Source organism: Eutrigla gurnardus (assembly GCF_963514095.1).
Source record: "Eutrigla gurnardus genome assembly, chromosome: 24".
NCBI classification, from domain to species: domain Eukaryota; kingdom Metazoa; phylum Chordata; class Actinopteri; order Perciformes; family Triglidae; genus Eutrigla; species Eutrigla gurnardus.
Genome location: NC_139935.1, coordinates 9,742,591 through 9,805,182, shown reverse-complemented (window position 1 = coordinate 9,805,182; position 62,592 = coordinate 9,742,591). Strand labels below are relative to the sequence as shown.

The following is a 62,592-nucleotide window of genomic DNA, read 5'->3' as shown; positions in this document are numbered from 1 at the left end:
AAAAGGAGCCAGATCCCCCCCCCCCACCCCCGGCAGACTCCGACACATCCCTCACATTCTTTGTCTGGCTGTGTAATGTGTGTGTTCATGCATGTGTGAAATGGCTTGGCGATGTGCAGCCGTCCGGGTTTGTTGTTCGTTTGTTATGTGTGTGATGGGTTGGGATTACGCACATAGGGGTTACGACCTTTAAGTGTCCCCTCAAGGACGAGGAGGAGTGGAATCACTACAGTTGTCCAACTCTGTCTGAGTTTAGTTGTGTGAAGAAACTGCTACATAAAGAAACTCTCAAATACTTGAAATAACAAAACCGTCTCGTCATGGTTACATAAAGTAACAATGTATTATACTTCACTTTCCTAATTGATAAATAAATGGCCTCATTTATATAGGACTTTTGTCCAAAGCGCTTTACAGGAATGAATGAGATTCACGCACACATTCACACAATGACGGCGGAGTCAACCACGCAGGGCGACAGCCAGCTCGTCTGGAGCAATCAGGGTGAGGTGTCTTGCTCAGGGACACCAGGCACTCAGCTAGGAGGAGCCGGGGATCGAACCGGCAATCTTGCGGTTGCCAGCCAACCCGCTCTACCTCCTGAGCTTAACCCCCCATAATAGATGAGTGTACATATGGATGGATAAGACATAGCAGGATTGAAATCAAGTGTTGATATTTCAAATATATATAGGTTGACCTTGAAGGGTCAAACAGTAGCACAAAGTCTCTTCTGGCAACACCATTGTTTTACTAGCAAACTAAGGAGCAGCCACAGAGGAGAGCTGTTGTTAGTGTGGGTTACGCGACATCCTGGTACCGATCACAGAGAGAGAGAGGCCACTTACCTCACTTTTATTGATGTCTGAAATGATCTGTTATATTGACAAACATCATAATGTGTATTTCCCACAGGATCAAATATTATTTGACTCTGTCTCCATTGACTGCATTGATTGCATTTTTATTCTAAAATAAGGAGGAAGGGGAGGGACTTGGTCAGGTGTGTAATGGTGAGATAGTAGCCACCAACATGAACCATGATGTTTCCCACCACCACCCCCACCAGGAACCAAGGCTTCTCCCACCATCACCACCAAGAAACGTGTCCCCCCCGACAACCACCACCATCAACCATGAGTCCCGATTCTTGGACCGTGACAAGACAAGCTCTACTAACGGAGAGAACCATGCTGCTACTGCATCTGAAACCACAGAAACTACTCATTTCCTTTGTGCTCTCCGGGTGAGAGGAACCACCAAGCCGGAATGACAGAGAGGTAAGATAAAGCCTGCCATCTCTAATGATACAGCATCCAACGACAACCACGCCCAGAGAACCACTGCCTTTTGTCAGTGTGTGGACACAATAAACATGTGTACTGTGTAAAGGTCTGCGGAGGAGGTTGGACTCAAGGTGAAAGGGAGTCGTCCTGTTTCAGGTCTGCGCAGCTGTTAACACAAACGCTTGCATATCTGATCCCTTCCACTCTGTCTTTTCTTCATTCAGGATTGATGTGGGCGTGTTACCCCGATGGAACTGGTTTGCAGCCCTCACATACATCCTGTGTGTGGAGAAGACACCGGACAGTCTCCCCACCGTCTTCTGGGAGAGTGGACTGCACCATGCGGAGGTGGTGGTTGCATGTCTTGGCCTGTTTGGTGCGATTCATGTGATTATCCCAAAAGACATTCTGGGAAATCTCTTTCTCAGATGGAGTTATAAACAGATGTTGAATACATTTTGCTCCAGGCACATGGTTTGTGGTGAGGGATGAACTGGATATCTTTCTTTCTTCTGACAGCAAACAGGCATGTTTCCCAAAACACCAGACATTTAAATAACACAAAGAGTCTACAGTTACCGTACACAAGCAGCTCTGTGTGGCTGTACAGAGAAAAACAGAGCAGGCACGCTAACAGGTTTTCTCTCTTGCACTTTCCCCTTTGCTGCTGTGATACTGTAAATGTCCCTATAAAGGGTTATCTTATCTTATCAAAGGGTTACTACGGCTTCCAGAACAGAGGAGCGGTAGCTTTTGTACATTTCTGAAATCTGAAAGTTGCATGTTAGCAAGTTTCTCCAAAAACTTTTTTTTTAAGTGTTCTGTTTGAATCCAGATGTAACAACCAAGATATAATACATAGTGTCATCTGTGTACAATGACATTTGTGCCAAAAGATTAAAAAAAGGAGGAATCAACCAAAGCTGATGTCTTCTTACTTTGAAGAAACTATGATTTTATTTATTAATGTCATGCCCAAATCTCAGCCTTGAAACGTGGCAGCCTTGATCTGGATCTGGATCTGTTCAGTGAGGGGCTTGGTGTTCTGGATTTTAAAGATCTGATAGAAAAGTCAACATTCTATGAATAACAACATGTGTATGTTGTTGCGAGACTTGGAATATAGGCTCCACAGGACTGTAACCCTCGTAATAGTTTCCTACAACTTGTTAAAGATCAACAAAGAAGCATAGTTGATAATGAAGCCTGTCTGTCCTTTGTGTCATATAGAATGTCTGAAGTCCTTTTGTCAGTCCAACCCAAGGCCGTGGTTTAATGACCCAGAGGTCAATCATTGACAGATGATCATTGTGGAAACTTTAAAAGTCCTTTCTCAGAGGTTAATGTGTAACTGTCGTGCTTTCATTTAACTTGTTCAACCAGACTCCCACCTACTGGAACCTCGCAGCTCGACAAGCTCTCCTGTGAATAATGCAATCCTAATAATAACCAAAACAAGGAGTCGTGATCATTTTCATGGGAACAGTGATGACAGATGAGGGTGATCTGCAGCATCGAGTGTGTTCAATCTAAAAGAGAAGTCACTCATAGTGAAGAGAAGTATGGAAATGTGTCTCCACTCTTATAGTAGGCCTATATATTTAAACAACAAGGTTAAATAAAGGTCAGCGATCACTAAACCCATTAGAAACCACTGGATGGGAACCCATCAGGGAAAAAGAAGCAAAACATTGATGCTTCCACCACAGTGTAAAAGTGTGGTAAATACTTAAATCCTGTAACATTATGTCTATTTTGTCTTCAACAAATCTAATAGGGCCAAAGCAACAGTGAACAGAGGTCTGTAGGATATCTTTATAACCTTTATTAGGTTATCCATCCATTATCAACCGCTTATCCTGTTCAGGGTCCCAGGCCCCTTTATCTGTGAGGCGCCAGTCCTAACCACTACACCACCTTGGTTATTCATTTATTTTTATATATTAGTCTTTTTTTTTAATGATGAAATAGAGTACCAAACAAAAATAACAGGGTAGAGAGATTTAGAGAAGTTTGCTCTATGTGCTAAAAAAAATGCCTCTCTGCTGACAGTCGACTTGTCCACGTTTAGGATTGGTCATATGCTGCAAACTCCGCCCCTTTTATGTGAATATGCTCCCAGCCAGATTGAGTTGGTAAACATCCTTGTAGGACCATTTAATGGGATCCCAACCCAATATACCAAAGTGCTTAGTGCTGAGTGAAGCCTCAACGTGGGTTGAAAATAAAGAATAACGGACTAATTTTACTAAACAGGGTTCTACTGACTAGATTATGTCACATGATTAATGCATCGTCTGTGTCGCTGATACAACCCGTACGCTTGATGTTTTCCTCTGAAGGACTCCGTCAGCCAATCGGCTGCAGGCGTGATGACACCGCAGAGTAAAGGCGATAGGCCGACTGACATTTCATCAGCTCCTTTCCTCCCATCAATATGCAGACCAGGAAGTGGATGGAGGAATAATGCTGCGTGTGTCTCCTGTGTAACCAACACCGCCTATTAAACTTTCATTGTCCGGCCTCCGTCACCACCACCCACACCTGCTCCACGCACCACCGCCCCGACTGATGCTCTGTTGCGAAACGCCGCCGCCGGGTTACATATTAATCCACATCTTGCTCATATTCAGTACAAAGTTTAGCACTCGTTTCTTCCAATTATTCATGTGACGGTTAATATTTGAGCAACATAGATAACCAGTCTGAAGAATCAGACTCAGTAGAGGACCTCGGTTGCTAAGGGGACACGTTTCAGTCACACGACTGTCAGATGTAAATGTAAATACAGTCCACATTATGGATTTGTGATTGTGTCGGGATCATTTCTGAGGCTTGCAAGGTCGATAAAACTAATAATTCAAACTAAGTTTTTAGAAATCACTGACTTTCTTGATGATAAGAAGTGGTAACCTGGAGTCATTCCAGGGTGCAGTGGCTCCCGGGGGCCTCATATTAACGCCTGCTGAAAGGTCGGACACAAAGGGAACTCTGTGGTTCCAACCGGAGCTACAACGTCCTTGAAGCACACACACTAACACATTAACTCTGGTGTTATGAATATTATGATGTGTATCAGACCTCATACAATACATATGATTAATAACTTATATTGTTGAGATGGTTTTCTTATCAAGAAGTAGCCGACACGTTTCTGTGATAACCAGCAGCATGGTTGTAGACGAGCTTCATGATGTCATCGTCATGGATCACCAGTCAGCCGTCTCACCTGTCTCACCTGTCTAACCTGTCTCACTGTCTCACCTGTCTAATCATCTCACCCCGCTCACCTGTCTCACCTGTATCACTTGTCTCAACCTTCTCACCTGCCTCACTTATCTCACCTGGCTTACCTGTATCACCCATCTCACCTGTCTCACCTGTCTCACCAGTCTCACCTGTCTCATCTGTATCAACTGTATCACCTGTCTCACTTGTATCACACATCTCACCAGTCTCACCTGTCTCACCTGCCTCACCTGTCTCACCTGCCTCACCCATCTCACCTGTCTCACCCATCTGACCTGCCTCACCTGTCTCACCCCACGCACCTGTATCACCTGTCTCACCTGTCTCACCAGTTTCACCTGTCTCATCTGTATCAACTGTATCACCTGTCTCACCTGTATCACACATCTCACCAGTCTCACCTGTCTCACCTGCCTCACCCATCTCACCTGTCTCACCCATCTGACCTGCCTCACCTGTCTCACCCCACGCACCTGTATCACCTGTCTCACCTGTCTCACCAGTCTCACCAGTATCACCCATCTCACCTGTTTCACCTGCCTCCCCCCTCTCACCTGTCTCACCTGTCATAGCTGGATTAACTGTCTCACCTGTCTCACCTGTGTCACCAGTCTCACCTGTGTCATCTGCCTCACCCATCTCACCAGTCTCACCTGTTTCACCTATCTCACCAGTCTGACCTGTCTCACCCCTCTCACCTGTCTCACCTGTCATAGCTGTATTAACCTTATCACCTGTCTCAGCTGTATCAACTGTATCATGCATCTCACCTGTCTCACCCGTCTCACCCGTCTCACCTGTCTCACCTGTCATAGCTGTATTAACCATATCACCCGTCTCACCCATCTCACCTGTATCAACTGTCTCACCTGTCTCACCTGTCTCACTTGCTCGGTCGACAGGTGAGAAACATGCTTGAGTTCAGATATTCTGACTTTCAGTTTGGGTCGAGCTCCAACCGAATGGCTCCTGTCTTTCCCACAATGCAACTCGATAGCGTCTTTAATGCGTTCCTCGCTGGCAGCTTTGTGGGCTCAGTTCATCAGTAAGTGAAGCTGCCTCAGGCATCATCAGGTCACCGCAGTCATGTGACACATGAGCATATTCTGCTCTCTGAAAGGGACTGGAGATGTTAGGCTGTAAACGGAGGAGATGGTGATTCTGGGAGGTGAGTGTTCAAATCAGCAGGTAGTTCCTGGTGCTACCACAAGACACCGTCTCAAGGAGGTCTGAGCTGGCAGGAAGGAGGGGTGACTTGATTCTACTGAAGACACAAATCTTTAAAACCACCTTAACACATACGAGACTCCTGAAAGTGCTTTTATTATGAGTTTGATCAAATAAATGAGCAAATAGTCACTTTGTTGGGGATGAATCCACATTTGGTGTAGTGAGTATTTGTATGTCAAAGACTTTTAGTACTCAATAAAATAGATTTTAAAGAAAAAAACAACAAAAACAAAAATAAACAACATCCATCCATTGTCTACCGCTTATCCTGTATTCAGGGTCGCGGGGGGCTGGAGCCGATCCCAGCTGTCATTGGGCGAAGGCAGGGTTCACCCTGGACAGGTTGCCAGTCTATCACAGGGCTGACATATAGAGACAGACAACCATTCACACGCACATTCACACCTACGGGCAATTTAGAGTCAGCAATGAATCTATCCCCATCCTGCATGTCTTTGGACTGTGGGAGGATTCTTTACATCTTTTTACTTGATAATTTTACTCCCTTCAGTCCATTCCACAAACTCTAATTTGTGCTCCGAGGATAAGAGATCCCTGAGGAGCGAGAAGAGATCTCCGAGTGAGACGAGATCTCTGAGGAGTGAGAAGAGATCCCTGAGGAGTGGTAAGAGATCCCTGAGGAGTGAGAAGAGATCCCTGGGGAGTGAGAAGAGATCTCCGAGGAGCCACGAGAGCAGCCTGGGTTTCATATCAGAGTGAAGACAGAGGGGGACAAAAAGACCACAAACCCATAATCTGTTTTAATAAATATTTAATTGACATCAGAATATCCAGAAATACCATATTCTGACAGACTACATAATACTTACGCATACATAACCATAATAGATATATATGACCTTCAATCACACTTTAAACCACTCCTCTTTATATGTTCATATTGCTTAATTGAATGCATGAATGCTGTGACCTTGAGGTCATTAGAATGCCGAGCCAATCACATGACAAATTTATGTGGTGATGCTGAGACCTGAACCCCCCCGTGACTCTGCAGGTGAGCCTGGATGGACCAGACCTGTCCGCCAGAGGGGTCACCTTGCCCCTGCAGAGCGCTGCAGCTCTTCCTCTTCCTGCCACCGTGTCCGGCCCCTCCTCACTGCGACTTCCTCTCTACATCTCCTCATCCTCACCGCCGAGGCTCTGCTGCTCCCATGTGGGGGACTGACGCCACCCTGACCTCTGGAGTTTTGGAGTGATCGCTCCTGTTCCCGCGACTACTTCTCTCCCCCGTATAAGTTGCAGTTTTGCTCCCGTCCCACTAGAGGAGCTACGGTAAGCTCCGCCTCCACAGATCACCTGAGCGGTGAACCAGGAAATGAGGACTGCGGCAAGTAGAGTGTCCTTCAGATGCTCACCTTCACTCAGCCCTGCATACATTCTTTACATCCTATGAAAAATCAAATACAATCACGCTTCTCTCCAGGCACAGACACATTTACTACTGATAGACAGTCAGGCAGAGTGACAGACAGTCAGGCAGACAGACAGAAGACAGAGTGACAGACATCCAGACAGAGACACGGATAGAGAGAGAGAGAGACAGGCAGAGAAAGCAAGAGAGAGAGAAAGAAAAAGAGAGAGAAAGAGAGGGAGAGAGAGAAAGAGACAGAGAGAGAAGGGAATATTAGAAAAAATCAGAATGAATTTTAATTTAATGTAATTGTGATTATTGTCATTGTGATAATTGTGATTACTGTCATTGTGATTATAGTGATAGTGATTACTGTCATAATTACTGTCATTGTGATTTTTGTGATTACTGTCATAATTACTGTCATTGTGGTGATTGTGATTACTGTTATTGTGGTAGTGATTACTGTCGTTGTGATTATTGTGATAGTGATGACTGTCATAATTACTGTCATTGTGATTATAGTGATAGTGATTACTGTCATAATTACGGTCATTGTGATTTTTGTGATTACTGTCATAATTACTGTCATTGTGGTGATTGTGATTACTGTTATTGTGATAGTGATTACTGTCGTTGTGATTATTGTGATAGTGATGACTGTCATAATTACTGTCATTGTGATTATTGTGATAGTGATTACTGTCATTGTGATTATTGTGATTGTGATGACTGTCATAATTACTGTCATTGTGATTATTGTGATAGTGATTACTGTCATTGTGATTATTGTGATTGTGATGACTGTCATAATTACTGTCATTGTGATTATTGTGATCGTGATTACTGTCGTTGTGATTATTGTGATCGTGATTACTGTCAAAATTACTGTCATTGTGATTATTGTGATAGTGATTACTGTCGTTGTGATTATTGTGATTGTGATTACTGTCAAAATTACTGTCATTGTGATTATTGTGATAGTGATTACTGTCGTTGTGATTATTGTGATTGTGATTACTGTCGTTGTGATGATTGTGATCGTGATTACTGTCAAAATTACTGTCGTTGTGATTATTGTGATTGCGATTACTGTCATTATGATTGTTGTCATTGTGATGATTGTGATAACAGTAATCACAATCATCAGCATGACAGCAATTATGATGATTGCTGTCATTGTGATGACTGATTACACACTCTCTCTCTCTCACACACACACACACACACACACTCTCACACACTAGCTCAAACACACACACACACACCCACACACACACACTCACTCAAACACACACACACACACACACATGGCATTTGCACCAGTATGCTAAGTGTTATTGGTATCAACAGCACATTTCCAGTCTCAGATACAGAGAGAGAGACAGTGTCAGGTTGCCGTGGAGCTCAGAAGGAGGCTGTGTCCTCCAGATGTCACCGCCGCTGATGGAAAAGTACAGTCACACTCCGCAGAGCCTCCCATCCTCCTGTGTGTGTGTGTGTGTGTGTGTGAGAGAGAGAGAGACAGAAAGAGCAGATTAAACTATTAGCTCGTCCCGACTTTCATTTGTTCTCCTCTTCTTCTGTGTTCTGCTGCTGAAACCTGCTGACCAGAACATTCCTTACCTGCTTAGTGTCCCACATTCACACATGGACATCAACTCCTTCCACTATAGCATGTAACACTGACTTCTATGAAGGTCACATCTATAATGCACCATAAGCACATTCATAACACATTGTAATGCATTTATACAGCATTACAAAAGTCCCGATACATGTTTATAATCATGCATGACACCTTATAACAAGCTTTATGAAGTATTATAGTTACAGTTTTAAAGACAGAGAATTGCTCGTACGTATCATAACAGATTATTAATTCTAAATTTTTACATTTAAATTCTAAAGACTTTTATAAAGCCTCATAAATGCATTATAATGTGTTATAAATGTGCTTACGATGCATTATATACATGACCTTCCTAGAAAGTGTTACTGAATGTTCTACTTAAACCCCACTTATGCACTTTTCACCAAGATTCTGGCATTCACCAATGTTTTCTTATGTAAGAACAAATCCTACGAACATTTAAAAGCACACTTACGCACATTTAGTGCCGATATGTTTGTCCAAAATAACTGGTTATTGGGGTTTCTTCTATTCTACAGTTGTATATAATACAATCATATGTTTATCATTTATAATAATGTTCAATTATTATTGTCATTATATCACAAAGCATGTTGGCCTTTTAAAATAAAATGTATACATATATAAATAAAAAAGTGACAACATAATAAAAAGAAATAATAAGACGTGCAGCGTATCTAATGGAGAGAGGGATTAGGTACGGTATCACTTTAAGACACATTTACATAATCAGGACCTGTTCTCTTGTTCAACAGAAGAGAATGGAAGAACTTTTAACTGGTTACTAGCTTGACTTCTTCACTGGTTTTAGTTCTAATAGAGTACTAAAAAGATGCAACGCAAAGATTTTGTATGCCTCTCCTGGGGGGGTCTTTAAAATCCTAGTGACGTCCCTGCTGATAACTCTGAGCAAGCCTTTCCACTTCCAGTCGTCTATGGATGTATTTTGGCCTCAGATTTGACGTCAAACCATATTTAAAATGCACTTTATCCGTTGTGCGTCCTTCTCTCTGAAAGTAATAGCACCATGCATCTTGTTTAAGTGTTATTTTAGATCCACTGACGCTGCGTTTGCTGTTCACTTCCTGCAGCGGTCGGGTTCGCTTTACATTTTCATTATTAACCTCCCTCCCAAATGATTGATCCAATTTATGAGGAATCATCAAGACGAGAGCACGTTTCTGAACACGTCCTGAATCCAATGTAGACTAAAAATGAAACCCAACTGGCTCCTCGTCATGTGACGCGAGCTACTTTTTCGGCCCAAGTGTGCTTACGCCGGTCACAATTTTGTCCCCGAGTCCCTGAAGGTGTCACAGGAATGCTGTGGATGCAGAGCACCTGGTCCTCACCTGGAATCATCCCTCCTTTTATCTCAGCTTTGTTTTCCTTTGATTTCAACTACAACACCCACATACCTTTTCCCATTTCCATTCCATTTCTTCTTTCGGTGCTTGAGGGGCTCATTATTTCAGTTTTGTTGCTCATTTCTTAATACATGCGTTTAAATGATCCCACAGCAAATCTGCAAGTCAGCTGTTTAGTAGGTGATCAGAGAGAGTGGCAAAGGTCAACGTGACCTTCCCTCTGACTATTAGCTTGTCATCAGTTGAGATGATGCCTGCAGAGGCAGCGAGTCTGCCACCTAGTGAGTGCTAAGCTGCACTGCATGCTTCGTGACATATATATTTATATTTATTTATTTTGAATATTGTACATTTTAGTCTGATCCACTCCATACCAGTTGTTGGCGGTAATGCACCAAATAGTTGTTTGCCAACCGCCAATACACCTCAAAGAAGAAGAAGCGCTCCGCGTTTGCGAGCCCCAAATAAACCCCACGAAGAAGAACCACCGGTCATCCTCCCCAGCTCACACAGAAACAGACGTGGACAACAATAATGTACATTTAATGAACGTATATTTTGAGAGCCGCTATGGATATAACACTGTACGTGGTGGCTGCCGCCATCCTCGTTGTCCTCATTGTGTTTGCATTGAAGGTGCGGAGGAAAACACAGGAAGGTAATGTGACGTTGACTAACTGTTAGCATAGCGGCTAACACTAACGTAACGTTAGACAGTTGACGAATGACTTATGTTGTTGACTAGTAGCATAGCGGCTAACACTTTATAACGTAACGTAAGACAGTTGACTAATGTTGTTGACTGTTAGCATAGTGGTTAACACTGTACACATTGGTACGCTGACGCTAATGTTAGCATGGTGGCTAACAACATGTTGCTGTTAAACATGAGGATTGTAGGTGAACTTCTTCGACACACGGTCATATTTGTGACATTATAATACATATTTACTCGTGAGAGGAAGCAGGCAAGCTGACATCTTTCGTCTGAAGTCTTACGTCAGCTCACAGCTGTCAATCCGCCATGAAGTACGGAGGCTGCAGTGGGCCAAATTAACCAGACGTTTTAGTTCCTGTTCATCACCAGGGCCACACTATAATGTTTAATTATAAATAGTAATAATACAGTGACGGATCATTTAGTTCTGTCCCCCTGGGTAAAGATGCATAAAGACCCCACCCTGTTTGTGCAAATGGGGGAGGGGGTCTGGGGTGATGCACCAGTCTCCAGTTCCAGCGTCCAACCAGTGACACATACCTGTCTCATGTATTTCTTGTTCAAATGACAAATGTTTGTAGTCTTAGCGTATTGAATGTGGAGACCGAACTGTGACATTGCTGTGTGGCCTCTCATCAGCTGATGTGGAGCAGCGGAGGGATGTGGTCCGGGCAGCGGGGGCCCCTCAGCGGGCGGCCGAAGAGCGAGGAGCCGGGATGCCCCGCCGGAGGAGGAACCTCGCCGCCGGGATGGCTATCAGACCACCACAGAGAGACACTGTGGAACACGGTAAACCTTTATAATGTAGCCATTAATGAACTTAAATAATAAATACAACGCTCCCAGCTTGTGACGTGCCGTGAGATGGGAAATAATGACTGTGCTGTTGGTTTCCGAAGAGGAGCGTGTGGAGGAAGAGGATGAGGAGGAGGAGCAGCAGCAGCAGGACTCCCAACCGAGTGCAAAGGTCGGAGCTAAGAAGCAGAAGAAGCTGGATGAGAAGCAGGCGAAGAAAGCCCAGAGAGAGGTGAGGAAGCCCGACTGCGCCGCTCTCTGACGCTGGTTGCCCTGGAAACAGTGAGACTCCAGTGTTGTGTTGTTCCACTTCCAGGCAGAGATGGAGGAGAGGGAGGAGAGGAAGAAGATGCAGGACCTGAGGGAGCAGGAGAGGCGTCAGGAGGACGAGCGAGAACGGCAGCTGGAGGAGAAACAGGTCAAACCACTCAGAACTGTGTTGCATGGTATACCAATACTACAGAAGTATAACAATATTCAACGTAGAGAAGAAGCTCCTGGTCAACGTCCCAACCCTCCCAGCATGAATCTGAGGACGACGTGCTGGGAGAAGTTGGACATCATTCATGTATAGAGACTGTAGAGTCGTAGCAGTACGAGCCTGAAACGCACACAAGCCTGAGGTGTTACTTTCAGCCAATCGTTGACCTCCTTTATACTTTGGCCCCGCCCTCTGAGCTGTCGATCACAACAGAGCCAAGAATGTTATTACGCCTGGAAAAGCCGTTTGAAGTGAATTTGTTATCTGTCCTACATTACTCAGGAGGAGGAGGAGCGGCGGGCTAAAGAGGAGCAGGAGAAACGGGAGGATGAGGAGTACTTGAGACTCAAAGCCTCGTTCGTCGTAGAGGACCAGGGAGAGGAGGAGCAGCTCACTGAGGACCAGGTCTCGTCTCCGCTGAGCTTGTATCATTTGAATCACCTGACCATAATCGATTTTTAAACGAGCGTTCTTTTCTCTCAGTCACGCAACCTGCTGCAAGACTTCATCCAGCACATCGAGGTGAGTGCTGAACACAGACACGTAGTCCATAGCGAGTCCCGTGTGTTTGACAGTGTCCTCTGTGTCCTGCAGACCTCCAAGGTGGTCCTCCTGGAGGACTTGGCTTCTCATTTTGGGATGAGGACCCAGGATGCCATTAGCAGACTGCAGGACCTGTTAGCTGACGGCTCCCTCACAGGTGAGTGACGCCGCGTCATCAGTTTGTCTCTTTAGGCCACGCCCCCCATGATCACTCTGGTGTGGAAATTGTTCCCACAGGAGTGATCGACGACAGAGGGAAGTTCATCTCCATCACCCCGGAGGAGCTGGACTCCGTGGTTCGCTTCATGAGACAGAGAGGCAGAGTCTCCATCACAGAGTTGGCTCAGGCCAGCAACTCTCTCATCAACCTGATGCCCGAGAGTCACAGCGCCGCCTGATGGACACCAGCCTTCATGACACGCCGCCGAACAATAACAATCCCCTCAGGTGACGTCATCGGCTTCTGTGTTTAAGATTGGCAACACACCAACAATCGACATCAAAACGGAGCATTTTTGCGAAAATAAAATGATTTGAGTCACATCTTTAATGCGTTTTCAAAGTTTTCATTCATGGATTCAAATATGACAAAGAAGTGCATCTTCTCAGTGAACAGGACAGCGTTTTCTGTCGTGATGTCATCCAGCAGATGAGCTCGCGTTTCCCCGCAGGGCAGTGATGTCAGTGTGCAGTGGCGTCCAATTAGCCGATGCACACAGAAAGTCAAGGAGCGCATTAGACCCAATTATGGTCATTAAAAAAAAAAAAAAAGTAAACTTAGCTGTAAATAGTCCATCAGGCTGCTGTTAATTAACAGTGCAGCCGTCCAGCTGTTGCCGTGGTGAAAGAGCAGCAGACAGGCGCAAGGAAGCTCTGATCATTTACATCAACTGTGAAAACGCGTTTAAGTGCTGTCCTCATGGTGGATGTGACCTCTGACCTCCGATCCAACTCATGTCTGTACTGGTTCACTTGATTAGACACATTAAAAAAATGTAACGTTTATACACATAATTATCTTATGAAACAATGAATACAAGAGTTAGTTTCTGTTATGAACTGGTTTGGTCTGGTTTCCAGTAGATCTGAGTCCAGTTAGAGTGTCTTTCAGCTGGGAGTCCCCTGGTCTTTGTCCTGGACTCTCTCAGTTATCTCCCATGTAGAGGTGGCTCCTCTGTCCTGAAAAAGAAAACCCAAATATATCAGACCTCCCTGCAGACAGACTGTATCAAACGGAGCAAAACAGCTGTTGGATGTACCTTTATCAGCACACCCAAAGGTGCCAGGTCCTTTCTGAGGCGGTCGCAGGCTTTGAGCAGGGGGAGTCTCTCCATGTCAAGTTTGCCGAGGGAGTCGGCGGCGGGAGCCAGCGCAAACCCTCTGACCTCACTTCGGAAACGAGTCAGCTGCTCCGCGACGGCCTCAAGGCTTCCACGGTGGCCAATCGCCGCGGCGGCCTCCTGCAGGTGAGACATGGCAGCTGCGTGGATATCGGAGTCCTGCTGCAGGTTTAGGAAACGCTAAGCTCTTACCTTCCCGTGCAGCAGGTCGATCCCAAACACATCCAGGACGTCCCGGATGTAGCTGAGCATTGCTCCGAACACCGCCGGGCTCCGAGTCCCGCCGTCGCCCTGAACACACATCGGTCACGTCATCAGTCCAGGTCTGAAATGTAAATCCTAGTGTGTTTACAGGACCTCTGGCGGGTCGTTACCGTGGAAACGGGCTGGAGCTGGCGGTTTCCGTGGTGAACCAGATTCATCACGGCACCGAGGGCTCGCGGGGTGTCGAAGTCGTCCGCCAGCGCTTTCACCACGTTAGATTTAGTCTCACGCAACCTGGAAGAAGAAGTTCTCAGCTCACACACGAGGAATACATGATGTACACTTCAAACACGAGGGGATGTTGAGATGAATAAGTGACGTGGAAGTCATGGCAACACACATTCAACACCCCCCCCCCCCCCCCAACGATCATACCCGCCCTTTCAAATAGGTCCACTAAAAGGCGATGACTCGGGACTACCTCTCCCAGAGGAACGCTTCCTGTACGGGGGAACAGTGCAGCTGACCCCTCATGTAGGCCTGAGCGTCATGGATGAAGGTGGAGACGCTTCCTAGAGTCGTCCGAGCCTCCAGCATGCTGCCGTCGCTGTAGTCCACAGCTGGAGACGAGCACAACAAACTCAAAATATGACTTACACCTGCCATGAATGTACCAATTTTGAAATTATACAAAAACTGAGCTTATATTCCCCACCTGATCTGTATTTAGACAAAAGGCAAAACATCCGGAACTCGTTGGCAGAGTAAGATTGCAGGAAGTCCTGAAGAAGAACCAAGACGAGACGGTGATATTTAGTTACAATACAGACACCGGGTCAGAAGAAATCCCTGGACGTGACGGTACCTTGATGGTGACGTAGTTCTTCAAAGATTTGGACATTTTGTCCGTGCTGCCTTTGAGGTGTAAGTGCCCTGAAAACAACAAGAACCAATCAGGTGCAAATATTCAAAACCAGAAACAGTCCGCTGCTTTAGAACTAGTATTCATAGCCATGTACCCGAGTGGAGGAAGTAGTGTTTATAGTGATATACCTGAGTGGAGGAAGTAGTATTTATAGTGATATACCCGAGTGGAGGAAGTAGTGTTTATAGTGATATACCCGAGTGGAGGAAGTAGTGTTTATAGTGATATACCTGAGTGGAGGAAGTAGTATTTATAGTGATATACCCGAGTGGAGGAAGTAGTGTTTATAGTGATATACCCGAGTGGAGGAAGTAGTATTTATAGTGATATACCCGAGTGGAGGAAGTAGTGTTTATAGTGATATACCTGAGTGGAGGAAGTAGTGTTTATAGTGATATACCCCAGTGGAGGAAGTAGTGTTTATAGTGATATACCCGAGTGGAGGAAGTAGTGTTTATAGTGATATACCCGAGTGGAGGAAGTAGTATTTATAGTGATATACCCGAGTGGAGGAAGTAGTATTTATAGTGATATACCCCAGTGGAGGAAGTAGTGTTTATAGTGATATACCTGAGTGGAGGAAGTAGTATTTATAGTGATATACCCCAGTGGAGGAAGTAGTATTTATAGTGATATACCGGAGTGGAGGACGTGAGGTTTATAGTGATATACCCGAGTGGAGGAAGTAGTATTTATAGTGATATACCGGAGTGGAGGAAGTAGTATTTATAGTGATATACCGGAGTGGAGGAAGTAGTGTTTATAGTGATATACCCCAGTGGAGGAAGTAGTGTTTATAGTGATATACCCCAGTGGAGGAAGTAGTGTTTATAGTGATATACCCCAGTGGAGGAAGTAGTATTTATAGTGATATACCCGAGTGGAGGAAGTAGTATTTATAGTGATATACCTGAGTGGAGGAAGTAGTGTTTATAGTGATATACCTGAGTGGAGGAAGTAGTGTTTATAGTGATATACCCCAGTGGAGGAAGTAGTATTTATAGTGATATACCTGAGTGGAGGAAGTAGTATTTATAGTGATATACCTGAGTGGAGGAAGTAGTATTTATAGTGATATACCGGAGTGGAGGACGTGAGGTTTATAGTGATATACCCGAGTGGAGGAAGTAGTATTTATAGTGATATACCGGAGTGGAGGAAGTAGTATTTATAGTGATATACCGGAGTGGAGGAAGTAGTGTTTATAGTGATATACCCCAGTGGAGGAAGTAGTGTTTATAGTGATATACCCCAGTGGAGGAAGTAGTGTTTATAGTGATATACCCCAGTGGAGGAAGTAGTATTTATAGTGATATACCCGAGTGGAGGAAGTAGTATTTATAGTGATATACCTGAGTGGAGGAAGTAGTGTTTATAGTGATATACCTGAGTGGAGGAAGTAGTGTTTATAGTGATATACCCCAGTGGAGGAAGTAGTATTTATAGTGATATACCTGAGTGGAGGAAGTAGTATTTATAGTGATATACCTGAGTGGAGGAAGTAGTATTTATAGTGATATACCCAGGGCTTGAAGCAGGAAAAAATCCTGTGCCTGAAATTTTTTTATGCATTGGGGAGAAGAAAATTCTGAACATTTGCAATCTAAATGAATTAATCTGGTGCACTTTGAGAGTAAACCCACATTATAGTTTGAAACAACATTCAAAACACACACAGCCAGTATCACTAAGCATAAAGTCCGCTAGCTTAATGCTAACGTATAATACCTCAGAAATTAGCATCACCAAGGGCGTAACTTTGAGTTGAACATTGGGGTGGTTGAGATTTCCACCTGTGAAGCAGGTGTGTGTATATATATATATATATATATTCTTTGGCCACCAGCCACTGCGGCAGGTTTGGGTTTACCAGCCCAGATATATAGTTTGTGCCTAAAATAAAGTTGACCAACTCAGAAAATGCATAAAAATGGGTCTTGAACGTGTACAAAATACACATTAAAGTGTGTGCAAGTGTTCTTGTTAGGACTCATGGTCCTTAATTGTCTCTAACTTTAAGTATTTTGTCCCGATTACAAATGGGTTTGTAGTGTTTCCCACAGGATCTTTGGAGACTATGGTGGGGGGATTGTCATCCTCTAGGGGGGTCCGGGGGCATGCCCCCCCGGGAGAAAATTTTGAATAATTTCATTTTAATGCATCAATTTGGTGAATTCTGAGAAACAAAATATGACATATCAATTACTGACCAATTTCTTACAAACTGCTGGTACTGATACAAATGTTGACTTACTAAATGGGGTTGAGGAGTTTAAGCATTCAAGAAAAGATGAGAACAAAAATGACTAAAACACAATTCGTTTATTATTATTATTATTAATAATGATAATAATAATAATAATAATAATAATAATAATAATAATAATAATAATAATAAAAGTGGGTGACTATTCCTCAGCCTTCCTTGGTGTTTTGGTTTTGACTGAAGCCTCGTTCACATACGTCGTCACTCGCCCATCTCTGAGAGACAACTGTCAATGAATGTGAATGTGTTCTAGCGGAATGTGGACCAGGACAGGCGATGTGGTCGATCGGAGATAACATAATTTTAACTTTCTGCGATGCGAGTGAAGCGAGTACCAATCACAATGTAGAATAGAGATGATCGACAGTTGCCGTCAACAGAGAGTTCCACAGAGAGTTGTCGCTTGAAGTCGCCGCCGGCGGCAGTGAGTTTTTTTTGCCAGCGAGTAGAATTCAGCGAGAAAGCGAGTGACGGGCGAGTGACGGGCGAGTAGCGACGTATGTGAACGGGGCTATACGCGCACGCACTGTCGAACTCGCCGGCTGGGGGGGGGGCAACCGTGAGTGGTGGCACTGGAGCCTTTGATGAAATCTAACAACTGTGGCAGTCGCATTAGTTTGTCTGAATGAAAAGTGTGCAGGGCTGCCTTTGGGCTGATGTTATCAATCGCTCTGGCTACGTTGTCCCGGTCCGAGGTGCCTGGAAACTTAAGGCCCGCCCTACTCTGCTCTGATTGGCTAGAACTCCTTGGTTACCTTGAGTACCATTGGTAGTTGGAACTATCACTTTAAACGACTGGTTACAGTTAAAAAAAAAAAAAAAAACACTTCACCAAAATATTGCTACGCCGGATTTCCGGCACCGTGCCGGAGGTCTTCAAGCCCTGGATATACCTGAGTGGAGGAAGTAGTTGGCCCATTGTCCACATTGGTGATAGGCTTCACTCTGAGCGACCTCGTTCTCGTGGTGAGGGAAGGCCAGGTCGATGCCTCCAGAGTGGATGTCTATCTGACTCCCAAACACCGAGCTGGAACCAGCAGACACAGACTGAGTGTGGACAGCACGGAATAGGATTTAGGAAACTAAACGCCGCCGCTGTGAAGGCGAACCTTGCGATGGCGGAGCATTCGATATGCCAGCCGGGACGCCCGCGGCCCCACGGAGACTCCCAGTGCGGTTCCTCTGGTTTGGACGCCTTCCACAGAGCAAAATCTCTCCAGTTGCGTTTGTTGGTGCTGCCTGGAGAGGAGAGCAGATCGTCGTCCATTACTAGATGTATCACAGTCTGCCGATTTCAACAACACGACAAACACTCACCGGCTTCTCCCTGAGGATCCGCGGCGGCCATGAACTTGCCGTAACGATCCCCAATGGACTGGATGTCAAAATACACATCACCTACAACACAAAGTGGTGACTCTGGGGAACACGGCCGAGGCTCCACAGCAGACATGAAACACCACTCCCACATATTCACCTTCTTTGGTAGCGTAAGCGTGTCCGTTTTTGAGGATTCCCTGAATAAACGCCACGATGCGATGCACATTCTCCGTGACTCTTAAATACACAGCGGGAGGAATCACCTGGAACACAAGGACAGGACGCCATGTTTCTAGACGGACATGTCCCGGGAGACACTTTGTCAAGAGAACCGGGCACGTGGCACCAAAACAAGCTGGACTGATGAACAGCATTACATGTAGAAGTGAAGTCTAAATCTCCTCCGCCTGAAATAAACCATAATGGTGACCATGGTAATGGTGATAACAGCAACAATACGAACATATACATAAATGAATAGGACAAGTATATAAAATAAATACTCAAATATAATAGTATTTTTTTTTTTAACACACACACACACACACACACACACACACACACACACACACACACACACACACACACACACACACACACACACACACACACACACACACACACACACACACACACACACACACACACACACACACACACACACACACACACACACACACACACACACACACACACACACACACACACAAGAATCGTTTCATATTACTTGCGCAACTATCAACTGAACGCGTCACACCCGCGTGCTTTGACGCCTGTGCAGCACACAGCGCCTGACGTGTAATGTAGTTTCCTCATTGACTTATAATGGTCACGCCTTCACGCGCACGTTCACGCGTGATGGCTGCTGCACGCCTGTGATCACATTACGCGGAGTAACTACGCGTAACATTCATGCGTTTTTTAGCGAACACACGCATTAACGCTCGCATGAAGATAATTGAACATCTTTGTCAGGCGCTCACATGTACGCGGAAACGACGTGCGCAGACTCTGTCACGCATAACAAGAAGCGGCGTACATATGAAGCAGCGTGCGCACGTCTGTCTGTCACTGTTTGACAAATGTTGTTACGCGTTCACACGCACGTGCGGTCGCCGATTCTGATGCTGCGCGGCCGGAATTGATCTGCTGTGCGCAACTACTCCGCGTAACATGAGCGTGTAATGTAGTTGCCTCCCCTGGTTGACTGAAATGAATAGGCCAACTACATTACGCGTTCAAGTTACGCGGAGTAGTTGCGCACAGCAGATCAATTCCGGCCGCGCAGCATCAGAATCTGCGACCGCACGTGCGTGTGAACGCGTAACAACATTTGTCAAACAGTGACAGACAGACGTGCGCACGCTGCTTCATATGTACGCAGCTTCTTGTTACGTGTGACATACAACCTGCGCACGACAACGCACGCACGCACGCATAACAAATAACCATGCGTTCACACACACGCTGTTGCGCATCTTTCTAAGTGTTTTGACATCGATTTACCTTCTCACACACACACACACACACACACACACACACACACACACACACACACACACACACACACACACACACACACACACACACACACACACACACACACACACACACACACACACACACACACACACACACACACACACACACACACACACACACACACACACACACACCAGTAATTCAACTTAAAAGGTCAAACTAATACATTATGTAGACTCATTACATGCAAAGTGAGATATTCCAAGACTTTATTTGTTATAATTTTGAAGACTATGGTTTACAGCTTATGAAAACCCCAAATTCAAAATCTCAGAAAATGAGAATATTGTGAAAAGGTTCCCTATTGTAGGCTCAAAGTGTCACATTCTAATCAGCTAATTAATCCAAAACGCCTGAAAAGAGTTCCTGGGCCTTTAATTGGTCTCTCAGTCTGCTTCAGTAGAATTCACAATCATGGGGAAGACTGCTGACCTGACAGTTGTGCAGAAAACCATCATTGACACCCTCCACAAGGAAAGGAAAGCCTCAGAAGGTAATCGCAAAAGAAGTTGGATGTTTGCAAAGTGCTGTATCAAAGCACATTAATAAAAAGTTAAGTGGAAGGGCAAAATGTGGAAGAAAAAGGTGCACAAGCAGCAGGGATGACCGCAGCCTGGAGAGGATTGTGCGCAAAAGGCCATTCAAAAGTGTTGGTGAGCTTCACAAGGACTGGACTGAGGCTGGAGTTAGTGCATCAAGAGCCACCACACACAGACGGATCCGTGACATGGGCTTCAAATGTCGTATTCCTCTTGTCAAGCCTCTCCTGAACAAAAAACAACGTCAGAAGCGTCTCACCTGGGCTAGAGAAAAAAAGAACTGGTCTGTTGCTCAGTGGTCCAAAGTCCTCTTTTCGGATGAGAGCAAATTTTGCATCTCATTTGGAAACCAAGGTCCCAGAGTCTGGAGGAAGATTGGAGAGGCACAGAATGCAAGATGCTTGAAGTCCAGTGTGAAGTTTCCACAGTCTGTGTTGATTTGGGGAGCCATGTCATCTGCTGGTGTTGGTCCACTGTGCTTTATTAAGACCAGAGTCAACGCAGCTGTCTAACAGGATATTTTCGAGCACTTCATGCTTTCTTCAGCGGACAATCTTTTTGGGGATGCCGACTTCATTTTCCAGCAGGACTTGGCACCTGCCCACACTGCCAAAACCTGGTTCAATGACCATTGGCCAGCAAACTCGCCTGACCTGAACCCCATACAGAATCTACGGGGCATTGCCAAGAGAAAGATGAGAGACATGAGACCGAACAATGCCAAAGAGTTGAAGGCCGCTGTTGAAGCATCCTGGTCATCCATAACACCTCAGCAGTGCCACAGGCTGATAGCATCCATGCCACGCCGCATTAAGGCAGTAATTCATGCAAAAGGGGCCCAAACCAAGTACTGAGTACATATGCATGATTATACTTTCCATGGGGCCAACATTTCTTTAGTTAAAATCCTTTATTTATTGATTTCATGTAATATTTTAATTTTCTGATATTTTGAATTTGGGGTTTTCATAAGCTGTAAACCATAATCTTCAAAAGTATAATGAATAAAGGCTTGGAATATCTCACTTTGCATGTAATGGGTCTACATAATGTATTAGTTTGACCTTTTAAGTTGAATTACTGAAATAAATGAACTTTTGCACGTTTTTTTGAGTTTCACCTGTGTGTGTGTGTGTGTGTGTGTACACACACGTATATTATATATATATTATTTATTTAGTTGTTGCATATGTGTATATATGTATATACACACACACACACACACAGACACACACACACACACATTATATATATATATATGAGAGTATGTGTGTATTCTCAACGTCTCGTCTCTCACCGTGCTGGCCTCGTTCCGTCTCACCTCGCCCTGCATTGCGTCACGTGAAATTAAACGCAGTCACGGTGAGCTCATCACACACCTGCAATGCCAGCATGTCCCTCTTGAACTCCTCCTCGTACACCGTGGATATGACGGCCGGAGAGACATTTTCCTACAACACACGAAAGACGCTTTGAACTGAATGATCACACGGCAGCCGCGACGACGTCACCAGCGCGAGCTCACCTCCCAACTTCTCTTGATGATCTTGTCGTCGACGTCAGTGACGACCATGGCGTGGACGACGGTGATGCCGAACAACCCGGACAAAACCCTCTGCAGGATGTCAAACCTGACGTATGAACTACGACACACACACACACAAAGCCACTTGACGTCACCTCGGGGACACCCGGTTATCTTTAGCTTAAATATAGGAAACGTCATTACCAGGCGTGGCCCAGGTGGGCATGGTCGTACACAGTGGGTCCACAGCTGTACCTGCACCAACACACACACACGGTGAGAGGTTACAACCAGCAGTCCGTTTAAATTCATCATAAAGGGACATTCTGTGACGTTACCAGGTAGCGACTCCCTCTCTGGCCAGGACGAGAGGCTCTTTTCGTTTGCTCAGGCTGTTGAAAGTCTTTAACCCCGTGTCAAAGCCGCTGGGTCTCACCCACGTTTTCCCAGAAACACCGCTACCGTTACAGGGTCCACCGGACCGGAATTTGACGGACTGAGCCGTGTTGGAAGCACCGCGGAGGAGCTTCACATCCCGCGACACCGACCTCACCAACCTCCACATACTAGCTGTGAATGAAGCGACATGGGCAGCTAGCTTAGCCTAGCTATTCCACTTGGTCGTCTTCTGCTGCTTCTTCCGGGTTTATTGGCGGACCAATTGGTGCATTACCGCCTCCTACTGGATTGGAATGTGGATCAGTGGATTGACAGTAAAATAAATACAAATAAATAATAAACAAACAAAAGTACTAATACTAATTATTATGGTAAATAATAATAATTATTATATATATATATATATATATATATATATATATATATATATAATAATAATAATTATTATATATATATATATATATATATATATATATATATATATTTTTTTTTTTTTTTTTTTTTTTTTTTTTTTTTTTTTTTTTTTTTAAATCAACAAAGAAAACGAACAAAACACTCAAAATACGAATTTAAAAATATAGTTTAAACTAAAGCTAGCTTCTGAACTTCTTCTTTGGCTCTTTATGGCAGTTGGCAAACCAGTTTAGGGGTGCATTACCGGATTGGAGTGTGGATCAGTGGATTGACAGGAATATAAATAAAAATAAATAACAAAGACAAGTTGAGAGAGAAAGTTCAGTTCAGTCAGAAAGTTAATTAATTAAAGCTAGTAAATTTTTATTGTTTGTGGTTGATACAGTGTTGCTAAGAGAGGGCGGTCTGAGATGTGGGAACACTTCAATCCGATTACTCCTCACAAGGTTATTTTATTACAGGATAACCGCCATTCTGATGCGGAAAGGCTATGTAGATTAACTATAATATAACCAAGCTAAAGTCCATCTAGGCCTATTCATAATTTGTAGTGGTTGAAATCCATTGTTTTACCTTTATTATGTCCAGTGTTTGATCTGTGAATAACACCTCTAGCATGAAGATGCTGGTTCCTCTGATCAAGCTGCCGCCATCACTCAGGGCGAATGCTACCTTTTCTCTGATTCAGTTTTTCCTTCTCAAGTGTGCCGCATGTTTTGTGAGGAGACACTCACGATTATCCCTAATGAACAAACACAAGAAATGTTCACATGCAGAATACCAACTTTATTATTATTTTTATTATGGTTTTAGGAAGAAGGCAATTCATTTTTGTTTCAATTTATGCAGTGACCAATTTACGCTTATTTATTCAGTGATTTATTGAATTCATACCCAACACCCACAGATAGACTATGGTAGCGAATCAATGTGGATGTGAATTCATCCCTTTGACTTTCACCAGCAGATGTCGCCATAGAGTCTGAAGCTTCGAGCATTGAATCATTTTTTCGATACAATTGGATAGAAGGCTTCGTTGGTTCATGAGGCTACGGCTGCGGTGGAATAGGGTGCAGTCGAAAAGTCTATTTTGCTGAGGAAGGTTCCAAACTGAAGTGACCCGGAAGTAAACAAGTGGCCGCCATGATAAGAGCTGTTCGAATTCTCTAAATGCAAAGGAAAGGAACTCCAATGCTTCCTTTCAGAGCTCCTTTAGCATAGGATGCAACGGACCTTCCTATACGAAAGGAATGAAGATCACGCCGACCCACAATTCTTTGCGAGAGCAACATTTATATTGCCGCACACCTCGGCCGTTCATGCAAACAAACTATGTGCATTTGCATATTTAACAATGACTTTCATGTAGACATATAGTCATTGGAATTGTGTGGACAGTGATAATAGTTGAATGGTATTTTTTATTTGTTTCAATCATGTTACAAATGTTTGACAGGAACTAAACTAAAACCACAAATGAAATGTAAATAAAGCAAACGGTCAAGTTCCGGGGGCAAGTGTAAATGGGTGGTGGATGTTTGTAGTGTATTTTCTTTGTTAGTCCCCTCGCAGCCTCCCACCTCCTTATTGCACAGGATGGTGAGTGAGAGTGTGCGCAAGAGAGGGAGACACCCAGGATCTCCTGCCTTTTATCCTGGAGCTGATTAAGCCAAGGTGGGGCCTAATCAGCTCCACGAGCAGCAGCCTGGAGAAAATTAGGGGGAGAGAGAGAGGGAGGACACACACACACCACAAAAAAAAAAAAAAAACACTCCCACGTAACACTCCCCCCCCCATAAGTACAAACACTCATTGTTTGTAAGAGCTATGAACCACCATGTTTACCACTGTACACCAATGTGTGGGTCCTACCAACGAGACAAGGCATCTGCCACTACATTATCGGCTCCCTTCTTGTGCTTAACCTCCAGGTTGTATCCTTGAACCAGCAGGGCCCAGCGCATCAAACGCTGGTTATGGTTATACATGTGGGAGAGAAACACAAGAGGATTGTGGTCAGTGTAGATTGTCACAGGAGGAGAGCTAGAACCCACATATACATGAAAGTGCTGAAGGGCGAGGAGCATTGCCAGGGTCTCCTTCTCGATGGTAGAGTAGTTCAACTGGTGGCGTTTGAACTTGGCAGAGAAGTAACATACTGGATGGCTCACTTCACGGGAGCACTGCAGAGAAGGGACTTTGCAGCTTCAAATGCATGGTTACACTCCTCGTTCCACACAAATGGAACTACACAACCAAGTAAGAGGGGCTACCACAACAGAATTTCTTACAAAAACACCGATAATAGCCCGCCATACCCAGGAAACGCTGCAGCTCAGGGCGGGTAGTGGGGGCGGGAAAAGATGCTATAGCCACAACTTTAGCATCGACAGGACGAACTTGACCATGACCCACTTGCTTCCCTACCAAACTCGCACTTTGCGAGGTTAAGGGTCAAAGATGCCTCAGCCAGTCGTCCTAACACCACTGCTAGACTAGCAAGGTGCTCTGCCCACGTGTCAGAGTACACAACATCATCATTGTTACAACCCAACAGTACGAAAGAGTCTAGGGACAGAAGGGAAGCAACAAAGCAAGTGTACGGTTGGCTAGTCAGCCATTTATTTAAACACAACAAGAACAAAAGAACAGTAACTGGGCTACAGTCCACCACAAACACACGGTGAGCAGTAAGCTCCAAGCAGACAGAACAAAAGCAGGTGTCAGGCCTGCACGGGGTTTTAGACTAGTTAGTGGCCCTCCAAAATAAAAGTACAAAACCACTCTTCAACTAGTCTAAATCCCCCCTCCCTTTCTTTACCTATTCTTACCTGGTTTTCGAAAAAGAATAAATAAATACCTTACTTAACTTACCTACTCTCTATCACCTGCATAAACAAATTACAAACAAAAGTGCACACAACAGGAGGTACCACAACCCACATAACAAAGTAGTCGTAGTAGACTCTACGTTCAAATTTTACAAAGACAATTTATGTCACAATGGTTCGAACAAGTTGGCGTGTCTGATCAAGTTAAATCACAGATCGCCCCGCACCAACACAAGAGCAGCTCTTTTATGGACCAGCAGCAATGAGGCTCCACCAAACTCCACTGACAAGCCGATTGTCCACACCTGCAGCAGGAGGAGACGGAGGCGGGGCGCAGAGGGAGTTCACAGACACCTTCCATGACATCACGGGGATCCCTCTCATCAGGAGACAAGCAGCACAGAAGAAAAAACACACACTATGCCCCACAACAAACTCAGACCGCCGACAGCTGTAACAATCATCAAGACAAACATTACATCGAGGCACATCCCCCAACACCAGGTGCATCAGGCGCTGGAAGGTGGCCGGAGCATTTCTCATGCCAAACGCCATCACTGTATATTGCAAGAAATGATCAGGTGTTACGAATGCTGAGATTTCCGATGCTCTAGGGGTCAAAGGCACTTGCCAGTACCCTTTGAGCAAGTCGAGCTTGGTAATGAAGGTGGCTGGACCAATACTGTCTATGCAGTCCTCCATGCGTGGCAAAGGAAATGAGTCGGGAATTGTTACCGAATTAACCTTGCGAAAGTCTGTGCAGAAACGGGAGGTTCCATCAGACTTGGGAGCCAGCAAACACGGGGAGCTCCATGGACTGCGACTAGGCTTTGCCAAGCCGTTTTCTAGTAGGTACGCAGCCTCTCTCTTCATTACCTCCCTTTTAGTAACAGGACAGCGGTAGGCATGTTTAATGGGAGACGCACCACCGACGTCAATGTCATGCTGCAACACATTAGTACAAGATGGCACGTCACCGACCAAGGTAGGAAAAGAACAAAGTAGCTGTATAATGTCATCACGCTGAGTTTCAGGCATATAGGACAGCTGAGAGTGGATGTTATCAAGGAACTCTGAGTTCAACAACGTACCACTTTGCTGACCATCACTGAGCAGTGTCAGACCATCGTTATGTCACGTCTCGGCACAAACCAAGGCAATGGGACTCTTACCAGGGGCGGCAGCCTCCGGAGTTACTTTCTGCCTCCCTCGGTCAGCATCCCTGCAATGATAGGACTGCAACATGTTAATATGACATAACCGAGTCTTCCTTCCCCGCTCAGGAGTGCGAATAACATGATCACCGTTGCCACCCTCCTTTTGAGGCTGAAAGGAGTAAACCCTACTACCCGTCGTTGTCACCTCGCCGTCTGCTGCCTGCCGTCACCCAGCACAGGACGGTGAGTGAGAGTGTGCGAGAGAGGGAGACACCCAGGATCTCCTGCCTTTTATCCTGGAGCTGATTAAGCCAAGGTGGGGCCTAATCAGCTCCACGAGCAGCAGCCTGGAGAAAATTAGGGGGAGAGAGAGAGAGGGAGGACACACACACCACAAAAAAAAAAAAAAACACTCCCACGTAACAACGGCCATGAATGATGACACATTGTCGGTGTAAATGCAGCGGGTGCCGGTCGGATTTCTCTCTCACCCCTACTGCAGAACGTCCCCGATCCCAAACTGCTCACCGATCGCTCGCCACAATAGTAGTAGCCATGTGGACCGTATGGCTACTATTGGTTAAATTTTGGCTCAATTGAAAAATCTTTCAAATTGTAGACTACAGCTTTAAACTCCAGGCATGTGTTGATGACATAAAATCCTGGATGACCTGCAATTTCCTGCAGTTAAACTCAGATAAAATGGAAGTTATTGTACTTGGGCCTAAACTACTCCAAAGCTCGCTGTCTAAAGATATAGCTACTATTGATGGGATTGCCATCGCCTCAAATACTACTGTATAAACCTTGGAGTTATCTTTGATCAAGACCTGTCCTTTGACTTGCATATTAAAAAAACTACAAGGACAGCTCAGGAGTGCGAATGACATAGTCGGTATCCGACACCTTACGTTTTACCACGTATGGCCCTGAAAAACGAGCCGAGAGCGCAGAGCCAGGCACGGGGAGCAGAACCAAAACTTGGTCCCCAGGCTGGAACCGACGCTCCACTGCCCTCCTGTCGAACCAGCTCTTCATGCCTTTCTGAGAGGAAGAGAGAGCGTCTCTAGCCAAGGAGGAAGCACGATGCAGCCGCTCCTTGCACTGAGTGACAAAATCCAGTATATTAGTCACCTTCCCCGAATCAGACATGAATCGCTCCTTCAGTACCTTCATAGGACCATGCAAACTATGTCCAAACACAAGTTCAGCTGGACTGAACCCGAGGGATTCTTGCTCAGCTTCACAACACGCAAAAAGCACAAAAGGGACCCCCTCATCCCAATCCTTCTCAGTTTCATAGCAATACTTACGTAACATTGATTTCAGAGTTTGATGCCACCACTCGAGTGCACCCTGCGACTCTGGGTGATATGCGCTGGATACCAAATGGGACACTCCCAACATCTGCCAGGTCTGTGTGAAGACTTTCGAGAGGAAGTTAGTTCCCCGATCGGTCTGTACAACTTTTGGCAGCCCAAAGGTTGTAAAGAACTTGGTCAAGGCTCTAATGATAGTTGGGGCAGTGATTTTCCTCAACGGAATCGCCTCAGGGAACCGAGTGGAAACACATTATTGTCAACAAGAACTGATTACCCGATTTGGTTCGCGGCAACGGGCCAACACAGTCAACTATAACATGCTCAAAAGGTTCCCCAACAGCGGGAATAGGACGTAGTGGAGCTGGGGGCACTACCTGATTGGGTTTTCCTACCACTTGGCAGGTGTGGCAAGTTCTGCAGAAACGTACCACATCCGCCTTTAATCCTGGCCAAAAGAAAAGTTTTAGGACACGGTCATACGTCTTGGTAACACCAAGATGTCCAGACCACACATGCTCATGAGCCAACTCTAAAACATACTGTCGACAACCAGTGGGAACAACAATCCGATTAACAGTAGCCCAGTCTTCACCTGCATCTGGCTGCAAGACCCATTTATGCATCAGCACGCCCTTGTCAACCAGGTATAACTGCTTCTCACCACACCCACCATCAGCAGCAGCGAAACACTTTGTTAAGGATGAGTCATCATGTTGGGCACGAATTAGCGCATCACGGGTAAGGGGAAAAGACTCCTTACAGGCTGAGATCGACTCTGTCTCACCCCTGGGGACGCAGTTCACCGGCTCACTAGCAGGAGGCAGCCTATCTTCCGACAAAACCGAAGCAAACAGTGAGTCACACAAATCAACATTTCCTGTCTGCTGCTTGCGTGCCTGGGCACGGATCAAGCAACTGGCTGCAAACACTTGATGACATTGGGCCAAGTCATCGGAAGTGAACTCAGGAACTCAGGTAGGGGACTATCAACAACCTCGGGGGTAGGATACACTTTCCCTCCAGCAATATCATTGCCCATAATGAAGTCTACAACGTGGACAGGGAAACATGACAGAACTGGAACTGGGAAGAAACCAGTCTTAATCTTAGAACTAATGTGCACACGATGGAGAGGGGCAGGCACAAAACTCATCCCGATACCTCTGACTATGGTGCGGCTGTCACAGGCAGACTCCCCACTTAAGGGAAGAGTACTGGAAAGAATGAAGGACTGAGAACCCCCAGTGTCCCGTAACACAGTTATAGGACGCTGGTCCTCAGGCCTCCCTGTAAGAGACACAGAGGCATGGAAAATAAAAGGTTTAAAACACTCATCTGGTTCTGTTGGAGTGGGGAACTGACCAGTAGGGGACACTAGGCTCGTTCGGGATGGGCTTGGCTTGACTTGACTTATCACGCCGACGAGAGCTGCAGGTGTCTGAGGGGGCGGGCTCTAAAAGAGACGGCAGGCAAACGCCGTCAAGTCAGACAACAAAGTCAACGTGACTATAGTGCTCAAGCGATAGAATACAGCAGCAAACCAAAGAGGATATGTTTTTTATATATATATATATATATATATATAAAACATATATAGGCTACACACACACACACACACACACACACACACACACACACACACACACACACACACACACACACACACACACACACACACACACACACACACACACACACACACACACACACACACACACACACACACACACACACACACACACACACACACACACACACACACACACACACACACACACACACACACACACACACACACACACACACACACACACACACACACACACACACACACACACACACACACACACACACACACACACACACACACACACACACGCAAGGCAACATGTGGAAGGCATTATTTTTTCCAGTATATTTGTATTATCATTCTATGTTTCTATTAACCAGACCTCACATATAATAGGCCTACTCACAACACAATGCACGGAACTTTAGATCAAGCCATGAGATCAATGCGACCAAAATAAAAAGTATCATTTCACCACAAGGTGGCCGCCGAGTGCGGACCTGAACACACGTCATTGAACTTTTAACCAATGAGAACCATTCCACTGTAGCGGAGGTGTGGACAAGCCAGTTGCAGCCACCGTTCACCGCGCTGACAAGCGCCGCAAGAAGCGGCTCTTAAAAACTTGTTCTCGCGATGTTTTGGGTCACGTGATATGGTCGCGACCCTGTGACGTCTTTGCAGTCGGCTGCTAAGTCGGACACAAATTCTAGCCATCATGCATCGCTTTCAACCCACAATACATCACGTTAGGTGGCGCGCTGCAGGCGGCTACATCAAGTCGAACGAGCCTACTGTCTTAATTAACCCCACCCCTTTTGGCTGCTTCAGGGCAGTTGCCCGTTTTTGCTTCAGAAGCTGACAATCTGAGATGAGGTGCCCAGGCCTGTGGCAATAAAAGCACAGCTTCTCAGATTTACCCCCTGAGGAAGACGCCGGAGCACAAGCAACAGACATATCGCCAGACTTTGAAGGAAAAGAGGAAGGCGGGTCCCGCCTGTTGAATATTGTCCTATGTGTGAGCGCAAACTCATCAGCCAGGGAGGCAGCCTGCTGCAACGTGGTAGCCTTTTGTTCGTTTAAATAAATGGCAGTGGGCTCAGGTACACAGTTCTTAAACTCCTCTAGCAGCATGAGTTCACGCACAGAAACAAAATTAGCTTTACAGGCAGCACACCACTGGTCAAACAAAATCCCCTTCTCCCTCGCAAGATCCGTAAATGTCTGACCTGCGTTCTTCCTAAGGTTACGGAATCTCTGCCTGTACGCTTCGGGCACCAGCTCATACACTCGCAAAATAGCACCCTTGACTTTCTCGTACAACAAACTGTCTTCCACAGAAAGTGAAGAGCAAGCCTCTTGAGCCCTGCCAGTTAATTTGCACTGTAGAAGTATAGCCCATACCTCAGGTGGCCAGTGCAATGCGTTAGCGATATGTTCAAAGGCACCAAAATACGACTCAACTTCAGACTCACGAAAAACAGGGACCAGAGAAATATGCTTACTCACATCAAAAGGGGGAGTAGAGTACTCTCAAGACTTGACACTGTAAACGGGACCGTCGTCGCCACTCTGCAGCTCTAACTGACGCATCCGAACAGCGGTGTCCGCCTCTATCCTCTTAAACTCCAACTCCCTGCGCAGGTTTAACTCCCGCTCCTCTCCATCTCTCTCCCTCTCCAACTGAAGACGAGCCTACCGCACCTTTAGTCGCACCTCAGCTCCAGAGCCAGGTGAAGGAGACTCAGAGTATGAAATAAACTTGGGCAATGTAAAAGCGCCAACAGCTTGCTTCTCTACTGGGGGGGTAACAATACCATCCGAACCAGATGGTCCAGCCGGACCCACTACAGCCTGACCTTCCACACCACCAGTCGATACAGGAGCTGCGTCCGAGGGCGGCAGAACGAGTAAGCCCTTTCGGACCAAACCTTCTGCAACCGTGGCTTTCAGCTCCTGCTTGAGAATGGTGGTTGAAACCGAAATGCCATAGTGCGCAGCGAGAGCAAACAAATCAGCTTTCCTACACTTATCTAGCTGAACCCATGTGGGAGCAGTTACAAACACGTCTACGTTAGTGTCGGCCATACTCACCACAAAGCCGAAACAAAAACAGCCCGCAACATTACTGTGTACGTCTGTCCCACGTTTAGACAAAGTTGACACTACGGCTGAGCGGCGAATTCAACAGCTAGCCTGGCTAACACGATAGCCAGACAACAATATCAAACTCGTACACCTTAAACCGTTAACCAGCAGCTACAAGCAAATGGCACCAATGCAGGATGTCACACACATATGGCTTCACAAGCAGACTTCCTCAGACCCTACCTAATTTTAAACTTTACCTACCTATCTTCTGAGGCGTGCTGGGCCCCGAGAGATTTGCTCCCCTCCCCAGGATGACCTCGAAAACAAAAAAGGCAAAATAATAAGAGTGATGAAGGAAGGGCTTTAACAGCCCAGCTGACCACTCACCCTAACCCTTCTGAGGAAACTGTCGGAGACAACGTAAAGCCAACCGACACCCACACACTGATACTCACTACTGCAGCTGCAGGAAAACGCTCAAAACTCGCACTCACAAACAAAACAATCTCCCACTTCCTCCAGATCCCGGACGAGCCCCCAAATAATGTTACGTCCCAATATGGAACCGGGAGTAACCATTGATGTTAAGGAGTGAAGGAGGAGTGGGAGATGCTTGTCGAACGTAACCGTTGTACAATTTTTATTAAGGAAAGAGTTAAACAAACAAAAACAAGAACCAAGCTGGGCACCAAACTGAAAACGAGCTTGCCACACAAAACCGGCAGAGGCCGATCTAGAAGGACAAAACAAACAACAAAGGTTAGGGCACTGACCAATCACAATAGCCAAAAGAAAACATACATCGTAGTCACTCTCCTTTTGAGGCTGAAAGGAGTAAACCCTACTACCCGTCGTTGTCACCTCGCTGTCTGCTGCCTGCCGTCACCCAGCACAGGACGGTGAGTGAGAGTGTGCGAGAGAGGGAGACACCCAGGATCTCCTGCCTTTTATCCTGGAGCTGATTAAGCCAAGGTGGGGCCTAATCAGCTCCACGAGCAGCAGCCTGGAGAAGATTAGGGGGTGAGAGAGAGACACACACACCACAAAAAAAAACACTCCCACTCAGATAAAATGGAAGTTATTGTACTTGGGCCTAAACTACTCCGAAGCTCGCTGTCTAAAGATATAGCTACTATTGATGGGATTGCCATCGCCTCAAATACTACTGTATAAACCTTGGAGTTATCTTTGATCAAGACCTGTCCTTTGACTCGCATATTAAACAAACTACAAGGACAGCCTACTTTCACTTGCATAACATTACTAAAATTAGACCAATGCTGTCTCAAACAGATGCAGAAAAACTCGTCCATGAATTTGTTACCTCAAGGCTGGACTATTGTAATTCCTTATTTACAGGCTGTTCTAAAAAAATCTCTTAAAGCTCTCCAGCTGGTCCAGAATACTGCAGCACGTGTTCTGACTAAAACTAGAAGAAGGGATCACATTTCTCCTGTATTAGCTTCTCTGAACTGAACTAAACTAAAATCCAGAATAGAATAGAATCCTCACTTACAAGGCTCTTAATGGTCAGGCACCATCATATCTTAGAGAGCTCATTAAACCCTACTGTCTTGCTAGAGCACTACGCTCTCAGAATAAAGGGTTACTTGTACTTCCTAAAGTCTCCAAAATTAGAACAGGGGCCAAAGCTTTCATCCATCCACCTCCTCTTCTGTGGAACCATCTTCCGGTTCTGGTTCGGGAGGCAGACATTGTTCCCACATTTAAGAGTAGGCTTAAAACCTTTCTCTTTGACACCGTTTAGACTGCAGACTGCTAGCTGGCCTGATGCTGGAAACACCATATTGTAGCTCCACCTGCCCGCTGTGTGACTACTGAACTACTTCTGCTTTTTGGTCTATGGCGACATTGTTGGATGGATCCATCTCGGCTTGGCTGTGCCTGCTGCCATGGACTACTACTGTTGATACTATTGCTTCTGTTAATGCCACCACTACTGTTATTGCTACTACTACTATACTACTACCAACACCAAATGCAGTTGGAACCCAATTTCTGCCTAAAAGCCTATTAAGGCAGTTTTTTCTCACCACTGTCGCTGTAACAACAGTGTTGTTGGGACATTGCAATTGTATTGACTCTGGAAATTTTGAGTGTATTCTAGTCCTGCTCAATGTGTAAAGTGTCCTGAGATGACTTCTGTTTTGATATGACACTATAAATAAAATGAAATTAATTAGGAACAAGGAAATAAATTCCAAGTGCCGCCTTCTTCTTGGAATGAGTCGCAGCTTGAGAACTCCTCCCTCCTCTCTCTGCTCGCTCTCTCTCTCTTTCTCTCTCACACACACACACATACACACACTTCCTTGTTCCCTCCCTTTCAGCTCTGCGTGAGAACAGGTGTAACCAACCAGGTCAAACTGAGTGAAACTCAGACAGTCGTCGTCGCTGTGAGGTGAAATGGCGAGGAGAGCAGTTCAGCTAGACAGGGAGACCTTCTCTTGTCCCATCTGTCTGGATCTACTGAGGGATCCGGTGGCTCTTCCCTGTGGACACAGCTACTGCATGAAGTGTATTGGAAGGTCCTGGGATGAGAAGGAGATCCACAGCTGCCCTCAGTGTAGGCAGACCTTCATACCGAGGCCTGTCCTGCTGAAAAACACCATGTTGGCAGATCTGGTGGAGGAGCTGAAGAGGACTGGACTCCAAGCTGCTCCTGCTGGTCTCTGCTATGCTGGACCTGAAGATGTGGCCTGTGATTCCTGCACTTGGAGGAAACTGAAAGCCCTCAAGTCCTGTCTGGTGTGTCAGGCCTCTTACTGTGAGAAACACCTCCAGCCTCATCATGAATCAGCAGCATTTAAGAAACACCGGCTGGTGGAGCCCTCCAACAAGCTCCAGGAGAACATGTGCTCTCGTCATGATGAGGTGATGAAGATGTTCTGCCGTACTGATCAGCAGTCTATCTGTTATATCTGCACTGTGGATGAACATAAAGGCCACGACACAGTCTCAGCTGCAGCAGAAAGGACCGAGAGGCAGAGAGAGCTGGAGGGGAGTCGACTAAACATCCAGCAGAGAATCCAGGACAGAGACAAAGATGTGAAGCTGCTCCAACAGGAGGTGGAGGCCATCAACCACTCTGCTGATAAAGCAGTGAAGGACAGCGAGGAGATGTTCACGGAGCTGATCCGTCTCATGGAGAGAAGACGCTCCGACGTGAAGCAGCAGGTCAGATCCCAGCAGGAAAGGGAAGTGAGTCGAGTCGGAGAGCTTCAGGAGAAGCTGCAGCAGGAGATCAGTGAGCTGAAGAGGAGAGACGCTGAGCTGGAGAAGCTCTCACACACAGAGGATCACAACCAGTTTCTACACGACTACCCGTCACTGTCACCACTCAGTGAGTCCACACACTCATCCAGCATCAACGCCCGTCCTCCTCGCCGCTACTTTGAGGACGTGACGGCGGCGCTGTCAGAAGTCAGAGATGGACTACAGGAAGTTCTGACACACAGATGGACAAACGTCTCACTGGCAGTGACTGAAGTGGATGTTTTACTGCCACAACCAGAACCCAAGACCAGAGCTGGATTCTTGAAATATTCATGTGAAATCACACTGGATCCAAACACAGCAAACACATATCTGTTATTATCTGAGGGGAACAGAAAAGCAACATTAATGAGTCAAAACCAGTCTTATTCTAGTCACCCAGACAGATTCACTGGATGTTATCAGGTCCTGAGTAGAGAAAGTGTGACTGGACGTTGTTACTGGGAGGTGGAAAGAGGAGATGGAGTTGGTGTAGCAGTCGCATACAAGAGTATCAGCAGAGCAGGAGGAGGGAAACAATGTAGGTTTGGATGCAATGACAAATCCTGGTCTTTAGAATGTTACAATAACAGATATAACTTCTGGTACAACGGTGTTCAAACTCCCGTCTCAGGTCCTCGGTCCTCCAGAGTAGGGGTGTTCCTGGATCACAGAGCAGGTATTCTGTCCTTCTACAGCGTCTCTGAGACCATGACTCTCCTCCACAGAGTCCAGACCACATTCACTGAGACCCTCTATGCTGGACTCGGTGTGTATTATTATGGAGACAATGGTGAGTTCTGTAAACTCAACTAGACAGAAGTCATTTAAGAGTTCTATGACTTCACCTCCTTTTTCCCCCTCCTCCTCCTCCTGCTCATCTCAACCTCCCCACCTCCCCCATTTCCTCTCCATTCCCACCTCCCCTCCCTCTTTCCCCCTCTTCTCCTCCCCCACCCTCCTCCTCTTCCTTTCCTCTCCCTCTCCTTCTCTCCCCCTCTTCCTCCTCCTGCTCATCTCAACCTCCTAACCTCCCCCATTTCCTCTCCCTCTCACCCATGCTCCCCATCCCCCTACTCCTCACCCCCTTCTCCTCTCCCCCTCCTCTTCTCCCCTCTCCTCTCCTGTCCCCCACCATCCTCCTCCCCTCCACCTCTCCTCATCTACTCTCCCCACCTTCCTCCTCTCTTCCACCTCACCTCCTTCTCCTCTCCTCTCCCCCTCCCAGATGTCTCTGTGCTCTGAATGGTTTATGAATATTCCCAGAGTTGTATTTCTAAGTTCTTGCTTCTCCTCCTCTGCGTGGCTCTTTGGAGAGAAACCAGCAGACCTCCTTTATCCCAGATGCTTTGTTTTCTTTCTCTACGTTAGTAAATGTGACGACGGACTGCCGCTACGTCAGCCATAAATCAGACGGGTGTGTAGAGCTAGATACACAGGTGGAATGAGACGCGCACACACAGCTAATGGTAAATTGTTTATTGACATGAGGGTTGCAGGATTAGCGGTTTTCACCTGGTAGGACAGAAAGCCAGTGATTAGCGGGCCGCGATTTCAGTAGGTAGGAGAACATAATCTGTTAGGCGAACAGGGGGTGGAATTGTGCGAAGCATAAAACGTACCTGCCGCTTCTCTTCCTCCCAGGGTGTGTCCCGACAAAGGAGTCCCCAGAGGGTGCACACATATTTTATTAGTTCCGCTTGGTGGAGCAGGTTGAACCAAGAGGAGATTAGGTAGAGGGGAGTTTGATTGGTGGGTTTTAAAGGTGATTGTAAATATATGTAAATGATTAGGATTTTTTGTCTACGTGATTTTCCAGGTTTATATTGATTGTGTTTATATAGATTGGGTTGATATTGGGTAGGGATGTTTAAGTAAATATTTGTTTATTTATTGTATGTTTATGGCTTGAAGGAACGGTAATGATACATGCCAATTAGAGAAAGGAGGTGCTGGGGGGTATTTAAGCGGGTCATTTGGGGAAAGATCATGTTGAGTGAGGATATACTTTAAACCTGTTGTGTTGAAGGTAAAATAAAGACATTTCACGGGCTGAAAATCATTTGACTGGGTCTCCTCATTCTGGGCGCCTCGACCGCTCGGGTATCCTTGACAGTAAAGAAATCTAGAATCCCATGTAGAAAGTGATTGTGTGGATGAAAGCATTGATCCTGTAACAGACTTCCCTGATGAGATCTGTGGACACACTGAAGCTTTCCATGATGAATAAACCAGGGTGAACAAAGTGCTTCCTCCTCGTCTTCATTCCAGGGTTTCATACAAAGCTGCTGGAGGAAATGTGACACTAATATGAAGGTGGAGGTTTCCTCCTCAAACACCACAAAGTACAGCGCTCATCTTTACACTCTCTATCCTTTCAACTTGCTTTCTTTTCACTCTAAGATTTTGGCTATAACTGATAGCTTAGAAATTGGTCGATAATGATCTAATCTGGTTGGATCACCACCTTTCAACAGGGGTACAACCAGAGCAGATTTCCAAATATCAGGGACAATATTCTGTTCTAATGATACATTGAAGATATAAGCTAATGGGCCAACAACAATCTCAGCAGCTACTTAGGAAAAAAAGGATCAACTGCATCAGGCCCTGCAGACTTTTTTATGTCGAGATGTTTTAAAACTTCATTTCTTGGGATTGGAGAAAAGCTAAAGGTACGGCTATCTTCACTCAATGGGGAGATGGATTTAGTAAATTACAATCAGAAATCTCATTAAAAATAGAACCTGAAGAAATAAACAATCGTATTAAAGCTATTTACCATCTCTGTCCTGTTGATAAAACTATAATTTACTCATATTTGACCTGGAACTCATTAGATAAAGTGGAGGGAGAAAGTGATTTGATGGTTTTCCAGAATTTAACAGGATGATTTAGATTATGTGATGTGTTTCGTTTAAGTAATATTCAGATTTTGATTTACATACAAGCGCTGTACATTTGTTTCTCAGCCACCCAATCCCTCTCTGTGTCCGATTTCCTGGCTGTGGCCCAAGCCAAATTTCTTCCATGAAAGAGTTTGGATGATTTAGAATGATATCATTTAGAGTTGACTTGCTTGGGTTCCTGGTTGAGTTTTTTTGGAGAAGATGTTCCAGATTTTCTGTTTATGGAGGGTGAGTTATTTCTTCCTGGTGTTTTGCAGTCTGTTTATGTCTGTTTTGATGTGAGGTGATCTCAGCCTGATGTATTCCCTCCAGTTTCCTTCTGTGTTTTATGAGTTGGAGTAGGTGAGGCGGTAGTTCCTGTGATGGTGGTTTGGCTGGGTTTTGGGTTATTTATCAATTTGGCTGAATTCAATGTTTTTCCTGATTAGAATTGCAACTCCTCCTCAATTTCCAGTGTGTCGTTCCTTTCTGATGATGTTGTAGCCGGGGATGTGTATTTGTGATTTGTTTGATAGCAGTGTTTTGTTTATGGAAGCGACGGAGACTTGTCGTTCAGCAGGTGGATGAGTTCTGAGAGAGATACGCAATGGTCCCTGATATACACATAAGGAGCAAGGGTCGCTAGGCTCACTTCAAACATTTTATACCCATGCTTGTTTAGAGGTGCGCAGGTAAATGCAGTCCCTCCGGAAGCACTGGTTGAAGGTTGGGTCCGCCATTGTGTGTGTTCTCTCTGCCCCCTTCAGGCCTGGAGTTCTTTTACAGCTGCTGGTCTCAATGCTCAAACTGTTCTTTGACGCAACAATTATGAACAACATTCATAATCAACATGCACAAATATTAAATCTCCAAAAAGGAGTGAAACACATCCAACCCCTTCTCTCTAACTCAAACAATGAAAAACTTCTCATCATATCATATATATACTCTTGTGACTGGAAGCCTAGATTACTTTTTTTTTAAGTCAGTTCCGACCTTGAAAGATAAATCATATTTGTGACCTGACTGTCCACATTCAAAATGAACTGAACACATTATAACACAGTGTTGGTCTGTTGGTTTACAGAGCAGAGTTGATTTTTACAGCAGCAGGAAGGAGGAGCTGCTGGACCTGAAGCCGGTCAGTGAACCAGCTTTTTATAGAACCAACAATAACTTTTCGACTGCAGCCAAAGTTCCGCTCCTCTTCCTGGAATGAGTCGCAACTAGAGAACTCCTCCCTCCTGTCTCTGCTCTCTCTCTCTCCCTCTCTTACACACACGCACACACACACACACACACACACACACACCCCATTTCCTTGTTCCCTCCCCTTCAGATCTACTGTGTGAGGACCGGATCAGATCAGTTGCACTTCTCACAAAGTGAAACTCAGACAGTCGTCGTCACTGAGAGGTGAAATGGCACAGAAAGCAGTTCAGCTGGATCAGGAGACCTTCTCTTGTCCCATCTGTCTGGATCTACACTCTCAGAAATAGGGGTACGGTAGGAGTCCATTTCTGTCCCCCAAGGTACAATCTACACTAATGTACCCCCTGGGGCTAATTATTGGACCTTAAGGTACCTATAAGTACCCTTTTGAGGGCCAAAAGGTACTTATATGTTCCTAAGCAGTTAAAGGTACATATATGTACCATCCATCCATCCATTTTCTTCCGCTTATCCGCTACCGGGTCGCGGGGGCAGCTGCCTGAGCAGGGACGCCCAGACTTCCCTCTCCCCGGACACTTCCCCTAGCTCCTCCGGGAGGACCCCAAGGCGTTCCCAGGCCAGCCGGGTGACATAGTCACTCCAGCGTGTCCTGGGTCTTCCTCGGGGTCTCCTCCCGGTGGGGCATGCCTGGAACACCTCCCGAGGGAGGCGTCCAGGGGGCATCCGATACAGATGCCCGAGCCACCTCAACTGGCTCCTCTCGATGTGGAGGAGCAGCGGCTCTACTCCGAGCTCCCCCCGTGTGACGGAGCTCCTCACCCTATCTCTAAGGGAGCGCCCCGCCACCCTGCGGAGGAAGCTCATTTCGGCCGCTTGTATCCGGGATCTTATTCTTTCGGTCATGACCCAAAGTTCATGACCATAGGTGAGGGTAGGAACGTAGATTGACCGGTAAACCGAGAGCTTCGCCTTTCGGCTTAGCTCTCTCTTTACCACGACGGACCGATACAGCGACCGCATTACTGCAGCCGCTGCACCGATCCGCCTGTCAATCTCGCGTTCAATCCTTCCCTCACTCGTGAACAAGACCCCAAGATACTTAAACTCCTCCACTTGAGGCAGGAACTCCCCCCCGACCTGGAGGGAGCAAGCCACCTTTTTCCGGTCGAGAACCATGGCCTCAGATTTGGAGGTGCTAATCCTCATCCCGGCTGCTTCACACTCGGCTGCAAACCGCCCCAGGACATGCTGGAGGTCCTGGCTCGAAGGAGCCAACAAGACCACATCGTCCGCAAAAAGCAGGGATGAAATCCAGTGGCTCCCGAACCAGATCCCCTCCGGCCCACGGCTGCGCCTAGAAATCCTGTCCATAAAAATAATGAACAGGACCGGTGACAAAGGGCAGCCCTGCCGGAGTCCAACATGCACCTGGAACAGGTCTGACTTACTGCCGGCAATGCGAACCAAGCTCCTACTCCGGTCATACAGGGACCGAACAGCCCTTAGCAGAGGGCCCCCGACCCCGTACTCCCGAAGTACCTCCCACAGAATGCCACGAGGGACACGGTCGAATGCCTTCTCCAAGTCCACAAAACACATGTGGACTGGTTGGGCAAACTCCCATGAACCCTCGAGCAGCCTGCGGAGGGTATAGAGCTGGTCCAGTGTTCCACGGCCAGGACGAAAACCGCATTGTTCCTCCTGAATCCGAGGTTCGACTATCGGCCTAATTCTCCTCTCCAGCACCCTGGAATAGACTTTCCCGGGGAGGCTGAGAAGTGTGATCCCCCGATAGTTGGAACACACCCTCCGGTCCCCCTTTTTGAATAGAGGGACCACCACCCCGGTCTGCCAGTCCAGAGGCACTGTCCCCGACTGCCACGCGATGTTGCAGAGACGTGTCAACCAAGACAGCCCCACAACATCCAGAGACTTGAGGTACTCAGGGTGGATCTCATCCACCCCCGGTGCCTTGCCACCGGGGAGCTTCTTAACTACCTCGGTGACTTCAGCCCGTGTGATGGGTGGATGAACCTCTGAGTCTCCAGCCTCTGCTTCCCCAATGGGAGACGTGTCAGTGGGGTTGAGGAGATCCTCGAAGTATTCCTTCCACCGCCCGACGATATCCCCAGTCGAAGTCAGCAGCTCCCCACCTCCACCGTAAACAGTGTTGGTGGAGGGCTGCTTCCCCTTCCTGAGGCGCCGGATGGTTTGCCAGAATTTCCTCGAGGCCGACCGATAGTCCTCCTCCATGGCCTCCCCGAACTCTTCCCAGACCCGAACTTTTGCTTCAGCGACCGCCCGTGCTGCAGCACGCTTGGCCTGCCGGTACCCGTCAGCTGCCTCGGGAGTCCCCCGAGCCAACCAGGTTCGGTAGGACTCCTTCTTCAGCTTGACAGCATCCCTTACTTCCGGTGTCCACCACCGGGTTCGGGGATTGCCACCACGACAGGCACCGGAGACCTTACGGCCACAGCTTCGAACAGCCGCGTCAACAATGGAAGCAGAGAACAAGGTCCATTCGGACTCAATGTCCCCAGCCTCCCTCGGGATCTGGTCATAGCTCTCCCGGAGGTGGGAGTTGAAGACCTCCCTGACAGAGGGTTCCACCAGACGTTCCCAGCAGACCCTCACAACGCGTTTAGGTCTGCCAAGTCTGTCCAGCTTCCTCCCCTGCCAGCGGATCCAACTCACCACCAGGTGGTGATCAGTTGACAGCTCAGCCCCTCTCTTCACCCGAGTGTCCAAAACATACGGCCGGAGGTCAGATGACACAACCACGAAGTCGATCATTGACCTCCGGCCTAGGGTGTCCTGGTGCCATGTGCACTGATGGACACCCTTATGTTTGAACATGGTGTTCGTTATGGACAAACCGTGACCAGCACAGAAGTCCAATAACAGAACCCCACTCGGGTTCTGATCGGGGAGGCCGTTCCTCCCAATCACGCCCCTCCAGGTAACACTGTCGTTGCCCACGTGAGCGTTGAAGTCCCCCAGTAAAACAATGGAGTCCCCGGTTGGAGCACTCTCAAGTACCCCTCCCAAGGACTCCAAGAAGGCCGGGTACTCTGCACTGCTGTTTGGCCCATAGGCCGAAACAACAGTGAGAGACCTATCCCCGACCCGAAGGCGCAGGGAAACGACCCTCTCGTTCACCGGGGAAAACTCCAACACATGGCGGCTGAGCTGGGGGGCTATGAGCAAGCCCACACCAGCTCGGCGCCTTTCACCGCGGGCAACTCCAGAGTAGAAGAGAGTCCAGCCTCTCTCAAGGAGTTGGGTTCCAGAGCCCAGACTGTGCGTGGAGGTGAGCCCGACTACCTGTAGCCGGTAGCGCTCTACCTCCCGCACTAGCTCAGGCTCTTTACCCCCCAGTGAGGTGACATTCCATGTCCCCATGGCTAGAGTCACCGTCCGGGGATTGGGTCGCCGGGGCACCCGCCCAGGACAGCCACCCAAATCCCACCGCACCGGCCCCTTCTGAACCCTCCTGCGGGTGGTGGGCCTACAGGAGGGCGGGCCCACGTCGCTCTTTCGGGCTGTGCCCGGCCGGGTCCCGTGGGCACAGACCCGGCCACCAGGCGCTCGCCTGCGAGCCCCAACCCCGGGCCTGGCTCCAGGGTGGGGCCCCGGTGACGCCAATCCGGGCGACGTGAACTTCCTCGATTTTAACTTCTTCATTAGGGGCTTTGGAACCGCTCTTAGTCTGACCTGTCACCTAGGACCTGTTTGCCTTGGGAGACCCTACCAGGGGCATTAAGCCCCGGACAACATAGCTCCTAGGATCATTCAGGTGCTCAAACCCCTCCACCACGGTAAGGTGTCGGTTCAAGGAGGGGGCATATATGTACCTTTTCTTCTAAATGTTAAGGTAAAATATCAGGAGCAGTAGCGGCTGGTGACACGAAAAATTTTTGTGAGGACAGGAGGAAAACCAGTCCACGGTGTTGTGTTATTTTATACAAGTCAACTACTTATCTAGTAGTGGCTAATAATACACAATGGGCTAATATACAAGACCAAAAAATATACCAATGTGTATCCAATATAGGATTCGATCCCAAGTCACCTGCATGGCAGGTGACTGCTCTACCCACTGCACTACTGTAGCTATTGGTGACCCAAAAGTGCTGCTAACTCTCTGATTTCTCTGAACAGATTTTTTCTTTCAGAATTTTAATTATATTTCCTTTGAAACCGGTTCCAATATCGCTGAAACCTGCATATTTCTTGTCCAAGCATGGCTGGCAGTGAAAGCTGTAACTGGGAACTGTTATTGGACCAACCTGCTGTCAATCTTGCTAAGGGAGGACGTCCTCCATTAGCGCGTCATTTTACGTGTCTTAGCCAATCATAGATCAGCATGAAAAAATCCTAAATGCATTGTGTGTATGGCAGGAAGTCCCTCCCACCGAGGACAGAAGCCCTCTTTCCTCCTCTCGCCTCCCCCCTCCTGCTCCCTGCTCCTCTCACAGACTGCTCTGTCTCCTCCATCCACAGGAGTCGTGGTTGAACCCCTTTAAGTGGATTTTATATAATATATATATATGATATTTTGAAATGATACTGAGATTTGGTAATGATTTATTTCAACCAATTACTCTTTCTTGAAAAAAAAAAAAGATCTTCCTCTTGCCTCTCAAATATAGAGGAGGACCAACTTCCTCTGCCTCTATGGACCAGCCTCCTCTGATCAGGAGACAGTAGCCCTTTTTATACAGAGAAGGTGGTACATTTGCTCCAAGGTAAGGGCGGCACATTACCTATACCCTCTGTATAAAACCGGGGTGTAATATTCCTCCTTTTCCAAAAGCCTCCTCTGGTGTCGGCGTAAACATGTGACGTGACGTGAGGCAGGAAGTTGCGCCTGAACGGGGGCAACGAATTTGTCTTCTAAATAAGAGCTTTACATTGCAGCCTATCAGTGTTTAGAACTGGGCTCTTTGCACGGGGCTTTTAATTTGAAAGTAGCGTCTGTCCCTAGCTTGCGCTAAAACAACAAGCTAACGCAACCAAACAGCCGCTGAGACCGAGGAGACGCTGCATCTCCCGGATCTCAGCGGCTGTCCAGCTGCTCATCTTAATGTCCTCGGATGAAGTGATGGACTGACTGCTGTGATCAGCTGTTTCCTGGTTTTAAAACTCCTCGGCTGTAGGTCACAGCAGTGAAGGTCATTAACACCTCCGCCCACCTCAACCACGGGCCGCCACATTTCCGCCTCGCTTTTATACAGAACTCGAGGCGCAAATAAGTGTACCCTCCGAGGCGGAAAATCGGCGGACCAAAACAGACCCCCGATTTGCCGCCCTCTGTATAAAAACGCTGACCGAGGCGCCAAAAGGACCAGATTGGCGCCTCGGTGCTCTGTATAAAAACGGCTGTTAGGCCAAATAAAAAAAAAGGTTCAATAAAAATGTTAATTTTACTGAAGGTTTTACTTTTTCCTCATCTATTTAGGGTAGATTTTAAGTTGGGCTATGGTTGAGTAGCCTTGAAATAAAAGAAGTAAAGGTTTTGTATCTAGATTTGTGGATAATGAGAAATTGCTTATACATTATCAAGTCAGTACTGTGATTGTGATATAATATTGACTGTAAGAAGAACACACACACACACACACACACACAGTGTGGCAAGGTGCTGAATCCTGACGATACAGACTGACTCATATTGGACCTGCTTTTAATGAGCAACATTCAGGCATTAAAATTGTATTTTCCCAAAAAATAAAAACCAGGAGAAAGTGAGGTTTTGTGTCAAACAAACTTTTAAAAAAAAGACAGGAAAAGCTGCCAACTCTGTCAACTCTATTAAAGCAGTTGGGAAGTGTCTGTTGTATTTTCTTTTTCACAGTTTTGTATTTATCAGGTCTGTTAAGATTGGTTAATTCGACAAAAATAGAATTACTCATTACAATTTAGTATTCAGTTTTGGGTCAGATGTGTGCTTATGACCCTCATTCTTTCTTTAGGCTTCAAGCATTCTTGGCGAGGATCCATCCTCCATTGAGGCTCATGTAAAGGTCTTGCATAGCCAGTATGAGAAGTTGCAACCAGACATGCTGATTGTACGAGACCGTATGCAGCAAACCTTTGCATGGCGCCAAAAGGAGATTGCAGATTGCATGACTGTTGAAGACACTGTTAAGAAGTATCCTTTCTTAAGGACACTCACTGGCGTAAGTGAAAATGTAAGAGAGTTGTGAAAAAGTGCCTGGTAAAAGTGTGACCACTCCATTTTTATCTCTACCTGTGGAACTGCAGAGAGCCCTGACAGTGAATCCCAACCTCTGTAATGTAGATTTTACAGACAAAGCTATCCAACGTGTGTCTGAAGTAACAGTCAACAATGTCAAGTATGCCATCGGAGATGTATTTGTCATAGATGTACTGCATTCAGAGGGAATTCCGCTATTTTGGCAAATCAAGTATATTTTTAACATAGACACAATGTGGATCCTTTGTGGAAAAATGTTGGTTCCTCTGTCGTATGACTGTCACTTTCACGCATACAGTGTCAAGGTAGATGGAGAATGGACTTTACTGAAACCAGGAGATGAAATGGACTTCCAGGCAAATGACACTTACTCTGTAGATAATAGTTTATATGTTACAGTTCGACATTGTTTTTGAAAAGGAAATTATTCAAAAACACATTGTGAATGTGAAAATGTCAGAAGGATGTTTTCTCATACAACTCACTTGCATTCCATTTGACATGTGTTTTAGAAAATGAGAAGGATGTAATGTTTTGTTAAAAACTGACGTATTTAAAAACATCTTCACAAATTAATGGAATTGTGAAAATGAGAAGGATTCAATTTTTGTTAAAAATGACATGTGTTTAAAAACATCTTCACAAATTAATTGAATTGTGAAAAGAAGGATTTAATGTTTTGTTAAAAATGACATGTGTTTAAAAACATCTTTACAAATTAAATGAGTTGTAGAAATGAGAAGGATTTAATGTTTTGTTAAAAATGACGTGTGTGTGTGTGTGTGTGTGTGTGTGTGTGTGTGTGTGTGTGTGTGTCTGTGTGATTTTACCCTGTAAAAGCCATTTTATTAAGGTCCACGTGTGTACCCTTTTATAAAGGTCCACGTGTGTACCCCTTTAGGTCCATTTTTCTACCTGTTTATAAAGGTACAAAATTGTCACCGGAGGTACAAGACTGGTCCCTATAGGGTACAAACCACAAGGGTACAAATAAGTACCCACTGTCAAGGGTACCGCGTCTGTACCTTAGAGGGTACTGCCCCAGTGACAAGCCTTTGTACCCCTAAAGGTACAAAGATCTACCTTATTTTCTGAGAGTGTACTGAAGGATCCGGTGGCTCTTCAATGTGGACACAACTACTGCATGAAGTGTATTGGAAGCTTCTGGGATGAGAAGGAGATCCACAGCTGCCCTCAGTGTAGGCAGACCTTCATACCGAGGCCTGTCCTGCAGAAAAACACCATGTTGGCAGATCTGGTGGAGGAGCTGAAGAGGACTGGACTCCAAGCTGCTCCTGCTGGTCTCTGCTATGCTGGACCTGAAGATGTGGCCTGTGATTTCTGCACTGGGAGGAAACTGAAAGCCCTCAAGTCCTGTCTGGTGTGTCAGGCCTCTTACTGTGAGAAACACCTCCAGCCTCATCATGACTCAGCAGCATTTAAGAAACACCGGCTGGTGGAGCCCTCCAACAAGCTCCAGGAGAACATGTGCTCTCGTCATGATGAGGTGATGAAGATGTTCTGCCGTACTGATCAGCAGTCTATCTGTTATATCTGCACTGTGGATGAACATAAAGGCCACGACACAGTCTCAGCTGCAGCAGAAAGGACCGAGAGGCAGAGAGAGCTGGATGGGAGTCGACTAAACATCCAGCAGAGAATCCAGGACAGAGACAAAGATGTGAAGCTGCTCCAACAGGAGGTGGAGGCCATCAACCACTCTGCTGATAAAGCAGTGGAGGACAGCGAGGAGATGTTCACGGAGCTGATCCGTCTCATGGAGAGAAGACGCTCCGACGTGAAGCAGCAGGTCAGATCCCAGCAGGAAAGGGAAGTGAGTCGAGTCGGAGAGCTTCAGGAGAAGCTGCAGCAGGAGATCAGTGAGCTGAAGAGGAGAGACGCTGAGCTGGAGAAGCTCTCACACACAGAGGATCACAACCAGTTTCTACACGACTACCCGTCACTGTCACCACTCAGTGAGTCCACACACTCATCCAGCATCAACGCCCGTCCTCCTCGCCGCTACTTTGAGGACGTGACGGCGGCGCTGTCAGAAGTCAGAGATGGACTACAGGAAGTTCTGACACACAGATGGACAAACGTCTCACTGGCAGGGACTGAAGTGGATGTTTTACTGCCACCACCAGAACCCAAGACCAGAGCTGGATTCTTGAAATATTCATGTGAAATCACACTGGATCCAAACACAGCAAACACATATCTGTTATTATCTGAAGGGAACAGAAAAGCAACATTAATGAGTCAAAACCAGTCTTATTCTAGTCACCCAGACAGATTCACTGGATGTTATCAGGTCCTGAGTAGAGAAAGTGTGACTGGACGTTGTTACTGGGAGGTGGAAAGAGGAGATGGAGTTGGTGTATCAGTCGCATACAAGAGTATCAGCAGAGCAGGAGGAGGGAAACAATGTAGGTTTGGATGCAATGACAAATCCTGGTCTTTAGAATGTTACAATAACAGATATAACTTCTGGTACAACGGTGTTCAAACTCCCGTCTCAGGTCCTCGGTCCTCCAGAGTAGGAGTGTTCCTGGATCACAGAGCAGGTATTCTGTCCTTCTACAGCGTCTCTGAGACCATGACTCTCCTCCACAGAGTCCAGACCACGTTCACTGAGACCCTCTATGCTGGACTCGGTGTGTATTATTATGGAGACAATGGTGAGTTCTGTAAACTCAACTAGACAGAAGTCATTTAAGAGTTCAATGACTTCACCTCCTTCTTCTCTCCCCCTCCTCCTCCTCCTGCTCATCTCAACCTCCTAACCTCCCCCATTTCCTCTCCCTCTCACCCATGCTCCCCATCCCCCTCCTCCTCACCCCCTTCTCCTCTCCCCCTCCTCTTCTCCCCTCTCCTCTCCTGTCCCCCACCATCCTCCTCCCCTCCACCTCTCCTCATCTACTCTCCCCACCTTCCTCCTCTCCTCCACCTCACCTCCTTCTCCTCTCCTCTCCCCCTCCCAGATGTCTCTGTGCTCTGAATGGTTTATGAATATTCCTAGAGTTGTATTTCTATGATCTTGCTTCTCCTCCTCTGCGTGGCTCTTTGGAGAGAAACCAGCAGACCTCCTTTATCCCAGATGCTTTGTTTTCTTTCTCTACGTTAGTAAATGTGACGACGGACTGCCGCTACGTCGGCCATAAATCAGACGGGTGTGTAGAGCTAGATACACAGGTGGAATGAGACGCGCACACACAGCTAATGGTAAATTGTTTATTGACATGAGGGTTGCAGGATTAGCGGTTTTCACCTGGTAGGACAGAAAGCCAGTGATTAGCGGGCCGTGATTTCAGTAGGTAGGAGAACATAATCTGTCAGGCGAACAGGGGGTGGAATTGTGCGAAGCATAAAACGTACCTGCCGCTTCTCTTCCTCCCAGGGTGTGTCCCGACAAAGGAGTCCCCAGAGGGTGCACACATATTTTATTAGTTCCGCTTGGTGGAGCAGGTTGAACCAAGAGGAGATTAGGTAGAGGGGAGTTTGATTGGTGGGTTTTAAAGGTGATTGTAAATATATGTAAATGATTAGGATTTTTTGTCTACGTGATTTTCCAGGTTTATATTGATTGTGTTTATATAGATTGGGTTGATATTGGGTAGGGATGTTTAAGTAAATATTTGTTTATTTATTGTATGTTTATGGCTTGAAGGAACGGTAATGATACATGCCAATTAGAGAAAGGAGGTGCTGGGGGGTATTTAAGCGGGTCATTTGGGGAAAGATCATGTTGAGTGAGGATATGCTTTAAACCTGTTGTGTTGAAGGTAAAATAAAGACATTTCACGGGCTGAACATCATTTGACTGGGTCTCCTCATTCTGGGCGCCTCGACCGCTCGGGTATCCTTGACAGTAAAGAAATCTAGAATCCCATGTAGAAAATGATTGTGTGATGAAAGCATTGATCCTGTAACAGACTTCCCTGATGAGATCTGTGGACACACTGAAGCTTTCCATGATGAATAAACCAGGGTGAACAAAGTGCTTCCTCCTCGTCTTCATTCCAGGGTTTCATACAAAGCTGCTGGAGGAAATGTGACACTAATATTGTCACACCGCGGTGAGGGCCGTCCTGTCTTGGGTTTTCTGTCTTGTGGATTTTATGTTTTATTTTGAAAAGTAACTCTCCTCTCATTTCAGGTCACTTGCCCTTCCTCCTGTGTCACCAGTCTGATGTCTCCCCTAATCCCTGATTGTTCTCACCTGTGCTCCCTCCCCTGATGTTTATATAGTCTGTGTCTTCCCCTGTCTCGTTGCCAGAGTGTTTCGTCCCGTCGAGTACCTCAAGCCCCGTACCACAGCCTTGCCATAGATTCGTCGCCAAGTTTGTATCTCTGTAATCATTTTTTGTACCTCTGAAGAAGAGTGATTTTGTGTTGGATAAAGTTTTTGGTCAGTGTTTCTTTGTTTCAGTGTAGAGCTTTTCTCAGCCTTTTGATTTTCCTCCTTGTGGAGCGATCTTTGGTTTGTACCTTTTATATTGCATAATAGAGTAGATTAAGTTTGTAGCCTGTTTACCTCGATCCTCCTTGTGAGCGCCTTTCTTTGTAATTTTCATAACGTATGTGTTTTTCTAAGTGTAGAGCAGATCTAGAAGTTTTTCCTCCGTTGGAGTGTTTTCTGTTCAATTGCTTTCTTGTTGGTTTTTGATTTCTTAGCCCTCGTCTTCTAGACGAGTCAAGAGTTTTGCAGCAGTATTGATTTGTCACTACTTCTGAAGAAGACAAAAGTTGATTCAGAAATAAAAGCCTGTCTAAACCGTTCCTATCTGCATCTGGGTCCTCTCCTTTTGTCCAAGCCTGACAAATATGAAGGTGGAGGTTTCCTCCTCAAACACCACAAAGTACAGCGCTCATCTTTACACTCTCTATCCTTTCAACTTGCTTTCTTTTCACTCTAAGATTTTGGCTATAACTGATAGCTTAGAAATTGGTCGATAATGATCTAATCTGGTTGGATCACCACCTTTCAACAGGGGTACAACCAGAGCAGATTTCCAAATATCAGGGACAATATTCTGTTCTAATGATACATTGAAGATATAAAATAATGGGCCAACAACAATCTCAGCAGCTACTTAGGGAAAAAAAGGATCAACTTCATCAGGCCCTGCAGACTCTTTTATGTTGAGATGTTTTAAAACTTCATTTCTTGGGATTGGAGAAAAGCTAAAGGTACGGCTATCTTCACTCAATGGGGAGATGGATTTAGTAAATTACAATCAGAAATCTCATTAAAAATAGAACCTGAAGAAATAAACAATCGTATTAAAGCTATTTACCATCTCTGTCCTGTTGATAAAACTATAATTTACTCGTATTTGACCTGGAACTCATTAGATAAAGTGGAGGGAGAAAGTGATTTGATGGTTTTCCAGAATTTAACAGGATGATTTAGATTATGTGATGTTTCGTTTAAGTAATATTCAGATTTTGATTTACATACAAGCGCTGTACATTTGTTTCTCAGCCACCCAATCCCTCTCTGTGTCCGATTTCCTGGCTGTGGCCCAAGCCAAATTTCTTCCATGAAAGAGTTTGGATGATTTAGAATGATATCATTTAGAGTTGACTTGCTTGGGTTCCTGGTTGAGTTTTTTTGGAGAAGGTGTTCCAGATTTTCTGTTTATGGAGGGTGAGTTATTTCTTCCTGGTGTTTTGCAGTCTGTTTATGTCTGTTTTGATGTGAGGTGATCTCAGCCTGATGTATTCCCTCCAGTTTCCTTCTGTGTTTTATGAGTTGGAGTAGGTGAGGCGGTAGTTCCTGTGATGGTGGTTTGGCTGGGTTTTGGGTTATTTATCAATTTGGCTGAATTCAATGTTTTTCCTGATTAGAATTGCAACTCCTCCTCAATTCCCAGTGTGTCGTTCCTTTCTGATGATGTTGTAGCCGGGGATGTGTATTTGTGATTTGTTTGATAGCAGTGTTTTGTTTATGGAACTCCTCCCTCCTGTCTCTGCTCTCTCTCTCTCCCTCTCTTACACACACACACACACACACACACCATTTCCTTGTTCCCTCCCCTTCAGATCTACTGTGTGAGGACCGGATCAGACCAGTTGCACTTCTCACAAAGTGAAACTCAGACAGTCGTCGTCGCTGAGAAGTGAAATGGCGCAGAAAGCAGTTCAGCTGGACCGGGAGACCTTCTCTTGTCCCATCTGTCTGGATCTACTGAGGGATCCGGTGACTCTTCCCTGTGGACACAACTACTGCATGAAGTGTATTGGAAGGTCCTGGGATGAGAAGGAGATCCACAGCTGCCCTCAGTGTAGGCAGACCTTCATACCGAGGCCTGTCCTGTAGAAAAACACCATGTTGGCAGATCTGGTGGAGGAGCTGAAGAGGACTGGACTCCAAGCTGCTCCTGCTGGTCTCTGCTATGCTGGACCTGAAGATGTGGCCTGTGATTCCTGCACTTGGAGGAAACTGAAAGCCCTCAAGTCCTGTCTGGTGTGTCAGGCCTCTTACTGTGAGAAACACCTCCAGCCTCATCATGAATCAGCAGCATTTAAGAACTCCGGCTGGTGGAGCCCTCCAACAAGCTCCAGGAGAACGTGTGCTCTCGTCATGATGAGGTGATGAAGATGTTCTGCCGTACTGATCAGCAGTCTATCTGTTATATCTGCACTGTGGATGAACATAAAGGCCACGACACAGTCTCAGCTGCAGCAGAAAGGACCGAGAGGCAGAGAGAGCTGGATGGGAGTCGACTAAACATCCAGCAGAGAATCCAGGACAGAGACAAAGATGTGAAGCTGCTTCAACAGGAGGTGGAGGCCATCAACCACTCTGCTGATAAAGCAGTGGAGGACAGTGAGGAGATGTTCACGGAGCTGATCCGTCTCATGGAGAGAAGACGCTCCGACGTGAAGCAGCAGGTCAGATCCCAGCAGGAAAGGGAAGTGAGTCGAGTCGGAGAGCTTCAGGAGAAGCTGCAGCAGGAGATCAGTGAGCTGAAGAGGAGAGACGCTGAGCTGGAGAAGCTCTCACACACAGAGGATCACAACCAGTTTCTACACGACTACCCGTCACTGTCACCACTCAGTGAGTCCACACACTCATCCAGCATCAACGCCCGTCCTCCTCGCCGCTACTTTGAGGACGTGACGGCGGCGCTGTCAGAAGTCAGAGATGGACTACAGGAAGTTCTGACACACAGATGGACAAACGTCTCACTGGCAGGGACTGAAGTGGATGTTTTACTGCCACAACCAGAACCCAAGACCAGAGCTGGATTCTTGAAATATTCATGTGAAATCACACTGGATCCAAACACAGCAAACACATATCTGTTATTATCTGAAGGGAACAGAAAAGCAACAAGGAGTCAAAACCCGTCTTATTCTAGTCACCCAGACAGATTCACTGGATGTTATCAGGTCCTGAGTAGAGAAAGTGTGACTGGACGTTGTTACTGGGAGGTGGAAAGAGGAGATGGAGTTGGTGTATCAGTCGCATACAAGAGTATCAGCAGAGCAGGAGGAGTGAATCAATGTAGGTTTGGATGCAATGATAAATCCTGGTCTTTATGTTGTTACAATAACAGTTATTACTTCAGGTACAACGATGTTCAAACTCCCGTCTCAGGTCCTCAGTCCTCCAGAGTAGGAGTGTTCCTGGATCACAGAGCAGGTATTCTGTCCTTCTACAGCGTCTCTGAGACCATGACTCTCCTCCACAGAGTCCAGACCACGTTCACTGAGACCCTCTATGCTGGACTCGGTATGTGTTATTATGGAAGTAGTGGTGAGTTCTGTAAACTCAACTAGACAGAAGTCATTTAAGAGTTCAATGACTTCACCTCCTTTTTCCCCCTCCTCCTCCTCCTCCTACTCACCTCCTCCTCCCCTCCACCTCTCCCTCTCCTCCCCCACCCTCCTCCTCTCCCTCCACCTCCTCCTCCACTCCCCCTCACCTCCTCCTGTCCTCCTCACCTGCTCTCCCTCTCCTCCTCCTCTCCCTCTCCTCTGCCCTCACCTCCTCCTGTCCTCCTCACCTCCTCCTCTCCCTCTCCTCATCCTCCCCTGTCCCTTTCCTCCTCCTCTCCCTCTCCTTCTCCTTCCCTCTCCTCCTCTCCTCCACCTCTCCCTCTCCTCCTCCCCTCCTCCCTCTCCTCCTCCTCTCCTCCTCTCCTCCTCACATCCTCCTACTCCTCTCCTCCCCTCTCCCTCTCCCCTCACCTCCTCCTGTCCTCCTCACCTCCTTTCCCTCTCCTCCTCTTCTCCCTCTCCTCCTCCTCTCCCTCTCCTCTCCCCTCACCTCCTCCTGTTCTCCTCACCTCCTCCTCTCCCTCTCCTCACCCTCCCCTGTCCCCCTCCTCCTCCTCTCCCTCTCCTTCTCCTTCCCTCTCCTCCTCCTCTCCTCCTCCTCTCCCTCTCCTTCTCCTTCCCTCTCCTCCTCTCCTCCACCTCTCCTCCTCTCCTCCACCTCTCCTCCTCCTCTCCCCCTCTCCTCCTCCTCTCCTCCTCTCCTCCTCCTCCTCTCCTCCTCCTCTCCCTCACCTCCTCCTCTCCCTCTCCTCATCCTCCCCTGTCCCCCTCCCCTCCTCTCCTCCTCCTCTCCTCCACCTCTCCTCCTCTCCTCCTCCTCTCCCTCTCCTTTTCCTTCCCTCTCCTCCTCTCCTCCTCCTCTCCTCCTCCTCTCCCCCTCCCAATTGCTCTGCGATGTATACATATTATATTCATATTTCTAGCGATGTATTTCTATGATCTTGCTTCTCCTCCTCGGCGTGGCTCTTTGGAGAGAAACCAGCAGACCTCCTTTATCCCAGATGCTTTGTTTTCTTTCTCTACGTTAGTAAAGAAATCTAGAATCCCATGTAGAAAGTGATTGTGTGATGAAAGCATTGATCCTGTAACAGACTTCCCTGATGAGATCTGTGGACACACTGAAGCTTTCCATGATGAATAAACCAGGGTGAACAAAGTGCTTCCTCCTCGTCTTCATTCCAGGGTTTCATACAAAGCTGCTGGAGGAAATGTGACACTAATATGAGAGTGGAAGTACAGCGTTCATTTCTACACTCTCTATCCTTTCAACTTGCTTTCTTTTCACTTTCACTTGAACGTCTCACTGGTCCCCGAAGGCAACACACTGGTATTGTCTTCTAGATCAGCTGTGATTATGAAAACATGCTAAACTTCTATTACAGATCCTTAAATGCACATTTAAGACAAACCTCTGAGAGATGTTAGTGAATGAGGCCCAATGTTTCCTCCGTTTATAGGTTTTTTTTAGATTTGAGATGCAGCTCAAGTGTCGCGTTGTTCTCGTCATAAATAAGAATGTTTTCTAGACACGTCCTCTTTATGCTAAAGAACCCACAAGTCTCCTGGAAAGGTGGGACTAGTGGGCACCCTTACAACCTCGTTTTGTTTCTCATATCTTGATGTCAGAGGTCAAGGGACCCTTTGAAAAGACCCCCTTCCTGACAAGCATGACACGTGGGCAACGATAGTCTCACAAGATCAAGGCGGCTTTGGGTGGTTTTGGGGAGTTTGAGGTTTTTGTCCAGTTTCCTGTAAATTAATCCGTTATGCCATTATTTTTCAAAAGCGTTGTGTTGGAGCCATTTTGATATTAATGTTTGCAAATGAATTTGAGTGATTAACATTAATGAAATGCTATTTATTATTCGACCCCAAAGCTTCAAATTAGTACGCTAGGGACCCCTAGTGGTGAATGAAATAATGAAGAAAGTAAAAGAATTTCCAGTCAACCTAACATGAGATGTTTGCTTCATGTGCCGATCCAACATGAAATCATTTGAGAATTAAAGTCATCTTGGTGATACATGTGTGTGAGTGTGCCTTTCATAAATAGTTCCCCAACTCAAGGTAGAAAATAAGTCATTTGGTAGAGCTCAGACCTGGATTTGAACCTGCAACTCTTTGATAATGTGTCTCAGTCCTTAGCCACTACACCACCATTGCCTATTTGACACATGAGATAGTAATACTTATAATAAAGATATAATAATAATAATTTGTAATATAAGTAATGGATCCATGAAGGTGGGTCACTGCAACTCCATCCTGGATTCGAACTTGCAACACTTTGACAAGTCCAAATTCTTAACCACTACACCACTGCCTCTATGTAGTATGAGCAGCAGTAGTAATAATTATAATTATGATAATAATGATGAAGTGATATATTAGTCAAAGTGGTAGGCCTACACTGTGTCGTGTACTGCTGACGTCAGTAGGCCAACGTTGTAATGGGCATTCAGGACCTACAGTGGCCCTGAGGTGTCAGGCCAAATACAAAAGCCACAACGGAAGTGACCTAAAACAATGGATAAACTCAACTTCCCAAAATGCGTTGCGGCTCGTCTGACTTCTGAAAAGTTTTGGATAATGGCGGACGATTGCGGTGATTCTGGCGACAGTCAGCAACAAACCGCGTCCACATGTAAGTATACTGTAACATGATTTTTATGTTTCCAGCTGACTTTTAAATCGTATTGATAATGAACGTTACTTTATCGTTGTTGGAATTGTACGTTAACGTTACGAGGTGAGTTGTAAGCAGTTTAAAGTATTGAACTCTACATGCTTGATGTGAAGCATGAAATAAACAAGATGATGTTGTCTTTCTTATAAATAACCAGGTAAAGTCAGTGCTGGGTAATATCTACAATGTGTTCAAACATCAGAGTCCATTAAGTTGGTCCCATGTGGAACAGTATTACAGTACATATTATAATATATGACTAGTGGTGAATAGCTGAATCATGATTATGAGAAGTGTTTGTATGTTGTTTAAAGGAACTGACAGTGTCAGCACTGAGGGAGGAGAGGTCACTGCTGCACACTGGAAGTGTTTGTTGTCATGGATGAGGTGATGGAGCAAAGACCTGCTATTACCAACTACACCCCATCTCCTCAGCCATGATGCCAACCACTGCAGCAGGGTCTCTCCTCCAGAGCAGGAGGGAAATAGACCTGCAGGCCTAAAACATGAGTCAACAATCATATATATTCAGAACCTAATGATCGTAAAACATTTAACAGGAAACATTTGTCTGTTACAACTTCTACCGTGTGGTATTACTTATAAACTGCACCACTGATAAACAAAAATAAAACCTCAACAATAATCATGTTCCTGCAACACAGGGATCTGGACATTTGGAGCAGACACCGCAGCTACGAGCCTCTGAGGATGGACATGGAATCCATCTGTTTTTTTTTTCAAGTTTTATTGATCACATGTTTTGTAAAAAACAGCATTCTTTACATACAGTGAAATTAAAAGGGGTAAAGCAATCTGTCTGTCACTGCAAAAAAAAAAACCTACCTACCTAAGGTGATGCTATAGAAATAGTATAGTATAAAAAATGACTTAAAAATTGCAGGTGTTTTTTTTTAAGTGCATAAAGTGCCAATTAAAGTCCATCATGGTTGAGAAGTCTGATGCCTGCAGGAAAAAGCTCTTCCTCAGTGTCTGTCCTGGCCTTTATGCAGTGTTGGCGTCTGCCGACTGCAGCAGGGTAAAGAGGCCAGCATTTGGGTGAGAGGCGTCAGGCCCGATTTTCCTGGCTCTCAGCCTCACCCTCTTGCTGTACGTTTCCTCCAGTGTGGTGAGGGATGCCTTGATACCCTCTGCAATGCAGCTCGGTCCCGTGCAGTGCAGCTTCCATAGCAGGCTGAGGTACAACCTGTGAGGATGCTCTCAATGGCTGCGGAGTAGAAGGTCCTCGGGATGGAGGGGGAGACCTTAAACTTCCTCAGCCGCCGGAGAAATTACGTAAACTATATATAAGGTATGTTCTGTTAGTAAGCAGTGGACGAGGTTCTCCTTGGAACGCCTTGAAAGACGGAGGTCCTTCCTTAAATCCCCTCCCCCAGCGGGGGAACATGAGTATTGACCTGCAGTACAGCCCTCTGGCACCAACCTGTAACAGAAAACACAAGATATTACATTTATTCTGAATGTTTTCCTGTTAATTTGTTGATGAACAGTACTTATTTCTTACCATACACGTATTGCAACCTGTATATATAACATGGATTATGTGTCTAATAAATGATTCACTAATAGCCCACTACTTGTTTTTTTTATCCCACCAAACTCATACATGATATTAAAACGGCTTATATTAGCCTACATGTCCGTTGATTTTGTTTATGCATGCATATGCCTGTCTATTGATAATCAAATAATAGAAGAACTTATTTAAACCAGATAAGTGATATTACTTACTTCAGAGGGAAATCCAAATTTCATGTATGTGAATAATGTAGCTCCTCCGACGGCCGATTTCCTCCGTCGTCTCCGCGGTGAAGGTGCTGGTGTTCCGTGGTCAGAGGAATAATACAATCTATAAACATTAATGATCGATAATAGTTGCTTAATAGTCGCGATCGATGGCGAGTGAAAACAGCTACTCGGGTAAGAGGAAGAAAGCGTGAGAGCGCGCATATATAAAAAACTGTAGAAAACATTTGACAATGGTAGTTTGACTGAAAAAATATTTTGAAATATTTAATTAAGTGTAAAACTAATCATGCTTTATATTTTGATAATTAATGTCCATTAAACGGGACCTAGGACCGAAATCGATTCAGTTAAGTGAGAGAAGATGAGAACGAGATGTCAATAAAGTTGAAAAAAAAAAGAATGTAGTATGAGATGTGCTTGAGGTCACTTCCGTTGTGGCTTTTGTATTTGTGTTGTGGCTTTTGTATTTGGCCTGACACCTCTGGGCCACCGTACAGGACGGAGACACCATGGAGTAAACTACGGTGAAACTTGGCTCTCAGTGTGTCCGTGATTTAATTCGCTCTACTTGCATAACATGCAGTTAAAGGTGGAACATTGGCACGAGGATAGCCAAGCACGGCATTAGTTAAATCTGAAGTGAGTTTAGTTCGTCTATGAGATGGAGAACACCAATACCACCATGCCGAAGTTTGATTGCTACAAGGAGCCTGCTACGCTAGGTCCTTGCTGGACCCGGTGGCTAACAGCATTTGAGCTATTCGCAGATGGCAAAGGCTTGATTATGACGGAAAATGTCAGCGATCACAACAAAATTAGAAGAAGAGCACTACTCTTGCATCACGCCGGGACAGATGTGCAGGATATTTTTTCCACTCTCGACGACAGAGGAGGTCCGGGGGACTACGACAAGGCAGTGGATGCACTGAACAGATACTTTGTGCCGCAGGTGAATACCGCGTTCGCGCGCCAATCTTTCTATCAAATATCACAGAACAATGGAGAGACGGTACAGCAGTTTGTAACGCGTTTGCGGCAGACAGCCAAAGACTGTGATTTTGGGACTGACATGGCTAACCAGCTAAGGGATGCTGTACTGAGTAGATGCAATATGTGCGGAGAAAGTTGCTTGAGGAGGGCTCAGCGTTGACTCTGGCAAGAGCACTTGAGATCGCCGCGCAGTGTGAACAAGTTGAACAGCAGATGGTGGCAATGCATGTGAGTAGCACCACGGACACAAAAGGCACAGAGACTGTGGGTGCAGTCGAATAGTCCAAAAATAAGGTCTCCTATTCCTAACTCCTATTCCTTGACCTCTGGGGAACACGTCACAGGGTTAAGGGAAGGCGATAGGAGAACTCAAAAGGACTTAGGAAAAGTCGACCGCGGTGCTCAGAGAATCCGACCGGACTTTCACTAAGCTACGTCATTATAACGCGGCCGCTGATGATTGACAGCTGATGATTGGCACCGGCGATTAACGTGCGTCTGCGCTGGAGAAACTACAATAATGGACTACAAAAAACGCGTCGTTGGTTTTATAAACAGCTGGTTCACTGACCGGCTTCAGTTCCAGCAGCTCCTCCTTCCTGTTTGACCAGTTGCTGTATTTACATTTTATTTGTGGTTTTAGTTTCGTTTTTGTCAAACATTGTAACATGATTGAAATAAATAAAATTATAATTAAATTATTATCACGATTTATCAACACAATTCCAATTACTACATGTCTGCATGAAAGTCATTGTTAAATATGCAAATGCACATATCGTTTGTAATCATGAACCGCCGAGGTGTGTGGCACTTTAAATGTTGCTCTCGCAAAGAATTGTGGGTCGGCGTAATCTCCTTTCCTTTCGCATAGGAAGGTCCGTTGCATCCTATGCTAAAGGAGCTCTGAAAGGAAGCATTGGAGCTCCTTTCCTTTGCATTTAGAGAATCCGAACGGCTCTTATCATGGCGGCCACTTGTTTACTTCCGGGTCACTTCTTCAGTTAGGAACCTTCCTAAGCAAAAAAGACTATTCGACTGCAACCCATGAACCAAATATCCAAGGGGAAATGGGACAAGAGGAGCTGAAAACGTGATGTGGAGGAAAAAGGGAAAGAGAAAGTGTGCTTTAGATGTGGGCACGGAGACCACTTTGCAAAAGATGAAAAATGCCCAGCACGTGGACAAACATGCAGAAAGTGCAATGGAAAAGACCACTACGCCAAAATGTGCAAGTCTAAAGTTAGCAAGGGGTCAGGGAAATATGTAGACTCAGGAAAAGAAGAAAGGCAAGATGATTTTGCATTTGTAGTACGGGACAATAGCTGCACTGATAGATTAACATTTAACGTGGGGGGTGTAGACCTAGTAATGTTAATTGACTCAGGGGCTACAACCAACATATAGATGAAAATACATGGGAAGGACTAAAGAAGGAAAAGATTAAGTGTAAGTCATCCAAGTCAGATAAAAAACTATATACATATTCATCAAGGGAGCCACTGCCAGTGAAGGGAGTGTTCACATGTGAAGTGAAGATGGGGAAAAGAGAAACTCAGGCAGAATTTACAGTAATAGCGGGTCTGTCAGGGCTCGGACGAGAAAGAGGACTCAGATGCAGAAGGGAGCAGGTTTGACAGACTTTATTCTGAACTTTTGTGGCTCCGTAGAAGGAGTGAAATAAAACAGGCTATAAAGACTGTCGTCTGAACACAATGAAAACCAAAAATCACTCCCGAAGGAGGAAAAACCTCTAATCTACACTATCCTTAACCAAACTAAACTCTATGAAAAATTACAACAAAAATTGTTCGCTAGGAGGAAAGAAGGGCAAGGCTATAAATTAACTATTCTTCACTAGACAAACCTCGATCTATGGGACAAAATAAAACAAACTCGCTCATAAGGAGGATCAGGGGAAAAGGGTCTGAACTAAACTTGCACTAAACTGCACTACAAAAGGGTACAAACCAAGGGTGCTCCACAAGGAGGAAAATAAACAGGACTCTGAAAAATAACTAATGCTCAAAACTAAACACTGACCAAAAAGATTTTACAAAACCAAAAATCCCTCTTCTGCAGAGGAACAAAGGAACAGAATTTCTCACGTGGCAAATAGGGTTTCCGGGACAAGGCTGTGGTAAGGGCTGGAGGTTCGACACAAAACGAAATACGAACGAGACAAGGGAAGACACAGACTATACATCAGGGAGGGGAGCACAGGTGAGAACAATCAGGGATTAGGGATGACGTCAGACCGGAGACACGAGGAGGAGCAAGTGACCTGAAACGAGAGGGGAGTTATTCTTCAAAATAAAACATAAATTCATAAGACAAAAAAACCCTAAGACAGGACAGCCCTCACCACGGTGTGACAGTACCCCCCCCTCTAGGGCCAACTCCTGACGGCCCAGGCTGGATGGTCCCGGTAAAAGTCATCGATGAGGGAGTGTTCCATAATGTGGCGTGATGGAACCCATTGTCTTTCCTCCGGTCCATAGCCCACCCAGTCCACCAGGAATTGCCGGCCCCGGTTGCGTACTGCTAACAGCTGCTTTTGTATACCGGGCCTCCATCGATTACCTCCGGTGGCGGAGGAGGGGCGTGGCTGGGACCATGAGGCTTTCCCTGGTGGGTTTCACCTGGCTGACGTGGAAGGTATGCACGCGGCGGGACCGAGGCAGACGAAGCCGGACCGCGGCTGGACCGACGAGTCTGGTGACTGGGAATGGGCCCACGAACCGCGGTGCCAGCTTCCTGGAGGGAACCTTGAGGTGCAGGTCTTTAGCCATGGACAACCATACCCTTTGGCCGGGCTGGTAGTCGGGAGCAGGCCGTCGCTTACGGTCTGCCGCCTTCTTCACTCTGTCCCCTTGCCTGAGGAGCACCTGACGGGCAGCTGCCCAGATGCGGCGGCAATGTCTGACCATGACGTGGGCCGAGGGGACCGACACCTCCAGCTCATTATCCGGTAGGGCTGCAACGATTCATCGAGTTACTCGATTAACTCGATTATGAAAATTCCTCGAGGCAAAACATCTGCCTCGAAGCCTCGTTAAATTCCTATGACGCGCCTATGTGCAGGGATCCGATTGTTCCACACGGACCGTTGTTCAGGAAGCACCAGCGCGTCATACACGGTCATTCATTCTGAATTTAGTTGGCGCGATGGCGGAAAGTCAGCCTCAGAATGTCCGTAAACGACAGAGAGTATCGGGGCTAAACAACGGTATCCTGCTTGTCCATGTGAGCGATTTATTTCTGACAACAAAACGAATGCGTAAAGTTGTAACATATGTGACTAGATGTCTCCTCGTCTCCGTGGCGCATTTCTCCGTTTTGTTGTATATCGATCACTTCTCATCCGCCATCTTGCGAGTGACGTATAGAGTCACGTTTATGCATCGGACGCTCGTATTGGCTCCCGTAGCAGCTTTTACAGCCAATCGGAAAACCTGATTTACGCTTGGCTGTGAGTTGTTGTGTTTGCCCAAACGGACGGAGGAGTTCAAAGCAGAGAAAAGAATGGTCAAACAGTTACTGTAGTGATAGAGAAAGCTAAATACATAAATGGCACAGAAGAAGTACACTATATACACACATATTTAGGGCAGGGAGAGGAAAGGGCCATTGCTGGCAAAACAAAACGTAAATTAAA

The 62,592-nt window shown here is 46.1% G+C and overlaps 3 protein-coding genes, 1 long non-coding RNA gene and 1 pseudogene across 5 annotated transcripts; 4 read left to right on the top strand and 1 right to left on the bottom strand.

The window, feature by feature from the left end:
* Positions 1-10,611: 10,611 nt before the first annotated feature.
* ddrgk1 (DDRGK domain containing 1) lies at positions 10,612-13,239 on the top strand. The gene is made up of 8 exons (XM_084004297.1): positions 10,612-10,816; positions 11,516-11,665; positions 11,776-11,903; positions 11,988-12,089; positions 12,435-12,557; positions 12,636-12,674; positions 12,747-12,852; positions 12,933-13,239. The coding sequence occupies exons 1-8, from the start codon at positions 10,729-10,731 to the stop codon at positions 13,091-13,093; spliced, it is 897 nt and encodes a 298-aa protein (XP_083860423.1). The 5' UTR covers positions 10,612-10,728; the 3' UTR covers positions 13,094-13,239.
* A 7-nt stretch (positions 13,240-13,246) lies between these two features.
* Positions 13,247-23,001, bottom strand: cars2 (cysteinyl-tRNA synthetase 2, mitochondrial). The gene is made up of 15 exons (XM_084004295.1): positions 22,695-23,001; positions 22,561-22,611; positions 22,357-22,474; positions 22,211-22,282; positions 18,908-19,013; positions 18,748-18,828; positions 18,540-18,669; positions 18,324-18,457; positions 15,105-15,172; positions 14,955-15,021; positions 14,721-14,859; positions 14,410-14,533; positions 14,228-14,326; positions 13,955-14,155; positions 13,247-13,874 (listed from the first exon to the last, which is right to left on the bottom strand). The coding sequence occupies exons 1-15, from the start codon at positions 22,919-22,921 to the stop codon at positions 13,803-13,805; spliced, it is 1,689 nt and encodes a 562-aa protein (XP_083860421.1). The 5' UTR covers positions 22,922-23,001; the 3' UTR covers positions 13,247-13,802.
* LOC311009868 lies at positions 20,265-21,323 on the top strand. Its single transcript, XR_014596700.1, has 2 exons — positions 20,265-21,136; positions 21,229-21,323. It is a non-coding gene; the product is annotated as an uncharacterized lncRNA (long non-coding RNA).
* An 11,555-nt stretch (positions 23,002-34,556) lies between the features above and the next one.
* On the top strand, positions 34,557-50,267 carry LOC311010057 (uncharacterized protein). Its single transcript, XM_084004538.1, has 2 exons — positions 34,557-36,229; positions 46,767-50,267. Exons 1-2 carry the CDS (start codon positions 34,568-34,570, stop codon positions 48,399-48,401), a joined length of 3,297 nt encoding a protein of 1,098 aa, XP_083860664.1. The 5' UTR covers positions 34,557-34,567; the 3' UTR covers positions 48,402-50,267.
* Positions 50,268-51,769: 1,502 nt separating this feature from the next.
* LOC311009807 (E3 ubiquitin/ISG15 ligase TRIM25-like) lies at positions 51,770-54,644 on the top strand (annotated as a pseudogene). The gene has a single exon. The product of its transcript is annotated as an E3 ubiquitin/ISG15 ligase TRIM25-like (transcript).
* The last annotated feature ends 7,948 nt before the right edge of the window (positions 54,645-62,592 follow it).

Coding starts and splice junctions, on each gene's coding strand:
- ddrgk1 (XM_084004297.1), top strand. CDS start 10,729: ATGGATATAACACTGTACGTGGTGGCTGCCGCCATCCTCGTTGTCCTC. Junction 11,666..11,775: donor GAGAGACACTGTGGAACACG/GTAAACCTTTAT, acceptor TGGTTTCCGAAG/AGGAGCGTGTGGAGGAAGAG. Junction 12,853..12,932: donor AGCTGACGGCTCCCTCACAG/GTGAGTGACGCC, acceptor TTGTTCCCACAG/GAGTGATCGACGACAGAGGG.
- cars2 (XM_084004295.1), bottom strand. CDS start 22,921: ATGTGGAGGTTGGTGAGGTCGGTGTCGCGGGATGTGAAGCTCCTCCGC. Junction 15,173..18,323: donor CAACTACTTCCTCCACTCAG/GTATATCCAGGG, acceptor TGTTGTTTTCAG/GGCACTTACACCTCAAAGGC. Junction 15,022..15,104: donor AGAACTACGTCACCATCAAG/GTACCGTCACGT, acceptor GTTCTTCTTCAG/GACTTCCTGCAATCTTACTC.
- LOC311010057 (XM_084004538.1), top strand. CDS start 34,568: ATGGCGAGGAGAGCAGTTCAGCTAGACAGGGAGACCTTCTCTTGTCCC. Junction 36,230..46,766: donor GTGAGTTCTGTAAACTCAAC/TAGACAGAAGTC, acceptor GTACCCCTAAAG/GTACAAAGATCTACCTTATT.